Genomic DNA, 72,089 nt, shown 5'->3' with positions numbered 1-72,089 from the left:
GTCATAGGATTCTCTGACTTGGATTGGAGGGACATTGGGAGGAGGAGCTGTGAGGTCAGTGTGATGTCATAGGATTCTCTGACTCTGGATGGAGGGACATTGGAATGGGGAGCTGTGAGGTCAGTGTGATGTCATAGGATTCTCTGACTTGGATTGGAGGGACATTAAGAGGAGGAGCTGTGAGGTCAGTGTGATGTCATAAGATTCTCTAAATTGGATTGGAGGGACATTGGGAGGAGGAGCTGTGAGGTCAGTGTGATGTCATAGGATTCTCTGACTCTTGATGGAGGGACATTGGGAGGAGGAGCTGTGAGGTCAGTGTGATGTCATAGGATTCTCTGACTCTGGTTGGAGGGACATTGAGAGGAGGAGCTGTGAGGCCAGTGTGATGTCATAAGATTCTCTAAATTGGATTGGAGGGACATTGGGAGGAGGAGCTGTGAGGCTAGTGTGATGTCATAGGATTCTCTGACTCTGGTTGGAGGGACATTGGGAGGAGGAGCTGTGAGGGGCGCTCTGTGAGGTATCTGTATACACAGAGTCATTTCTCCAGGGTGCGTCACACATCTCCTAAATAAGAGATGCTTTGCCAGGACACATCATATTCCTGTGATTTCCGTCTACTCCGGAGACTTTAAGAAAGAAAGTCACCGCTCCAGGTGGGTCTACTATACGGTCACACACTGATACAGGATTCCAAGGGTGCTGGCGGTGCACTAGGCAAGCATACAAGATAGATGAAGGATGGATGGCCGCACTCCAAAAACCGTACTGGTTGTCTTTTATTAAATGAACAGCAAATACATCACAACGACAGAAACAGGGGAACAGCCGACGTTTCACACAAAATCAGTGCTTATTCATGGCTGTGATGTCATAACGTTTGCTGACTCTGGTTGGAGGGACATTGAGAGGAGGAGCTGTGAGGGGCGCTTTGTGAGAAATCTCTACACATAGAGTCATTTCTCCCGGGTGCGTCACACCTCTCCTAAATAATAGATGAACGTTGTCATTAGGCTTTGCCAGGACACATCATATTCCTGTGATCTCCGTCTACTCCGGAGACTTTACTGATCACATTTTAGGATGAAGATCTGAGACTGGGACCATTATGGATAGTGGTACAATGGATCAGAGTTGATCCGTGATCCGAACGGGTCACCCCCTTTGGATCGGCACACACTGTGATCCGCGGATTGCCGCGGCTCCGGAGCTAGGCCGAAGCCACGGCCATAACATTAGGAAAGGCCGCGGCTTCAGCCTAGCTCCGGAGCCGCGGCCATCTTGGTACACCTCGCGGCGGCCCTCCTCTCTGTTTACACCCACAGAGGAGGAGGAGCCAGCACTCGTGGGACACACTGCTGGGAGTCATACTACTGGGGGGGTCAGTCTGTACTACCTGGGGGGGTCTGTCTGTACTACCTGGGGGGGTGGGGGGTAGTGGTGCAACGGATCACAGTTGATCCGTGATCCGAACTGTTCACCCCCTTTGGATCGGCACACACTGTGATCCGCGGATTGCCGCGGCTCCGGAGCTAGGCCGAAGCCGTGGCCTTTCCTAATGTTATGGCCGCGGCTCCGGAGCTAGGCCGAAGCCGCGGCCATAACATTAGGAAAGGCCGCGGCTTCGGCCTAGCTCCGGAAGCCACGGCCATCTTGGTTACAGTGGGGGGGAGATGTGGATATTACAGTGGGGGGGATGTGGATATTACAGTGGCGGGGGAGATGTGGATATTACAGTGGGGGGGGAGATGTGGATATTACAGTGGGGGGGGAGATGTGGATATTACAGTGGGGGGGGGGGGAGATGTGGATATTACAGTGGGGGGGGGGGGGAGATGTTGATATTACAGTGGGGGAGAATTTTTTTTTTTGCCAATCCGAAAAATGATCCGATCCGTGACTCCTGATCGGAGGAACGATCCGAACCGTGAGTTTTTTGATCCATTGCACCCCTAGTGGGGGGTCTGCCTGTACTACCTTGGGGGGTAGGGGGTCTGCATGTAGTACCTGGGGGGTGTCTGCCTATACTACCTGGGGGGTGTCTGTACTGAGAGGGGGGGTGTCTGCACCGAGGGGGTTCTTTACTGAGGGGGGACTATAGTTGGTGGGAGTGGGGGGGTGACACCATTTTTTTCTGCACCGGGTGACACCAACACTAGTGACGCCACTGCAGTGGGTTAGATGTGGATATTACAGTGGGGGGGATGTGGATATTACAGTGGGGGGGAGATGTGGATATTACAGTGGGGGGGGAGATGTGGATATTACAGTGGGGGGGGAGATGTGGATATTACAGTGGGGGGGAGATGTGGATATTACAGTGGGGGGGGGTGTGGATATTACAGTGGGGGGGAGATGTGGATATTACAGTGGGGGGGGGGGGGAGATGTGGATATTACAGTGGGGGAGTATTTTATTTTTTTGCCGATCCAAAAAATGATCCGACCCGTGACTCTTGATCCGAGGAACGATCCGAACCGTGAGTTTTTTGATCCGTTGCACCCCTAATTATGGAGACATTCGTTTTCAGGACATTCACTACAAATTAAATTTTTCCCTCTTTCTTCCTATTTGAATCTTATAAAATAAAGACATAGGCCCGGATTCACATACATCGGCGCATATTTATGCCGGCGTAGCGTATCTAATATACGCTACGCCGACACAGAGAGGCAAGCACCGAATTCACAAAGCACTTGCCTCCCAAACTGCGCTGGGTTCCCTCGGCGTAATTTGTCGTAAGTGGAAGTGGGCGTGAGCCATGCTAATGAGGCGTGACCCCATGCAAATGATGGGCCGAGTGCCATACAAATACTTAAAACGAACGGTGCATGCGCCGTCCCGTGGACGTATCCCAGTGGGCATGCTCAGAATCACGTCGGAACTACTCCCTAAGATACGACGGATCACTGCCTACGACGTGAACGTAACCTACGCCCAGCCCTATTCACGTACTACGTAAAATACGACGGCTGTGTTCCCTGGTCCATACGTTTGCTTGAGTTGCGCCTCATATATGGGGAATAACTTTACGCCGGGCATACAACTTACGTAAACCGCGTATATTATGCGCCGGGCGCAAGTACGTTCGTGAATCGACGTATCTCCCTCATTAGCATATGTGAATAGAAAATCAATGGGAGCGCCACCTATGTCCAGCGTAAATATGCGCCCACGATACGCCGGCGTAGGAAAGTTACGTCGGTCGGATGTAGCCTATTTTCAGGCGTATCTTGTTTTCAGAGTCCAGCGCATAGATACGACGGTGCATATTTACACTTACGCGGCGTATCTGTAGATACGTCGGCGTAAGTGCTTTGTGAATCCGGGCCATACACTTTCCAATCCTCCTTACATACCCCCCCATCTCTAATAAACGTCATATAACTGTTAGTATAGACTGATGAGGTGAGAAGGTGATTGGTGGGAAAGGTGACACAGCTCCAAAATGAGGAGAATGTTCCGGCCTTGTAAGTGGGGAAGTGTTCCGATCCTGAAGGGGTTAATCTAGGTCTCCACTCTATATATGTGTGTATTATCATCTGCTGGAGATAAAAGACGTCACAGTGACTATGGAGGAAGAGGACGGACATGACGGGGTTACTGGGTGTAATTAGAAGATAAGATCTTATTACCTCCTCTGCTGCCTCTTCCAGCAACGTCTCCTCACTACTTCTTCCCGACTCACCTCTCACCCGGAACTTCCTGTCTGTGCCTGACATCACTTCCTGTCTTCCATAGAGACTTCCTGTCTGCCATCTTGTGGAGACCAGAGGAACTGCAGAAACATTTTGTATTGTGAACACGGCCTTGTGCTGTGTGTGTATGTACTGTATATCCTTATAGATGGGTCATCTCCACTCTCACCAAGGGGGATAGAAATATATTACTGCTCGGGGGGGGGGGGGGGCCTTTGATTTTGCAGTAAAATTGATGTGAGATTTAGTCATGTAGAACATCTGTTATATGGATACAAAGAACCCCAGCCGAGAGTAAAGGGTGGAAATGTCTCCTGATCCCCAGATTTGGGCAATTATGTCACCAATATAAATAGAAATAGACAATAGGTGCAGGAACTCCCCCTTTCCAAGTCACCCCTTTTCTCCGCCCCTACCCACCTCCCAGTACCGCCCCACCTGCTCCCATGCTCGTCTCCAGGACTTTTCCAGAGCCTCTCCAAGCCTATGGAACTCCTTACCCCAATCTATCCATCTATCTCCTTCTCTATTAGCTTTTAGAGGATCCCTGAAAACCCTCCTCTTCAGAGAAGCCTACCCTTCCCACACCTAACTGTATTTTCATTTGAGTCCATCTGATCATCCCCCACAGCTAACTACCCTTTGTTGCACTTGACCCTTCCTTCTAGATTGTAAGCTCTAACAAGCAGGGCCCTCTGATCCCTCCTGTATTGATTTGTATTGTGACTGTACTGTCTTCCCTGATGTAAAGCGCTGCGCAAACTGTTGCCGCTATATAAATCCTGTATGATAATAATATAGAACATCATTTATAGAATATCATTTTGTGCCTCATCCCCACAACCCTTGCCCGGTGGTTGTGGGGGTCTGTGGGCGGGGGGGTTATCGGAATCTGGAAGACCCCTTTCACAAAGGGGACCCCCAGATCCCACCCCCCCCCTATGTAAATTGGTAATGGAGTATATTGTACCCCTACCATTTCACAAAGAAAATGTAACAATTGTAAAAAAAAAACACAGACACCGTTGGGAAAGTCCTTTGTTAAATTTTTTTAAAATAAATAAAAAAAAGATTCCAGAGGTGGTAATCCACTCTTGGTCTCCGCTCCAACGCTGTCGGTATCCTGCGACGGGTGATCTCCTCTCCGGGGTCCAGCGATGAGAAGATATCCTCTTCATCCAGGTCCACTAGGATCCAGCGATAAGATGTCCGCACTCCGAAGCGCACGCATCACCTGTCTCCACCGGAGTCACTCCGGGAATGACACGGCTTCAGCCAGTGACATCTCTTATGTAGGTGAAGGCGGGGCCACCTGTCATGTGACCCCATCCCCCTCTGAAGCAAGGGAAAACCCAGGCTTTCTGAGTGACATGATGGGTGACCGCGCCCCCTTTGATGTAATGGCAAACCTGCATTACATCAGGGGGGGGGCGGGGTCAACCACATGTCACTGGGAAAACCTGGGTTTTCCATTGCATCATAGGGGGACAGGGGTCACATGATGGGTGGCCTGGTAATTGAATTTGGGGGGACCCCCATGCTTTTTTTTAATGAATGACTTATCTCTGTATTGCGGAGTTGTCCGACACATGGAGAGTTAGGACGTGTGTTCAGGAGCTCCCAGACACACCGCTCATCACCGCTCATCACCAGCTGATGCTGATGTCTTACATCACCAGCTGATGGAGCATGTTTAGTCCGTCAAGCCTGGACGCTGGAAGCTGCATGCTGAACGTTGGATGCCGGATGCTGAATGCTGAGGCTAAGAGAGCCTAAGAGAGCCGAGAGCCGAGAGCTGTGAGCCCCTGTTTATCCGCTGGACATCGCTCTTCATTGTTGCATCCCGCATACGTTCCGGCATACTTTGTAAACCAGAACGAAGGAGAGAAGAGGTGAGGCGAGGCTCCACAAGACCGGTGACCAGTGACCAGCTGACCGGCCGACTGTCTGCATACCGCGCATACCGCAACGTATACCGCAACGCATACTCTGCATACCGGAACGGAGGAACGGAGGAGTGGAGAGGAGAGGAGAGGAGAAGGTGAGGTGAGGCTCGTTCCTCAAGACCGCTGACCGCTGATTGTCTGATCAGCTGACCCACCGAGTGATTGAAAGACTTTGCATCACACAGTACCCTACAGTACCTTACCTGCTTATCTGCTTACTGCTTTTACCTGCTCTTACCTGCCCATTTGCTCCATGCCACTCCACGCCGCATCCACTCTGCATCCACCCTGCATACTGCTTCACACCGCTCCAGATTTGGCTTGAAGCTCGCTGCTCGCCCAGCCATCAACACTGCTTTGCTCTATATGCAACTTACAGCTTACAGCTTATAGTTTATCGCATACCAGCTCCATGTCGCTCTGCTTGCCGTTTTGCCACTCTGCTTTGCCGCTCCGCTCTGCATACTATCTGACATCTACCTAACATAACTGACATATTTGGTTGACATCAGCTGAAGTATTATTTAGATGTGAGCCATTATCCATTATCCATTATCCATCAGCTGTACACCTTTTATCAGTAAAGAACTGCCAAGAAGCGCATATCAGTAAGAACTGCCAAGAGGCGCTGTTCACCTGTTTCACTTGAACGATACTGATCCGTACTGTTCTACACCATCCTGCCCTACCCCGTACAGCCTATATATATTGTATATTGTATATTGTTCCGTACCTGGCAGAGGGGAGTCTAAGCTAGGTAGATATTGAGAGTCATTGACATTGACATTGAGACATATACAGAGATACTGAGAGCCGCTGGTCAGTATCTGGTTAGGTGAGCCGCTGGTCACCCGCGGTACACAGGTATATCGATTTACATATTGCTCTGTATTGCTCTGTACACGCTCGATTCCCGGCCCTGGGATCCAGGTAATGGGACGGAAGAGAGGAGGAGGAGAAGCTCGTCATCCCACGGAATTAAATAGGGAAGGTGATATAGATCGCTTCTTTTTCTCTCGCCTGAGACCAGACCAGCGGGGCGCACCCCTAGCACCCCTAGCAGAGATGGCTTCAGGTCGTTCCATGGTTCCTCATGAGGCACCACGTGAACCACATGGGTCGCGTGGATCGCATGGATCACATGGTTCATCCTCACAACAACGCTCACAGCGCCAAACTACTGGCATGAAGACGAGGCAGAGGGTTCACTCTCCTCCTGACTCAGATGCTGGCTCAGCTGGCTCAGCCCGCTCAACTGGTCGCTCTCCAGAATCCCGTCACCTACACACAGATTGGGATAGATTGCCCACTATGCACGACTTTGAGGCATTCGTTCAACGCATGGAGCGCTCCTATAAACAAGAGATATCTGAACTCCGCAGGGATGTCACTAACAGGTTAGAAGACCTGGAGCAAAGTGTAGAGGATACTGTGACAATCTTACAGTCTCATGAAACTATACTGAACGATCACTCTGCCCAGATTCAGCAGCTCATGTTAGCCCAAGACGACCAGGAGAATAGAGTCAGACGAAATAATATCCGCGTGCGCGGCCTCCCTGAGTCGATCGAAATTAAAGATCTGGCTTCAGTGATCACCGCCATCTTTAACAATTTGCTCCAGAAAGATAAAGAAGCTCCAATAGAGCTCGACCGAGTACATAGAGCATTGGGTCCTAAAAACCCAAACCCGGAACACCCTAGAGACATGATTTGCAGGGTTCATTTCTATGCAGTTAAAGATGCTATTATGCAAGCAGCCCGCAAGCAGGAATCCATTCAATTTGACGAAACCCAAATACATCTTTTACCAGACGTCTCAAAACTAACCTTAGACTTACGCCGGGCCCTAAAGCCCCTTACCGAAGCCCTCTGTGTTAAACATATTAAATATCGCTGGGGGTTCCCCTTCCAGTTAACCGCATTCCATGAGGGCAAATCTGCATACTTTCGTACTTTGGAAGATCTCCCTAAGTTTGTAGGAACATTTGAACTACCTCAGATCGCCATACTTGATTGGCCCTTGCGGGCAGTACCCCCGAGACTTCAGTTTCCATCTATCTGGAAGACTCAATCTAAGAAACCACGAACCCCCCGAGCTGAGACACCTAAGCCTCCTCTGGGGTGACGTGACGACCACTACTGTCTAGGTTACCACCTCACTTCTGTGGAGATGTGATAACCATCAATATTTGGGTCATAATCCCACTTTTGTAGCATTTGCTGCAACATTTGTTACTGTTGGCATCATATTTCGTATTGCATCAGATTTTGTACTTTTTTTTTTTTTCCTTTTCTTTTTTTTTTTTTGTAGGCGGTGTGTGTGGGTTGTTTCCCTCTCTGTGTGAGGATAACGGTACCCCATTTAGGATTCTCAGCTCCCCATATGGGATTGGCTGAAATGTTGTTAGCAACAATGTTAGATTGGCCACTTAGGCCCTATTTTTTCTTCTCCCTTCTTCTCTCCCTCTATCCTCCTTCCTTCGTTACCCTGGAGTCGGCGTACCCCCTTTCGGTAAGTAAGCATCGGTCCTTTGATGAGTTTTTTCTTTCCCTTTTCTTATGGCCTCTTCCGCTTACCTAACTGTATCCTCTCTGAACTTTAGAGGCCTGAATGCCCCGGAGAAGAGGAGACAAATTATGTATCACTTTCATAAACTCCATACACAAATTCTCCTGTTACAAGAGACTCACTTTAGACTAGGCTCAATCCCTAAATTCTTTCATAAACAATATCCCACTGGGCTTCATAGCACTAATCCTATATCGAAGTCTAAAGGGGTCTCCATCTTTTTTCATGTTTCCTTCACGCCAGACATTTTAGACTCCTATATAGACCCTGCTGGAAGATTTATTTTTCTAAAATTGTCTTATAAGAAAGTCATATACACAGTGATTAATGTATATTCTCCTAACCAGGACCAGTTGCCATTTTTTAGCTCCATGCTCTCCCGCCTGAGGAAGTTCAGCGTAACCAACATGATTCTAGGAGGTGACTTCAATGTTGCTTTAATACCCCGCCTAGATACATCAAATGGTAAGTCCTCGCTTTCTTTGGCCACTATCACCAAGTTGCGCACTTTATTCTTGGACCTTTCCCTGGTAGACGTGTGGAGAGTACTCCATCCCTCTGCCAGGGACTATACATATTTCTCCCCCGCACACTTATCCTACAGCAGACTGGATTATATATTTATTTCCCAGTCGCTGTTGGATTTCTCCCCTACTACCTCGATTGGCCTTACACTATGGTCAGACCATGCACCTATTCACATGACCTTGGGAAAAGAACCTCTTCATAAACCTAAAACCTCCTGGAGGCTTAATGACAACTTATTGTCAGACTCAGTTTGTATTGCCGATATTACTCAGACTATCACAAATTTTATCATTGACCATACAAACGACGACACTAATCCGCTTATAAAATGGGAAGCACTTAAATGTGTTCTACGAGGCACGTTTATTAAACACGGCTCCAGATTAAAAAAAAAACGCCAGGCAGACACCAATCGCCTTCTGGCGATTATTGCTTCTTTGGAGGATTCCAATAAGCGTTCCCTTGACGTATCAAAAATTGTGGATCTGGTTAATGCTCGTCGGGATTTATTGCAGATTATTGCCGACCGATCTCTGGTGGCTAGAGACAAAGGACGATTTTCATATCATTCCCAAGCGAATAAGTGTGGTAAACGACTGGCAAAGGTACTAAACTCGCCCCAGATTAGGAAACATATCTCGTTCATTTCCTCCACGAGTAAGGGTAAACTGATGGCCAGCTCTGCTATTGCAGAGGAATTCCGCCAATATTACTCAGATCTTTATAACCTTCCCCCCCAGACCCCTCTATTTCCATCGGACCATAGTGGGTTACCACCGGATATGTCTGCCTACATCACTGAAACCTCACTCCCACCTATCACAAAAACGGATTCCAATGAACTAGAACAACCACTTACTGATATAGATTTTTTATCTACCATCAAAGAATTAAAAAACGGTAAAAGCCCTGGCCCGGACGGGTTCACTTCCCGTTTTTATAAAACATTTGGAAAACAACTAGCCCCTCTTCTAGCGAAAGCTTTCAATATCATTAGTGAACAATGTCCTCCATCCCCCTCTCTTTTACTGGCACATATAGTGGTTATCCCTAAGCCAGGTAAAGACCATTCCCAGTGCTCTAACTTTAGGCCGATATCTCTCCTGAATATCGACCTAAAGTTATTTGCAAAAATTCTCGCAAACCGTCTTGCGCCATCCCTTTCAAACATCGTGCACGGAGATCAGGTGGGGTTTGTCCCTGGCCGTGAAGCCAGGGATAACACCACCAAGACTCTCCATCTGATTAGTTATGCTCAAACTCACCGGATACCAGCGTGCCTTCTCTCCTGTGATGCAGAGAAGGCATTTGATAGGGTCAGTTGGCCTTTTTTGCAAGCAACACTCACTCAGATAGGGTTGGGACCGAAGATGCTATCTCGCATTATGTCCTTGTACACGTCCCCTCATGCCACTGTGCTGGTGAACGGTGTTCAGTCAGGCACGGGAATGGCACTAGACAAGGATGCCCCTTATCCCCTCTCCTTTTTGTGTTAGTTATAGAACACCTGGCCCAGGCACTTAGAACAAACCCTAGTATAAGAGGAATACAAACACCATCCTCCAACTGTAAATTATCTCTATATGCAGACGACCTGCTTCTTTATATAACCCATCCCCATATAAGTATCCCGTCTATTTTGCAGGAATTGGCCAGGTTTGGTAGGTTTAGCAACTATAAATTAAATCTATCTAAAACGGAAGCTTTAAACATATCACTACCTCAATCAATTCTCAACATCCTAAAAACTAATTTTTCATTTCAATGGAGGGAGAGCTCCATTTCTTACCTAGGAACAGCCATTCCTGCAAAGCTATCGGAGGTTTATACCCTAAATTATTGTCCTCTTTTAACAAAACTAAGACGCCTTATGGAGGATCGTATAGATCTTCCCATATCTTTGTTTGAATGTTTTGAAAATGGACGTCCTGCCCAAGACACTATACCTATTTCAGGCACTACCGATAGTGCTGCCTTCTGCGTTTTTTCGTTCACTTCGATCAATGGCCATCCGGTTTGTCTGGAGAGGAAATCCCCCAAGGCTAAAACATAAACTCTTATGCTCCCCTATTACTAGTGGAGGAACAGCCCTCCCTGACTTCGAATTATACCACACTTCCGCGGTACTTTCTCGCGTTCTAGAGTGGTTTCCCCGCCCCCTCTGCAAAGTCTCCACTATGGTGGAGCAAGATCTATCCCCTGTAGACATCAGGGCCCTACCATGGGGGTACGCTAAGATATACCGGTCTTTCAGAGGGTTGTCTCCTTTGACTTTAGACGCCCTGGATATCTGGTATAGGAAGAGGGAGGCATATGCTCTTTCAACTGACCCAGGGCCTCTGACTTCATTGTTCGACAATTCAGCCTTGCCGGAGAGTAGATGTATTTCGACAATAGATAACTATAAGAGAGACTCATGGCCTACTGCTAACTGCTACCTGAATGCCTTGTCTGGGACATTTATCACATCTAAGCCCATGAATTCTTCTCGTGTGACCTGGCTTACTCAACTACATCTTTCAACATACTGTAAATCGCTTCATGAAAGTGGCCAGGTCCATAGACCATTGACTGACTTTGAGCAACTATGCTCGGTCTCCCATACTCCGCTACACACGCTATCCCAGATATATAAATTGATCTTGGGTCATACACATAACTTCTTACCCAGGTTTGCCGCAGCTTGGTCGGAGGACTTAGGCAAAGATATCAGCGAGGCAGATTGGCGTAAATCTTTTTTTTATACACACAAGTCCCCCATCTCGAGTTACGCTCAAGAAAAAAATTACAAAGTATTGGCAAGATGGTATTGCGTCCCAGTCACCCTCAGGATCATGTTTCCTTCCGCTTCTGACTCCTGCTGGAGATGCAATCATGATACTGGTACATATTGCCATACATGGTGGGACTGTGACCAAATTCGCCCTTTCTGGGAAATGATTTTTCAGATATATGGAGACCTCTATGATAAAATACTAACCCCTTCTCCTTCTATAGCCCTTCTTTCCATCCTCCCCGGTTCTTTTAAGTTTGAAAATCATACCCTTTTGAAATTCTGTGTCAGTGCTGGCAGACAGTTGATTTCCAGACATTGGAGATCCGCTGTCCCCCCGACTCTGGTTGAATGGGTAAGTGAGATGAATAATATTATGCTCATGGAGGAAATGCATGCCAAATCTCTCGACATCCAGGCTGGATTTCTTTCTACTTGGAATGTATGGAAACAATACAGTACCTCGGATAGACTAAAATCTAGGCTGAGCTCACATTAACCCCTTGTGAATTACTAAAAATGCCGGCCTATACCATCTTATTAGGATGAAAGGCCGCCTTGAATGGGAAGACGCAGACTCCCCCCTCCCCCCCCCCCCCCCCCTCCCTTTTCATTTATTTTCTTTTCTCTTTTCTTCTCCTGCTTTTCTTTTTAGTCTTCTCTTTTGACTCTATCATATATTTTTAGTTCTGTTCTATTCTTGCTATGTGGCCTCTACTTAGGGTTAATTAAACTAAATAGATCATATTTTTTTTTCCTCTTATCTGTTATCTGTGGGCTCGGTACTTTCACCTGGTTCCCAGACAACAATGTATTTGTTTCTTGGTTCTCTTTCCGAGCCATGACTATATAAATAACACAGATAATTACCGCCCCAGTCTCGGCTGCAGTAGGTTTCCAGAGGGGCAGCCGGGACTCGGATGGCTTTAATTTCTTGTTCGGCTAGAACTTACCAGGTATTATCCATATATGTATACTTTATTAACGTGCCTACCTAACATTTAATTCTATGTATCTTTCTTCTCCAAACACTGGCTACGGTAATTTGAACGTTATTTATATCATTTATAACAAAACATTTTTCACTTACTTTTATTAATCGGGTAAACCTATGTCGGGTTTATGACCCGGCTGTTGTTGTTGTTATGTCTGTCAAAATTTGAAATTCAAAGTTTATTGAACTCTTATCTCTGTATTGCCGGGGGCCGACAATTAATTATAGATAAAGGTGATGGGCTTCCGCGCTAGGAGTGGGTAAATGAGCTGCTGCCCCCTGAATGACTTCTCACTCAGAAACCATAAATTGTGCTAAATTAAATAAAAGTGCAGGGTGATGGCGCTGCTTGGACTGGTTTCTCTAGCCTGTGCTGAGCCCCCCAGACCTAGGTGGTCTGTGAGGACACTCAATAGAGAAACAGGGCACATTTACAATTATTGTCCTACTTTTATATATTTTTCAAGGTTATTTTCTTTCCCTGTTACTTCCTGTACAGTGTCACTGTTTGCAAATAGGTTCTTTTGTTTTTTATTTTCATCACCAACATCACTTGAGATACTGGTCACGTGAGGCCTTCTAGAGGGCCAACCCTCATCATTCACAGGGGTGGAGTATCTCACACTGCACAGGAGCTGATACTCTTCACTCACACTCATATATTGGGCAGACGCACATCCACCTAAGGTCATACATATCATTTTTACCACTTAAAGTTGTTTTTCATTCTAGCTGCCAGGGAGACTTGGATTTAGCACACTTATCACTTGTGCACCGGCACATGGATTAACATGGGACCTATCTCTAGTGGAGGTTTCTTATATATAAGAACTTGCCACACATAGGCACCCGACACCTGGCATATATACGCCAAATTGGAGCACTCAGAGCACTTAGACTCATATTACCACATTGCAATATAGCAGCGCCATCACCCTGCACTTTTATTTAATTTAGGACAATTCATTATAGCCGCGAGTGATTTTAAATGACTTTTTTCCTTCAGAAATAACACTTTTATTGTTTCACTTTAAGCATTATTCAAATCACTGCTCCCAAAAAAAACATCAATTTTTAAAACTTTTTTTTGCATTGATACATGTCCCCTGGGGCAGGACCGGGTCCCCAAACACTTTTTAGGACAATAACTTGCATATTAGCCTTTAAAATTAGCACTTTAGATTTCTCCCATAGACTTTTACAGGGTGTTCCGCGGCTTTTTGAATTTGCCGTGAACACCCCAAATTGTTCGCTGTTCGGCAATAGAGGATGGAGAGACAAGAGACAGCAGAAAGAGAGGATGGAGTGACTATGAAGTGTTCCAGTCATCATAGGGAGGCGGCCGATTATTTTCAGTCAGCACACATAATGGATCACTCTTATCAATGCATTGGTGATACACCGTCTGTTTCCCCCGTCACACTTCCTGCTCTGTCCATTGTTCTCTGTGGACGGCCTTTGCCACATTATACCAGGCTTCTGCTGTTTTCAGGAAGTTGTTATCTGACAAAACGCCTCGTTTGTCTTTCATTATCTTCCGCCATTCTTCCGGCTGTAGCCGGCCTCCACTCGCGGTCATCCCACATACTTTTGCCAGCTTTCCCAATCTCTTCACATACTCCACCCCCTCCCTTTCTGCCACAAGGTCAGATGCTGAAACTCCCTTTTCTGGTTTAACCGTTTTCTGTCCCGTCTTCTCTTCTCTGCCGGGGCCCTCCCAACAAGAACCCGAGGTTTCTTACTCGCTCTTTCTCTGTCCCCTCACACTCTTCTGGCCTTTCCTGATGACAGGGACACTTCTCGATACCGGGCCCCTCCCACTCTGCCTCTACCTCTATCTGCTGTATTGACTTTCCTATTTTCCCTTTGACCAGATAGTGAACGTTCAGGCGGAAGACTAAGACTTCAGGTTTTTCGGGCAGCAGAGGGTGGCGTCCTAGTAGTTCCCGACTATATCCTGACTCCTGAACTCTTAGTAAACCCCAAACACCCTCATGGATGCCAAACATTAATCCACAAACACACTTAGGACATGACCTATCAACCGGCCGCAAAGAGAGAGATATGTTCTGGGGAGAGGGGCCCCCACAGAGTCTCTGCGCCGTCACCACCCGTGACGCGCACCCGACACCTCCTCTCACGATGCCGTGAATGAGGAGTTCCCGTGCCAATTCAATACCCTCTGCACAGCACTCGCCCTCAGGTTCTCCCTCTCTCCGAGACCACATGGCACATTTACACAAACACAAAACTGGGCAGCAGATACTCAGGTACAGGTTCGATACAAATTAGACCCCGGGCAAGCAATTACCTGTCTCTGGTGACTGCCGGCAACCACATCAGACACAGAGATAGACCAACAACGGAGATGGGTCACGTACTGGTAAGGTACTGAAAGGTATGTCTTACCGTACTCTGGAGGTGATCAGTCTCCAGCTCATCCACATTGGTCCACCTCGGCACCTTTGCGATCAGCTGTCCACTGCTTCACAACCCGGGGCCCCACGTTAGGGCGCCAGCTGATATGGATCAGACTAATCGTCTGGTGAGTATCTGCCCCCGTCCTGATTAGACCTATATGATGTAGTGCATGCACGAGAAAAGGACCACACTGAGACTGTGCTCAGATTGAAGATACTCTCTTTATTGGTTCCGGATACATGGGGGGTTTTATAGGTGAGCGACTAATGCTGTAAGCAAATGTATCATTAGCATAACGTTATCTAGATACTTGTAGCTTCTGATTGGTTGTGTCCATGTAAGGTGAACTTCCTCCAGGATCTGAGCGTCATCAGATAGGGTGTAGTCCTGGGCGGAGGCGCCATCTTTTAGTTACATTCTTCACTCGATGGGAGGGGGTGCTACTAGAGGCCATTTTGAGCAAGGAATATAAAAGCAGTTTATATACAGAAAAAATATAGACTTTATAGTATAGAAAAGATGCCTAGAAAATGGTCATTTTACCTAATCCGTCACAGTATTATCACTGATCTCTGTATTGGTGTCACTGGTGATGTCAGTTCCCAGCCGGTGTCATTAGTACAGTGACAGTGCATAGTATTATCACTGATCTATGTATTGGTGTCACTGGTGATGTCAGTTCCCAGCCGGTGTCATTAGTACAGTGACAGTGCATAGTATTATCACTGATCTCTGTATTGGTGTCACTGGTGATGTCAGTGTGAAACAATAATATAAATGTCATTTGTGTACAGCGTCACATGACTAAGCAATTACCAGGTAAAGGAGCGCAGTATTAAATAGCAAACAATGGCCTGGGCTGGTCATGAAGGGAGGGGAGTAAAACCTTCCAAAGGCTGAACTGGGTAAAGAATATATAAGTCCAACATTTCCTCTTCCTGATCTGTGTCTGCTGTCCCATGTACTGGTATGAAGAAGTCTCCTGTTCTCTTTGTATTGCTTCCTTTGTGTGAAATCCCTGGTGATCCTGCCACTCCCTCTACTTTCCGGTTAAGAACTGACCACACTAGGCAAGAGAGCACAACATGGTCAGTTTGCTGGCTGTGCTGAGCTTGGAAATCAACCTGCTCTCCTCCAATGATCAGACTTGCACTTACAACCTCCCCCCTGCACAGCCATTCACTGGGAAGACCGGTGTGTTGCTGTTTCTCCTATCCCAACTCTTACGCAGCTGAGAACAGAGGGAATGTGATCACTTATAAAAAAGGGGAGAAAAGTACTTCTAATATATTTTATATCTATACACAAATGTTTTGCCTTTCATTTCTATTATAAACGGAATGGGTTGTATTAGAAGGTGAGGCTTCCATACACTTTCCCTTCTATCCCCCAATATCTGCTGTACTGATAAGTGTATGAGTATGATCTCAGGTATTAGTATGAAATCATGTCTGACAGAGCAAACTGAGGGCTCTACTTATAGGAAATTCATTCAACTATTTTTATTTTATACCGACCTCTAAGTGTTTGTGAAATCTTCCACCACAAAATGTACTCAGCCAATGAGAGGTAATGACTCCATTTTTATTTTTCTCCTGCTATCAATGGCCAACACGGTACAACAGTTCATCCATGTCTTTGGTGATCTCTGATCTCCTTATGAAGTGTTTCTTACATGATGAAGATCAGCCATGGAGTATATCTGAGGTGTATATCAGGGTGTGCTTCTTCCCCACATGAGAGCTGTGATGTCCAGCAACATTCATATACAAAACATTTCCCGCACTCACTAATACACCTCGAGGGTTGTGTGGGATCCCTGATGTACAGGAAGACAGGACTTCAGTGAGGAGCAATTCCCTCACTCAGGACAGGAATACAGCTTCTCCCCCGTGTGAGATCTCTGATGTGTGGAAAGATTGGACTTCAATGAAAAACATTTCCCGCACTCAGGACAGGAATACGGCTTCTCCCCCGTGTGAGATCTCTGATGTCTGGAAAGAATGGACTTATATGAAAAACATTTCCCACACTCAGGACAGGAATACGGCTTCTCCCCCGTGTGTATTCTCTGATGTGCGCAAAGATAGGACTTCACTGAAAAACATTTCCCGCACTCAGGACAGGAAAACGGCTTCTCCCCCGTGTGAGATCTCTGATGTGTGTAAAGATGGGACTTCTGTGAAAAACATTTCCCGCACTCAGGACAGGAATACGGCTTCTCCCCCGTGTGAGATCTCTGATGTTTGGAACGACTGGACTTCCGTGAGAAACATTTCTCGCACTCAGGACAGGAATACGGCTTCTCCCCCGTGTGAGATCTCTGATGTGTGTAAAGATGGTACTTCTGTGAAAAACATTTCCCGCACTCAGGACAGGAATACGGCTTCTCCCCCGTGTGAGATCTCTGATGTGTGTAAAGATTGGACTTATCTAAAAAACATTTCCCGCACTCAGGACAGGAATACGGCATCTCCCCCGTGTGTATTCTCTGATGTGCGCAAAGATAGGACTTCATTGAAAAACATTTCCCACACTCAGAACAGGAATACGGCTTCTCCCCTGTGTGAGATCTCTGATGTGTGGAAAGATGGGACTTGATTGAAAAACATTTCCCACACTCAGGACAGGAAAACGGCTTCTCCCCCGTGTGAGATCTCTGATGTCTGGAAAGACTGGACTTTACTGAAAAACATTTCCCGCACTCAGGACAGGAATACGGCTTCTTAACTGTGTGAGATTTTTTATGCTTATTAAGACTGCCTTTGGAACTGAAACACTTCCCGGACTCGGGACAGGACAAGCTCTCATCTGTTGCAAGGACAGCACCGTCCCGCACAGTCTGAGGTTCCTCAGGATAAAAGGAATACGATGGTCCGGCACCGTCCCGCACAGTCTGAGGTTCCTCAGGATAAGAGGAATACGATGGTCCGGCACCGTCCCGCACAGTCTGAGGTTCCTCAGGATAAGAGGAATACGATGGTCCGGCACCGTCCCGCACAGTCTGAGGTTCCTCAGGATAAGAGGAATACGATGGTCCATCTACACTGTGTGGTGCCGGATGGACATTTGAGGTAGTCGGGTTTTCTCCTGGACTATACTGTGTGATGTCCTCATCTTCTACTTTATAGTCTGGAGACAAAGTGAGACAATCCTCTGAGGTTTTCCTCATCTCCCGTCCATCTACTAAAATAGAAATACAAAGATTATTACTAGACATCAGCTGATTGGTTCCCCTAAACCAGGACTCCGCCCACATCAGGCAGCTTTGTCTCTGAGGATCTTACAATTCCCCCCTCAAGGTAACTATTAAATGGCTCCTCTGATCTCCTACCAGATCATTTCTTTATTCATGGACCTTAGTCAGAGAGTAAGGAAACAACGAGAACTGTCTTTTATAGGAGTGACAGTGATGAGGGGATTATAGGGCGAGTGTCCCCACCCCCTCTATCACTCATTGTCATCTTCCCAACACAAGAAGTCCTGCACTTCCTTATTTAGTCCATGATTTAGTCATGAATAACAGCAGGGCTGAGCCCCACCAGAGGTCAGAGAGTGAGGATGGGGGGGGGGGGAAACCAAGATGAAGACTGGACTGATCCTGAAGACCTCCATCATTGGGTTAGTGACTCCTCCCCCTCATTATCACTTTCTGTTTAAGGTTCCAAAGTCTGAGGATGTTATCACATTATTATCACCATGTAAAAGTCTGTGCTCCAATCAAATCATCAGATATAAAATGTCCAGCTGGTAGGAAATGGGTGTAAGAAAAGAGAATACATATTATGTGTATATATAACAGTGGGTAGAGGAGAGAGAGCAGAAGTCAGGACTATGTAATGTACAACATATTGTATAAGATACAACAGATAGGACTATATAGTATCAGAATGATGTAATGTACAATATAGAGTATACAGTGCAGGGGTCAGGAGTATTTAATGTACAACATAGAGTATATAGTGCAGGGGTCAGGATTATGTAATGTACAATATACAGGGTAGGGGGCAGGACTCATAATATTGGTATTCAGTAATCAGTGGAAGATAAAATGTTTACATGAGACAAGTTGCAGAGATCCCACACCGCTGCCTCCCATCTCCTGAGACTGCACTCAGTGACTTGGGTCTGAGACTATACAGACATATCTCTCCACCCGGCACAGCCAGCAGACAACAGAACAAGTAATCCTGGGAGAATTGTTCTGTCAGAGATCATGCTAGACCCGGGTATGGGGCAGAAGACCCAAAGCACATACCCCAGGTGTCTAGGTAGAGCAACATCTATGGTGAAAATCTACCTTTTGCTGATCCCCAGAATCTCCATAAATCCAGCCTAGAGACATAAATTGTGTCTGCAGCACAGAGAAGGAAGATTATCACCCAGTCCCCGCCCTACTCTGGACCAATCAGTGAGCAGTATGGGTGGAGGAATATATTTAGTGTTACCCACTTAACGACCAGCCCATAGCCGACTGACGGCTACAGAGAGGTTCATTAATTCTGGGAGTGTGTACATTGACGTCCTCCCAGAATCGCACCCCCTGGGAGGACGTCAATCATGGAAAATGGCCTCTGATAGCGGTCGTTTACCACTTGATGGCTCCATCAAATGACGGAGCGATCACTTGTAAACAAACCGGCGTCATGTTCTGACGCCGGTTCCTCTCTCCCCTCTGTGGACCGATCGGTACAGTGTGAGAGGAGAGGGGGAGAGTTCGGTGGCAGCAGCACTGTGGGCTGGATCTGTAGTGCCCACAGCGCTGCTCAGTGACAATTGCAGTCACATCCATCCCTCCATGCTCAGCCATCCCTCCATGCTTAGCCATGCTCGGACGTACTCTGCCATACCCGGCCGCACTCTGCCATAACCGGACGCACTCTGCCATAACCGGACGCACTCTGCCATACCCGGACGCACTCTGCCATGCCCGGGCGCACTCTAACATGCTCTCCTGTACTCGGCCTCTGCATGTGGCCAGGCTGTGGAAGTCTCACACATGTGGTATCGCCGTACTCAGGAGGAGGAGGAGAATCTATTTTGGGGTGTCATTTTTGGTATGTACATGCTATGTGTTAGAAATATTGTATAAATGGACAACTTTGTGTTAAAAAAATGCGTTTTAACCACTTCCCGCCCGCCGGCCGTCATATGACGTCCTTGAATTTGTGCGGGGATATCTGAATGATGGGTGCAGCTACAGGCATCATTCAGATATCAGCTTTTTCAGCCGGCAATTCCCTACACCATAAGAATGATCCTGGCGGCTGTTCCACTGCTTGATTGTTCTTCCGGGAGGCGAGAGGGGACATGCCCCCTCCCGCCACCCTCCGGTGCTTATACCGACTCACCACTACGATCAAAGCCAGGATTTTTTTTGGGGGGGGGGGGGATTTCAGGCTTCCCAGCCTAGAGGCGAGATGTGGAGTCTTATTGACCCCCCCCCCATATCTCACTGTAAAGAGGACCTGTCATGCCATATTCCTATTACAAGGGACGTTTACATTCCTTGTATTAGGAATAAAAGTGATCAAAAAATATTTTTTGGGGGGAAAAAGTGTTAAACTAAAATAAATAAAGTAAAATGAACAATAAAAAAATATTTTTTTAAAGCGCCCCTGTCCCCGTGTGCTCGCATGCAGAAGCGAACGCATCCGTAAGTCCCACCCACATATGAAAATGGTGTTCAAACCACACACGTGAGGTATCGCTGCGAACATTAGAGCGAGAGCAATAATTTTGGCACTAGAGCTCCTCTGTAAATAAAAACATGTAACCAGTAAAAAAAATTAAAGCGTCGCCTTTGGGGATTTTTAAGTATCGAAGGTTGGCGCCATTCCATGAGCGTGTGCAATTTAGAAGGGTGACGTGTTGGGTATCTATTTACTCAGCATAACTTCATCTTTCACATTATGCAAAAACATTGGGCTAATTTACCGTTTTTTTTTTTTAAACACAGAACTGTTTTTTTCCCCAAAAAAAGCGTTTGAAAAATTGCTGCGCAAATACAGTGCAAGATAAAAAGTTGCAACGACCGCCACTGTATTCTCTAGGACAGGGGTTTTAACCGGCCCAACCGACTCTGACAGGCAACGCCGGTTACACGGCAGGTTGTAACACAGCGATCCCGCTGTGTCACGGAGATCACAGTGTTGGTAACAGTTCGGACGCGCTATGATAAATGTCCCGCCCTCCTCCTCCTAGACTAGCTTGTGTGATAGAGCCAGTGTTCTGTCTATCACACGAGCTGGTCTATGAGGAGGAGGGCGGGACATTTATCACAGTGCGCCAGAACTGTTACCAACACTGTGAGCTTTGTGACACAGTAGGATCGTGACACAGCGGGACCGTGACAGCAGTTTGGCACAGTAAGGAGAAAGGCTGTGAGGGGCTTACGATGGTGAGGGGGGCTGATAATGATGATGTAATGATGATGATGATGAAATGATGATGATGATGGTGGGGGGGGGGCTGAGGATGATGAAATTATGATGTAATGATGATGGTGGGGGGATGATGATGGTGGGGGGGCTGATGATGATGAAATGATGATGTAATGATGATGATGATGGTGGAGGGGCTTGCAATGAGGGGTGGATTATGTAATGATGAAGGTGGGGGTGGATTGCAATGGTGGGGGGGGGGTTGCAATGAGGGGCTGATGATGGTGAGGGGGGCTTGCAAAGGTGAGGGGGGTTGCAATGAGGGGCTGATGGTGATGTAATGATGATTGGGGGGGCTTGCAATGATCTTGATCGGCTTGCAACTAATGATTGTGAGGGGGGGGCTTGCGATGAGGGGCTTACAATGATGATGGCGAGGGGGGCTTGCAATGAGGAGATGATGATGTAATGATGATGGTGAGGTGGGGGGGGGGCTTGCAATGATCATGATCGGTTTGCAATTAATGATTGTGAGGGGGGGCTTGCAATGAGGGGCTTATAATGATGAAGGGGAGGGTTGCAATGATCATGAGAAGCTTGCAATGGTGAGGGGGGGCTTGAAATGATGGCTTGAATTTGAAATGGTGGTGAGGGGGGCTTGCAATGATGGCTTGAAATGACGGTGAGCTCAAAATAACATATGTGCAGTGTGCATAGGAAATTGTTCATAGTTTTATTTATAGTCCGGCCCTCTAATGGTCTGAGGGACAGTGAACCGGCCCCCTGTTTAAGAAGTTTGAGGACCCCTGCTCTAGGGTGTTTGCTAAAAAAAACATACATAATGTTTTGGGGTTCTATGTCATATTCTAGCAAATAAATGATGATTATTACATGTAGGAGAGAAATATCAGAATTGGCCTGGGTGCTCCAGAATGCCTGAAGGTGCTCCCTGCATGTTGGGTCTCTGTATGTGGCCACGCTGTGTAAAATTCTCACACATGTGAAGGTGCTCCCTGCATGTTGGGCCTCTGTATGTGGCCACGCTGTGTAAAAGTCTCACACATGTGAAGGTGCTCCCTGCATGTTGGGCCTCTGTATGTGGCCACGCTGTGTAAAAGTCTCACACATGTGAAGGTGCTCCCTGCATGTTGGGCCTCTGTATGTGGCCACGCTGTGTAAAAGTCTCACACATGTGGTATCGCCATACTCAAGAGTAATAGCAGAATGTGTTTTGGGGTGTAATTTGTGGTATGCATATGCTATAACCTGATAATATGACAAATTTTGTGAAGAAAAAAAAACTTGAATTTTTATAACAGCTTACCTGTAAAATCCTTTTCCTGGAGTACACCACGGGGACACAGAGCCTCTAATCATTACATAGTGGGTTTTATAGCTCACCAGAGGTGATTGGACACTGGCTTTACCAATGAATACAAGTTCCGCTCTTTATAACCCCTCCCCTAAGGGAAGTACCTCAGTTTTGTAGCAAAGCAGTAAGGATCCCATGAGAAGGGGGGGACCTCTGTGGCCCGTGGTGTACTCCAAGAAAAGGATTTTACAGGTAAAAGATAAAATCCTATTTTCTTTATCGTACATCATGGGACACAGAGCCTCTATTCATTACAAAGTGGGACGTCCCAGAGCAATGCTCAATGAGGGGTGGGAGATACAGATCAAGCAGGCTGCTAATGGGCAAGAAGCCCTATACTGCTGCCTGCAGCACACTTCGCCCAAAGGCGGTATCCTCATGTCCTTTCACATCTATTTGATAGAATTTGGTGACTGTATGGACTGAAGACCAAGTTGCAGCTTTACAGATCTGAGCCATCGAAGCCTGGTGATGTACTGCCCATGAAGCACTTATTGCCCTGGTCGAATGCGCCTTAACAGAAAAAGGAGGAATCTTGTTCCTTAAACCATAAGCTTGAACAATTGCATGTCGAATCCACCTAGCAATGGTGGATTTTGATGCCGCCTGGCCCTTCTTGGGACCATCTGGCACAATAAACAAAACATCTGTTTTACGTATCTGAGCCATTGCCTGCAGATAAACTTTTACTGCTCTCACTACTTCTAGGGAGTGCAATAACTTTTCCCCCACTGTTTGCGGCTCAGGAAAAAGGTAAGATAAAACAATGTCTTGATTTAAATAAAACGTCGACACCACCTTTGGTAAAAAGGTAGGATGGGGGCGTAGTACAATGTTGTCTTTGTGACAAATTAAATAAGGCTCTTTACAAGAAAGAGCTGCTAATTCTGATACTCTCCTAGCAGAGGAGATAGCAATCAGAAAGGCCAATTTCCTGCTTAAAAGAATCAACGGAATATGGCAGATAGGTTCAAAAGGTTGCTTTTGCAAGACTGACAATACTAAATTCAAATCCCAGGGACATTAGGGAGACTTGACTGGCAGATTGATCCACAGCACCCCCTGAATGAAAGCCCGAACTAGGGAATGAGATGCCAGCGGTTTCTGAAAAAAGACTGATATAGCCGATATTTGACCCTTGATGGTACTCAGGGCTAATTTCATATCCACTCCTAATTGGCAAAAGGTGAGAATCCTACGTATGACATACTTCTGAGGATTCCACCCTCTGGATTCACACCAGGAAACATAAGCCTTCCAGACTCTGTAGTAGATAAGCCTGAAGGCTGGCTTTCTAGCATTAATGAGCGTGGAAAGAACTGGACCCGAGAGCCCTCACTTCTTCAAAATGTAGGTCTCAGTAGCCAGACCGTCAAATTTAGCTTTTGTAAGGAAGGATGAAACACTGGACCCTGTGACAGTAAGTCGTGACGAAGCGGAAGCACCCAAGGTCTTCCTATCACCATCTTTATGATCTCAGCGTACAAGGGCCTCTTGGGACAATTTGGGGCCACTAGAAGTGCTGCTATTCCCTCCTTCTTGATCCTGCCCAGAAATCTCTGTAAGAGAGGGATTGAGGAATGCATAGATCAGTGAAAACTGATTCCAAGGAATTTTCAGATCATCCGTTCAGTAGGCCAGAGGCTCTCTCATCCTTGACACAAAGTTGTCCAACTTCCTGTTGAGCCTGGAAGCTAGCAAATCTACATCCAAGGTCCCCCATCTCTGGCATATGGCCTGAAAGACATCGGGGTGGAGAGACCATTCTCCTGGTGATAGCTGCTGGCGACTCAGGTAGTCCGCTTGCCAGTTCTCTACCCCTGGAATGAAGATTGCAGAAAGACAAGGTACATGATATTCTGCCCATGCCAAAATCCGATTCACCTCCTTCTGAGCATCCCGACTTCGGGTGCCTCCTTGGTGATTGATATAAGCTACTGCAGTAGCATTGTCGAATTGAATCCGAACAGGGTGGCCCTGTAACCTGTGTGTCCAGGTTCTGTGGGCTAAGTATACTGCCCGAATCTCCAGTATGTTGATGGGCAGGCTCTCTTTGGTCTTGGCCCAGGTTCCCTGGGCTGAAGCTTCTTCTAACACTGCTCCCCAGCCCAACAGGCTGGCATCCGTAGACACCACCTTCCAGGTGACTGGGAGAAAGGATTTTCCTTTCCGCAAGTTCTTGGTCTTTAACCACCAACTGAAGCTTTGGCACCCCTGTGGAGACAGGCGCATGGGTAAATCCAGAGCTTGTCTTCTCATGTTCCAGGTAGATAGAATACTGCCTTGAAGTAGTCTCGAATGAAAATGGGCATAAGGAACAGCCTTGAAAGAGGCCACCATCTTCCCTAATGGCCTCATGCAAAGGCAAATAGATGGTCCCTTCTTCGCCCTGACCTTGTGGATCAATTCTCTTAGAGACTTGATCTTTGGCTTTGGCAGGAATACTCTGCTTTGGGCTGTATGATCATGCCCAAATACTCTATCCTTGTTAGGGCTTGTAGAGAGGATTTCTGTAGGTTTATGATCCATCCTAAATGCTCCAGGTATTCTACCGTCCTTATCACAGCTTGGATTTAATCCTGCCACTGAATGATCTATCACAAGTAGATCATCTAGATAGGTCATCACCGCTATGCCCCGTGCCCTCAGCTTTGCCCACAGAGGGGCCAGAACCTTTGTAAATACCCGCGGCGCAGTTGCCAAACCAAAGGGCAGAGCTACAAACTGGAAGTGAATGTTCTACCGCGAACCTTAGGAACTTTTGGCGAGTGAGATGGATAGGCACATGTAAATATGCGTCCTTGACAAGTCATGTTCTTATTTACACAAGAAATAGCTACAGAGGGCAGACTCCACTTCTTGGTAAACTTCTCCTCCATGGGATAGAAAACCGTGGGCCAGATTCACAGAAGAGATACGACGGTGTATCTCCTGATACGCCGTCGTATCTCTGAGATACGCTTTTCGTATCTATGCGGCTGATTCATAGAATCAGTTCCGCATAGATAGCCCTAAGATCCGACAGGTGTAATTGACTTACACCGTCGGATCTTAGGATGCAATTCTAGGCTGGCCGCTAGGTGGCGATTCCATTGCGGTCGGCGTAGAATATGCAAATCACTAGTTACGGCGATTCACAAACGTCCGCGTTACCCGTCGCTCTAACTTTACGTAGTTTCCGTCGAGATACGCCGCGTAAAACTAAGGCTGCCCTCTAGGTGGACTAGCCAATGCTAAGTATGGCCGTCGTTCCCGCGTCGAAATTTCACGTCGTTTGCGAAAGTCGTCCGTGAATGGCGCTGGACGCCATTTACGTTAACGCCGAAACCAATGACGTCCTTGCGACGTCATTTAGCGCAATGCACGTCGGGTAATTTTCCCGACGGAGCATGCGCAGTACATTCGGCGCGAGAAACGCGCCTAATTTAAATGGTGCCCGCCCCATTTGAATTAGGCGGGCTTGCGCCGAGCGCATTTACGTTACACCGCCGCAAGTTTACAGGTATGAGCTTTGTGAATCAGGCACTTACGCTGTAAACTTGCGGCGGTGTAGCGTAAATGGGATACGTTACGCCGCCGCAGCGTAACGTAGTTCTTTGTGAATCTGGCCCCAAATCTCCTAGGAGGTGAAAAACGCCTATCTGGATGTAGCCAGTCTGTGTAAATCAGATTCTCCAGTAAAGGATGAACTGGAAAAGAGCATGCAGCCTGCGGGGATTTTAATGAACCCAGAGAGGAGACACGGGATTCAGTTCACTCCGAAGAGGGTAATGTAGAGCATACTGCTTCAGCATAACATCGCACCCGTGATTTCAGAACCTGGGAAGCAGAAAAGGGTTCTTCTGATATCCCTAATCCCTCCGATTCTTCATCCTTATCCCCTGAAGGTGTTACATCCTCCTCCTCAGATCTTTCTGCAAGGAGATCTAAAACAACAGAAGGAGATCTGCTTCGCTTTTTGTCCTTTTGTGAGGACTTTGCAATTAACGTAGCGATTCTCCCTTATAAGTTGTTCAGGACTGCCGCCAAAGTGTCCTCAGTGACATATGCAGGCACAGGCACCACAGGAGAGGCTGCTACTCCTGATAGAGACAATGGCTCATCCTGTATAGGTGCTTCAGATATTACAGGAGAGGAAGGTACCAAGAATGGAAAGGTTAGAGCATCCTGTCTCAGGCGGCGCTGCTTTTTTGTCTTTTTTAGTCCCTGAATTTCTCCCTTGGGAAGACATATTACTAAGCAAAAGCTGAGGTACCAAAACGCATCTACTACTGTGCTAGTTCAGCAATCTACATAAAGTATGCAACTAATAACACACAGTTTCATGCTTTGAGTAGGTGTCTTATTCGGGAGTGCTTAGCCAACCACATAGAGTCTTACGTGCCCTCAAGCTGCTGCGACACCGTCAAAGGAGGGAGCTCCAGGCTTGTTAGGCTCCCTTCTGGTTGCTGAAGAATAGCGTGCCCACGCACGTGCATGCTCGCGACCCCGCCCCCCTTCGCCATGCACATAAAGTGCGACCCCTGCAGCAGAGTAGTGTGCTGTCCTGAAGGAGCCGACACTGTAATGGAGCCTGGTGAGTGAACACTCAACTCTTTGCTCCCTCTAGTGGCGGTAAAAGAGAAAACACCTATCCAATATAGGAAAGGTCCTTAAAGCGGGGGTTCACCCAAAAATAAATTTTTAACATTACATTCAGCCGAGTTGTCCTAATGACAATCGGCTGTTTTTCCCCCCGTACATACCGTATTTTCACCGCCGCTTCCGGGTATGTCGTCTGCGGGACTGGGTGTTCCTATCTGATTGACAGGCTTCCGACCGTCGCATACAGCGCGTCATGAGTTGCCGAAAGAAGCCGAAGCGGCTCTATACGGCGCCTGCACACCGACGTTCGGCTTCTTTCGGCAACTCGTGACGAGCAGTATGCGACGGTCGGAAGCCTGTCAATCAATTAGGAACGCCCTGTCCCGCAGAAGACATACCCGGAAGCGGCGGTGAAAATACAGTATGTACGGGGAAAAAAATAAAAAACAGCCGATTGTCATTAGGACAACTCGGCTGAATGTAATGTTAAAAATGTATTTTTTGGGTGAACCTCCATTTTAAGATTAATGCTTGGGACTCTTTTCTGGCTTACCTTATCCCTGCCGCAGGTGTGCTGAAGACCAGACAGAACCAATCTTCACCCATCACAGTGAATATGTGTGCCAACCTTCAGGAATATGGGTTCCTACTTAAAGGAGACCTCTTCCCAGGGCCTTGTAAAAGACTTTGCCAGGACTTTTAGCAAATAGTTTAGCGAAAGTACTGGACCCTAGAGCCCAATCCTCCAAAGAGAGACATTACAGGTGACACCTCATCCATGAGGCCCGGATAGCATCCAGTTTTGGCGTAATAATTTAGGCGTCTTGGATGGACCCGAAAGTGTAGCTCTTTTACCCCCAGAGGGCTTCTTTGGCAGAGCTTCCTTAAGCACATCCTAATCGCATCCAACACCTTAGATGCTGGTGAAAAAACTGAGGCACATTCCTTAGGGGAGGGGTTATATAGAGGGGAACTTGTCTTCATTGGTTGTGCCAGTGTCCAATCACCTCTGGTGAGCTATACAACCCACTATCAGGGCTCAAAATTTCAAGTCCTGAGCCACTAGCCAGGCCTCGCCACCAGTTGCCCCACCTAATTCATACACTGCCCTGCGCCTAATTGCACACGTAAACACGCCCTCGTAGATTATCTCATGGAATGACAATGTTTTATGCAGAATCAAGTTACAAAATTAAATATTACCAACAACAACTTTAACAAAATGGGACAGGGAACTGGGGGCAGACCAGAGGGACAGGGCACTGGGGGCAGACCAGAGGGACAGGGCACTGGGGGCAGACCAGAGGGACAGGGCACTGGGGGCAGACCAGAGGGACAGGACACTGGGGCAGACCAGAGGGACAGGACACTATAACTGGGTCTCTTCCCCATTCTCTTGCTGTCTCCTCTGCAACTCCCATCCATCCTCTCTCTCCCATTCATCTCATCATCAGGAGCCTGTGTGTGCGGCTCCACACTTACATGTCCCCACTTCCCCCTTTTATTCATGCTGGCAGAGAGGAGAGGAGCTGCAGCACAGCGGGAGGGAGTACAATCCAGCGCTGAGATCCACACAACTGCACAGCCATTGACACCATAGCACAGCGCACACTGACAGCGCACAGCACACATTGAGACCAGTCTGATCACAGTGCTCAGGCTAAACTGTTGGACACTTACATAGAGCACAAGGAGAAGAAAACTGCACAAACTAGAAGGCTGCCGCTCTCATGTCAGGGCAACTTTCAGTGAGCGCTGCACCGGAGTGGTAATTTTTGCAATCCTCCACCTCACTCATTACTTTCTGCTCTCCAGCTACATTGGTCGGGGCCCGGGGGAGGGGGGCAGGCTCAGAGAGGTCATACTGTTAGGTCCCATGGCTTAATGAGAATTGTAAGGAGAGCACCTGTGTACTGCTCTGCCTGTGCGCGGCTCAACAGACTACTTTTCCCGAGCATGCACCTTTTCTCTTCGGCCGCCAATCTCATCTGGACTCTAAGTGTAGGCACAGATTGCAGGGAGATTGCTCATGCAGCCCTGTCATCACTCGCCCCCAGCTTAAATCCACTCGCCAAATGCTAGTATGCGAGTGGAAATTGTGAGGGCTGCAGTGGTAATGAATAGAGGCTCTGTGTCCCGTGGTGTACGATAAAAAAAAAAAAAACTTGGTTTTGCAAAGAATTGTGGGAAAAAAATGACAAATTCAAAAAAACTCACCATGCCTCTTTCTAAATACCTTGGAATGTCTTCTTTACAAAAAGGGATCATTTGGGGGGTATTTGTACTTTTCTGGCATGTTAGGGTCTCATGAAATGAGATAGGCCGTCAGTGCTTCAGGTGTGATCAATTTTCAGAGATTGGCACCATAGCTTGTGGACTCTAGAAAAAAAGTGGCGTTTGGGAACCTGCCACTAAGGTACCGCACATTCCACAAACTCATGGAAAGGGGGCAGAATCTACCAACTGAAAAGGCAGCAGTTGAAGTTCTAGCAATTTAGTCAAGCTAGCATTCAACCGCTGGGCATGTGGATGGCTGGGAGCGAACTTCTTTCGCTGGGGCAGCAGCTGGGTCAGGGAATCGGACATTGGTGTACCAAAAGAAAATTGCCTGTGACACACCTAATTCGACACCTTCAGTCCTATCAGTGCAGGTTTCTGAGAGGACTGAAGGTATAGTGAGGTTTGAGATCCCAGCTGATGAGGAGCAAGGGGAGGTCCGCTTTGTTCTTTGGTGTGGATCTTTTATGTAAGCTTGCCAACGAACTGCATGGCAGGTCGACATATGTCTGGTCAAGCATGTGGTGCCCAAGCGGGTGATGTTTTGGCCACGCGAGATACGCTTGAGACATATGTTGCAAATAGCAGTGGTGCGATCTGATGCACTCGTCTCAAAAAAGCCAACACCAGAGAACTTTTGGAATAACGCCGAGAGACAGCAGCGCCCTGCACATGAGGAGCTCTGCGGTGTGATGCAGTTGGTGTGCTGTCCTTAGGCTGTCCTTAGGCTGGCCCCTGGAGGGCATCCTGCCTCGTTGGAGATGTGCCTGTGCCTCCTCCTTCTCTCAAGCACCCACGTGGAGTCAGTGACCTCATCATCCCATCCCTCCTCATCACTGTAGAAAACCTGGCAGTATGCTGCAGCTGGGGGAACATGACTGCCAGATTGCTGTCCATCTTGGACACCCCCTTTCTCTGGGCTTATGTTACTGCCTTCCTCTAGCTGGGTACCATCATCGGAGCCTTCAAAACGCTGGGCATCCTCATGCAGCATGTACCCAACACTGTGGTCAAACAGTTCGGGGGACTCCTCAGGAGGACATGGTGGGGCTAGGGAAGGAGTGACTGATGCCATTGAGCAGAGGGAAGAGGCCGCTTTGGCAGCTGCTTTGGCAGACAAAGTACCCTGAGCCTGGGTGAGAGAGGATGAGGAGGATGAGGACGGCTTGGTCATCCACTCTACCAACTCTTATGCATGTTGCGGCTCAACATGGCCAGCTGCTGAAAAAAAGGACAAGCGTGTCCCATGGCCACGTGCTGATGAGGATGCACCATATCCACGACCAGCACAGAGCCTGCTTGCCCTCTTTTATTGGCCTGCGAGTGTCTACAGCTTCTTGTTGTCCTTCCAGACATATTTAGCTAGATTCACGTACGGCGGCGTATCTTTATGCCGGCGTAGCGCATCCCATTTGCACTACGTCGACGTAACATAGTGAGGCAAGTACTGTATTCACAAAGCACTTGCCTCCTAAGTTACGTCGGCGTAGCGCAAATGGCCCGGCGTAACCCCGCCTAATTCAAAATAGGCAGGTAGGGGGCGTGTTGTATGGTAATGAATCGTGACTCCATGTAAATAAGGGCCATTGGTACGGCGCATGCTCAGAATCACATCGCAAATACTCCTTGCTTTCGACGTGAACGTAACCTACGCCCATCCCCATTCACGTACGCTTACGCATGGGCTGCGCCATCTTTTTGGTGGTTTATCTTTCCCCCGGAAAAACGCCTTACGTAAACAGCGTATTGGCCACAAGTACGTTCGTGAATAGGCGTATCTTGCTAATTTACATATTCTAGGCGTAAATCAACGTACACGCCCCTAGCGGCCAGCGTAAATATGCAGCTAAGATAAGACGGCGTAGGAGACTTACGCCGGTCGTATCTTAGCAACAGAGAAGCGTATCTCAGTTTGAGAATACGCTTATAGATACGACGGCGCCACATTCAGACTTACAACGGCGTATCTACTGATACGCCGTCGTACGTTTTTATAAATCTGGCTAACTGACTGCAGCTACCTGAATCGCCTGCCTGCTCTAACTGAAATTCAATGACACTCTGACTCTCTCTCTATCTCTCTCACATGCCGCAACACACTACACAAGGCCGACATGCAGGCAGTCTTATATAGTGTGGGGCGTGTCCCTACTCCCCTGAGCCATGATTGGCCAAAGGCACCCTTCCTTTGGCCAATTATGGCTCTCTGTGCTGACAGCGCTACGATTGGCCAAAGCATGCAGGTCATAGTGCATGCTTGGCCAATCATCAGCCAGCAATGCACTGCGATGACGCAGTGAATTATGGGCCGTGATGCGCCACTTGAATTTGGCGCGAACGCACCATTATGTTCAAAATTCGGCGAATGAGTGAACAGCTGATGTTCGAGTCGAACATGAGTTTGACTCAAACACGAAGCTCATCCCTATTCACTACACATCATGGCTTTCATACGCAGGCTCATTTGGCTATCCCTACAGTTTAGGTTCCACATCCACTGCAGGTTTATTAGTGGGGTGCAGAATTCGGCAACAGACGCTCTGTTTCGTTTTGATTTCTCGTCCTTTTTTCAGCAGGTTCCGGATGCAGACCTCTGTGCCCCCCGTCCCTGCATGTCTCGCTGTTGAGGATGGATTAAACACGCACTGGACACGGGCATTAGGGTTGATTGACAGGTGACTGTCTATCAACACAAGGAGGGCTTACAGTACGGCCTGGAGAACATTTCAGTCTTTCCTAACCCGGTACCCTAGGTCCGATTGTTTTGATAATCACTACCTTTTGTCTTTTGTGGCCTACTGTCATTTTCAACTGAAATTGTCCCACAATACCATCAAGGGGTATTTGGCAGGTAGCCAACATTTTATTTCTCTACTTCATCCCGGTAGGCAGTCATTGTTTGCAGCTCATTCTGTGAAAGCTATCCTCAGGGGTATTCAGAAGAGCAACCCCCCGAGCCCTACTAACAGGCTGCCTATCGCAGGGCACATCTTCCGGGCCATGTCGGATATTTTGTCTAGGTCTCCTTTTGGGCAGCTACCTAGCCTGGTGCTGAAGGCGGCTATTTAGCCTTTTATGGTTTCCTTAGACCGGGGGAGTTCGCTTGTATGGGAGATAATTCCTGTACACTGATTAGTCAGTCGATCAGGTACCCTGACCATTTCGTGTTACACCTAGAGACATGTAAAACGCAGCAAACTGGGGCTGGTACCGATATCAGGTATTTCAAGATTGAGGCTGGTTGGTGCCCGGTATCGGTTTTACTCATGGCCCAGTTATCAGGGGAACCCAGGGCTAGTCCTCTTTTGATGGTTAACGGGGCCCCTCTCACCTCTGCACTTTTCATAAAGTATTGTTGCACCCTCTTAGGGAATCTGGAGTTGAATCCCATGTCCTGCTCAGGTCATTCATTTAGGGTTGGTGCCGCTTCTGCGGCATCGCGCCAGGGTGTCTCGGTTTACATTATTAAAAGGTTAGGCAGGTGGACGTCATCATGTTACTCCAGGTACATCCCGGAGCCACTCATTGAGAGGTCTCAAGCATTTGTTAATTTGGCCAATTAATTTGTATCGTTTTAATAAACCTCCTTTATATACTCATCCTAATGTCTTTTGTTTTTACCCCCTTTTAGGCATACTGACCACGGCACACCCCAGATCACCTTTCAGTTTTCTTCTGTTTCCTTCCCCTAGTTCCACAAGAGGCTCTGAGTACAAATAAATTGTGTCTGCATCACAGAGAAGGAAGATTATCACCCAGTCCTTGGCCTACTCTGGACCAATCAGTGAGCAGTATGGGTGGAGGAATGGATTTAGTGTTAATGACCCACCTGTGCTGATCTCTGTAGGAGTGTCCTCCTCTATAAATGTCCCCGTTATTCCATCCTCCTCCATAGACTGCTGATCATCCCTCACATACGTCTCTTCTTCTTCTGATTTCACCTCAAATTCTATATCGATTGGATCTCCACTCTAAACCAAGAGAATGAGAGAGAATATCATCTGTAAGATATAATCTTTATTATTGTGACATCACATCTATAAAATCCACACAGCCCCCCACAAGTCCACGTCTAGATGTTCCGTCCCACCAACCTTTAAATAAGGAGGGATGGTGTGACCTTCCTGTGTGGAATCCCGGGAATACAGAGGACGGGGACATCTCTCTGGGGGGTTCCTGGTATTAGGTGGCTCCATAATGGTGTCCTGGTACAGATCTTTGTGTTCTTTTAGAGACTCTGACTCCTCCATCCCCTCATCCTCCTCTTTTATCTCTTCTTTAATCTCAACTTTAGGATCTCTCAGGTCTCCACTCTGAATATAGAATAAAAATGACATCAATGGTAACAATGCAGATAATGTACAGATCCTAATGATACTATCAGTGATTGTTCCTCATCTACCTGATGATGGTGGGGGATGGTGTGACCTTCCTGTGTGGAATCCCGGGAATACAGAGGACGGGGACATCTCTCTGGTGGGTTCCTGGTATTAGGTGGCTCCATCATATCCTTGTGTCCTTCTGAAAACTCCTCCATCACTCCATACTCCTCATCCTCCTCTTTATACTCTTCTTTAACATCAATATTATCATCCCCGAGATTTCCACTCTGAATATATAATAAAACATTCATTGTAACAAACATGCTGTGTATAAATCAGAACTACCAATAATTGTCACTCATCTACCTGATGATGGTGGGGGATGGTGTGACCTTCCTGTGTGGAATCCCGGGAATACAGAGGACGGGGACATCTCTCTGGGGGGTTCCCATTACTGGATCCATCTGTAGGAAACACACACACTGACTGAATACATTGTTTCTATGTGTTTATCAGATGATGGGGGATCTAGGTGGAGCCTCTGTACTGCTCTCTCCTTTACAATAAAGTCTCCTCTTACCCGGTGATGTGAGGGGCGGCTGATTCTCCATCATGGCGTCCTTCCCGGCACCGCTCATGTCTCCTGTCAGCAGTTTGATGATCTCTCTGGTGACTTCTAGAATCTTCTTTGTATTTCTCTATTCTATCAGGGAGGGAGGTGGAGGCAATGTGATTATCATAGGATCTCCAGACTTCACAGGAGGAAAACTCTAGATTTGAACACATGTAGTAAAATCAAATGACATTCCCAGAATCCTCCTCACCTCACCAATCAGGTCTCCTTTTTTATCAAAACCCCACTTGGGATATAATTTAACCAGACAGGGCCCCCCACTTTGTAGGTTAAAAGCTTATTGCAAGGAATTCTGGGACCAACAATCTTGCTTTTGCTTGTGAGAGGGACATTGGGAGGAGGAGCTGTGAGGTCAGTGTGATGTCATAGGATTCTCTGACTCTGGTTGGAGGGACATTGAGAGGAGGAGCTGTGAGGCCAGTGTGATGTCATAGGATTCTCTGACTTGGATTGGAGGGACATTAAGAGGAGGAGCTGTGAGGTCAGTGTGATGTCATAAGATTCTCTAAATTGGATTGGAGGGACATTGGGAGGAGGAGCTGTGAGGCTAGTGTGATGCCATAGGATTCTCTGACTCTGGTTGGAGGGACATTGAGAGGAGGAGCTGTGAGGCCAGTGTGATGTCATAAGATTCTCTAAATTGGATTGGAGGGACATTGGGAGGAGGAGCTGTGAGGCTAGTGTGATGTCATAGGATTCTCTGACTCTGGTTGGAGGGACATTGAGAGGAGGAGCTGTGAGGCCAGTGTGATGTCATAAGATTCTCTAAATTGGATTGGAGGGACATTGGGAGGAGGAGCTGTGAGGCTAGTGTGATGTCATAGGATTCTCTGACTCTGGTTGGAGGGACATTGAGAGGAGGAGCTGTGAGGGGCGCTCTGTGAGGTATCTGTACACACAGAGTAATTTCTCCAGGGTGCATCACACATCTCCTAAATAAGAGATGCTTTGCCAGGACACATCATATTCCTGTGATCTCCGTCTACTCCGGAGACTTTAAGAAAGAAAGTCACCGCTCCAGGTGGGTCTACTATACGGTCACACACTGATACAGGATTCCAAGGGTGCTGGCGGTGCACTAGGCAAGCATAAAAGATAGATGAAGGATGGATGGCCGCACTCCAAAAACCGTACTGGTTGTCTTTTATTAAATGAACAGCAAATACATCACAACGACAGAAACAGGGGAACAGCCGACGCTTCACACAAAATCAGTGCTTATTCATGGCTGTGATGTCATAACGTTTGCTGACTCTGGTTGGAGGGACATTGAGAGGAGGAGCTGTGAGGGGCGCTCTGTGAGGTATCTGTACACATAGAGTCATTTCTCCCGGGTGCGTCACACCTCTCCTAAATAATAGATGAACGTTGTCTTTAGGCTTTGCCAGGACACATCATATTCCTGTGATCTCCGTCTACTCCGGAGACTTTACTGATCACATTTTAGGATGAAGATCTGAGAATGGGATCATTATGGATAGTGGTACAACGGATCAGAGTTGATCCGTGATCCGAACGGGTCACCCCCTTTGGATCGGCACACACTGTGATCCGCGGATTGCCGCGGCTCCGGAGCTAGGCCGAAGCCACGGCCATCTTGGTACACCTGGCGGCAGCCCTCCTCTCTGTTTACACCCACAGAGGAGGAGGAGCCAGCACTCGTGGGACACACTGCTGGGAGTCATACTACTGGGGGGGTCAATCTGTACTACCTGGGGGGGTCTGTCTGTACTACCTGGGGGGGTGGGGGGTAGTGGTGCAACGGATCACAGTTGATCCGTGATGCGAACTGGTCACCCCCTTTGGATCGGCACACACTGTGATCCGCGGATTGCCGCGGCTCCGGAGCTAGGCCGAAGCCGTGGCCTTTCCTAATGTTATGGCCGCGGCTCTGGAGCTAGGCCGAAGCCGCGGCCATAACATTAGGAAAGGCCGCGGCTTCAGTCTAGCTCCGGAGCCGCGGCCATAACATTAGGAAAGGCCACGGCTTCGGCCTAGCTCCGGAAGCCACGGCCATCTTGGTTACAGTGGGGGGGAGATGTGGATATTACAGTGGGGGGATGTGGATATTACAGTGGCGGGGGAGATGTGGATATTACAGTGGGGGAATGGGGATATTACAGTGGGGGAGATGTGGATATTACAGTGGGGGGGGGAGATGTGGATATTACAGTGGGGGGGAGATGTGGATATTACAGTGGGGGGGAGATGTGGATATTACAGTGGGGGGGGGGGAGATGTTGATATTACAGTGGGGGAGAATTTTTTTTTTTGCCAATCCGAAAAATGATCCGATCCGTGACTCCTGATCGGAGGAACGATCCGAACCGTGAGTTTTTTGATCCATTGCACCCCTAGTGGGGGGTCTGCCTGTACTACCTTGGGGGGTAGGGGGTCTGCATGTAGTACCTGGGGGGTGTCTGCCTATACTACCTGGGGGGTGTCTGTACTGAGAGGGGGGGTGTCTGCACCAAGGGGGTTCTTTACTGAGGGGGGACTATAGTTGGTGGGAGTGGGGGGGGGGGGGGGTGACACCATTTTTTTCTGCACCGGGTGACACCATCACTAGTGACGCCAATGCAGTGGGTTAGAGGTGGATATTACAGTGGGGGGGAGATGTGGATATTACAGTGGGGGGGGGAGATGTGGATATTACAGTGGGGGGAGATGTGGATATTACAGTGGGGGGGAGATGTGGATATTACAGTGGGGGGGAGATGTGGATATTACAGTGGGGGGGGAGATGTGGATATTACAGTGGCGGAGTATTTTATTTTTTTGCCGATCCAAAAAATGATCCGACCCGTGACTCTTGATCCGAGGAACGATCCGAACCGTGAGTTTTTGATCCGTTGCACCCCTAATTATGGAGATATTCGTTTTCAGGACATTCACTACAAATTAAATTTTTCCCTCTTTCTTCCTATTTGAATCTTATAAAATAAAGACATAGGCCCGGATTCACATACATCGGCACATATTTATGCCGGCGTAGCGTATCTAATATACGCTACGCCGACACAGAGAGGCAAGCACCGAATTCACAAAGCACTTGCCTCCCAAACTGCACTGGATTCCCTCGGCGTAATTTGTCGTAAGTTGAAGTGGGCGTGAGCCATGCTAATGAGGCGTGACCCCATGCAAATGATGGGCCGAGTGCCATACAAGTACTTAAAACGAACGGTGCATGCGCCGTCCCGTGGACGTATCCCAGTGCGCATGCTCAGAATCACGTCGGAAATACTCCCTAAGATACGACGGATCACTGCCTACGACGTGAACGTAACCTACGCCCAGCCCTATTCACGTACTACGTAAAATACGACGGCTGTGTTCCCTGGTCCATACGTTTGCTTGAGTTGCGCCTCATATATGGGGAATAACTTTACGCCGGGCATACAACTTACGTAAACCGCGTATATTATGCGCCGGGCGCAAGTACGTTCGTGAATCGACGTATCTCCCTCATTAGCATATGTGAATAGAAAATCAATGGGAGCGCCACCTATGTCCAGCGTAAATATGCGCCCACGATACGCCGGCGTAGGAAAGTTACGTCGGTCGGATGTAGCCTATTTTCAGGCGTATCTTGTTTTCAGAGTCCAGCGCATAGATACGACGGTGCATATTTACACTTACGCGGCGTATCTGTAGATACGTCGGCGTAAGTGCTTTGTGAATCCGGGCCATACACTTTCCAATCCTCCTTACATACCCCCCCATCTCTAATAAACGTCATATAACTGTTAGTATAGACTGATGAGGTGAGAAGGTGATTGGTGGGAAAGGTGACACATCTCCAAAATGAGGAGAATGTTCCGGCCCCACAAGTGGGGAAGTGTTCCGATCCTGAAGGGGTTAATGAAGGTCTCCACACTATATATGTGTGTATCATCATCTGCTGGGGATAAAAGACGTCACAGTGACTATGGAGGAAGAGGACGGACATGACGGGGTTACTGGGTGTAAATAGAAAATAAGATCTTATTACCTCCTCTGCTGCCTCTTCCAGCAACGTCTCCTCACTACTTCTTCCCGACTCACCTCTCACCCGGAACTTCCTGTCTGTGCCTGACATCACTTCCTGTCTTCCATAGAGACTTCCTGTCTACCATCTTGTGGAGATCAGAGGAACTGCAGAAACATCTCGTATTGTGAACACGGCCTTGTGCTGTGTGTGTATGTACTGTATATCCTTATAGATGGGTCATCTCCACTCTCACCAAGGGGGATAGAAATATATTACTGCTCGGGGGGGGGGGGGGGGGGAGACATTTTGGCCCCTTTGATTTTACAGTAAAATTGATGTGAGATTTAGTCATGTAGAACATCTGTTATATGGATACAAAGAACCCCAGCCGAGAGTAAAGGGTGGAAATGGCTCCTGATCCCCAGATTTGGGCAATTATGTCACCAATATAAATAGAAATAGACAATAGGTGCAGGAACTCCCCCTTTCCAAGTCACCCCTTTTCTCCGCCCCTACCCACCTCCCAGTACCACCCCACCTGCTCCCATGCTCGTCTCCAGGACTTTTCCAGAGCCTCTCCAAGCCTATGGAACTCCTTACCCCAATCTATCCATCTATCTCCTTCTCTATTAGCTTTTAGAGGATCCCTGAAAACCCTCCTCTTCAGAGAAGTCTATCCTTCCCACACCTAACTGTATTTTCATTTGATCCCATCTGATTATCCTCCACAGCTAACTACCCTTTGTTGCACTTGACCCTTCCTTCTAGATTGTAAGCTCTAACAAGCAGGGCCCTCTGATCCCTCCTGTATTGATTTGTATTGTGACTGTACTGTCTTCCCTGATGTAAAGCGTTGCGCAAACTGTTGCCGCTATAACATCCTGTATGATAATAATATAGAACATCATTTATAGAATATCATTTTGTGGTTCTAAGTAATTTCTATGGAATTTGGTAATGATATCAAGAAAAACTGTAAAATAAACAGGATGGCTTTGGCCAATTATGTCTCTGAGGGTTTAGTACATGCCCCCAAACACTATATAAGGCCGCCGCCAAAGAACAAAGCGGACCTCTCCTTGCTCCTCATCTGCTGGGATCTCCAACCCCACTATACCCTCAATCCTCTCTGAAGCCTGCACTGATAGGACTGAAGGTGTAGAATTTTTTCGGGAGCAGTGATTTTAATAATGCTTAAAGTGAAACAATAAAAATGAAATATTTCTTTACATTTTGTACCTGGGGGTTGGGGGTGTGAAGTAGCGATTGTTTCCCGTGCTTAGAACGGTCTTTGCACAAAATGTAATTCCTAAAGGAATAAAAGTCATTTAAAATCACTCGTGGATATAATGAATTGTCGGCTCCCGGCAATACAGAGAAAAGTCATTCATAAAAAAATTCAAAATTAATGCGTGGGGGTCCCCCCAAATTCAATTACCAGGCCCTTCAGGTCTAATATGGATATTAAGGGGAACCCCGTGTCAAATACAAAAAAAATGACGTGGGTTTCCCCCAAACATCCATTCCAGACCCTTCAGGTCTGGTATGGATTTTAAGGGGAACTCCACCCCAAATAAAAAAAAATGGCATGGAGTTCCCCCCAAAAATCCACACCAGACCCTTTATCAGAGCACGCAACCTGGCAGGCCACAGGAAAAGAGGGGGGATAAGAGAGCGCCCCCCCTCCTGAACCGTACCAGGCCTCATGCTTTCAATATTGGGAGGACCATGTACCCATGTTGATGAAGACAATGGCCTCATCCCCACAACCCTTGCCCGGTGGTTGTGGGGGTCTGTGGGCGGGGGGGTTATCGGAATCTGGAAGACCCCTTTCACAAAGGGGACCCCCAGATCTCACCCCCTATGTAAATTGGTAATGGGGTATATTGTACCTCTACCATTTCACAAAGAAAATGTAACAATTGTAAAAAAAAAACACAGACACCGTTGGGAAAGTCCTTTGTTAAAATTTTTTAAAATAAATAAAAAAAAGATTCCAGAGGTGGTAATCCACTCTTGGTCTCCGCTCCAACGCTGTCGTTATCCTGCGACGGGTGATCTCCTCTCCGGGGTCCAGCGATGAGAAGATATCCTCTTCATCCAGGTCCACTAGGATCCAGCGATGAGATGTCCGCACTCCGAAGCGCACGCATCACCTGTCTCCACCGGAGACACTCCGGGAATGACACGGCTTCAGCCAGTGACATCTCTTATGTAGGTGAAGGCGGGGCCACCTGTCATGTGACCCCATCCCCCTCTGAAGCAAGGGAAAACCCAGGCTTTCTGAGTGACATGATGGGTGACCCCGCCCCCTTTCATGTAATGGCAAACCTGCGTTACATCAGGGGGGGGGCGGGGTCAACCACATGTCACTGGGAAAGCCTGGGTTTTCCATTGCATCATAGGGGGACAGGGGTCACATGATGGGTGGCCTGGTAATTGAATTTGGGGGGACCCCCACGCTTTTTTTTAATGAATGACTTATCTCTGTATTGCCGGGGACCGACAATTCATTATAGATAAAGGTGATGGGCTTCCGCGCTAGGAGTGGGTAAATGAGCTGCTGCCCCCTGAATGACTTCTCACTGAGAAACCATAAATTGTGCTAAATTAAATAAAAGTGCAGGGTGATGGCGCTGCTTGGACTGGTTTCTCTAGCCTGTGCTGAGCCCCCCAGACCTAGGTGGTCTGTGAGGACACTCAATAGAGAAACAGGGCACATTTACAATTATTGTCCTACTTTTATATATTTTTCAAGGTTATTTTCTTTCCCTGTTACTTCCTGTACAGTGTCACTGTTTTCAAATAGGTTCTTTTGTTTTTTATTTTCATCACCAACATCACTTGAGATACTGGTCACGTGAGGCCTTCTAGAGGGCCAACCCTCATCATTCACAGGGTGGAGTATCTCACACTGCACAGGAGCTGATACTCTTCACTCACACTCATATATTGGGCAGACGCACATCCACCTAAGGTCATACATATCATTTTTACCACTTAAAGTTGTTTTTCATTCTAGCTGCCAGGGAGACTTGGATTTAGCACACTTATCACTTGTGCACCGGCACATGGATTAACATGGGACCTATCTCTAGTGGAGGTTTCTTATATATAAGAACTTGCCACACATAGGCACCCGACACCTGGCATATATACGCCAAATTGGAGCACTCAGAGCACTTAGACTCATATTACCACATTGCAATATAGCAGCGCCATCACCCTGCACTTTTATTTAATTTAGGACAATTCATTATAGCCGCGAGTGATTTTAAATGACTTTTTTTCCTTCAGAAATAACACTTTTATTGTTTCACTTTAAGCATTATTCAAATCACTGCTCCAAAAAAAAAACATCCATTTTTAAAACTTTTTTTTTGCATTGATACATGTCCCCTGGGGCAGGACCCGGGTCCCCAAACACTTTTTAGGACAATAACTTGCATATTAGCCTTTAAAATTAGCACTTTAGATTTCTCCCATAGACTTTTACAGGGTGTTCCGCGGCTTTTTGAATTTGCTGTGAACACCCCAAATTGTTCGCTGTTCGGCAAGAGAGGATGGAGAGACAAGAGACAGCAGAAAGAGAGGATGGAGTGACTATGAAGGGTTACAGTCATCATAGGGAGGCGGCTGATTATTTTCAGTCAGCACACATAATGGATCACTCTTATCAATACATTGGTGATACACATATACCGTCTGTTTCCCCTGTTACACTTCCTGCTCTGTCCATTGTTCTCGGTGGACGGCCTTTGCCACATTATACCAGGCTTCTGCTGTTTTCAGGAAGTTGTTATCTGACAAAACGCCTCATTTGTCTTTCATTATCTTCCGCCATTCTTCCGGCTATAGCCGGCCTCCACTCGCGGTCATCCCACATACTTTTGCCAGCTTTCCTAATCTCTTCACATACTCCACCCCCTCCCTTTCTGCCACAAGGTCAGGTGCTGAAACTCCCTTTTCTGGTTTAACTGTTTTCTGTCCCATCTTCTCTTCTCTGCCGGGGCCCTCCCAACAAGAACCCAAGGTTTCTTACTCGCTCTTTCTCTGTCCCCTTACTCTCTTCTGGCCTTTCCTGATGACAGAGACTCCTCTCGATACCGGACCCCTCCCACTCTGACTCTACTTCTATCTGCTGTATCGACTTTCCTATTTTTACTTTGACCGGATAGTGAACGTTCAGGCGGAAGACTAAGACTAAGAAGTTTTTTTCGGGCAGCAGAGGGTGGCGTCCTAGTAGTTCCTGACTATATCCCGACTCCTTAACTCTTAGTAAACCCCAAACACCCTCATGGATGCCAAACATTAATCCACAGACTTAGGACATGACCTAGCAACCGGCCGCAAAGAGAGAGAGACATATGTTCTGAGAAGAGGGGCCCCCCACAGAGTCTCCTCCCCATTACCGAGGAGTTCCCGTGTCAATTCAATACCCTCTGCACAGCACTCCCCCTCAGGTTCTCCCTCTCTCCGAGACCAGATGGCACATTTACACAAATACAAAACCGGGCAGCAGATACTCAGGTACAGGTTCAATACAAATTAGACCCCGGGCAAGCAATTACCTGTCTCTGGTGACCGCCGGCAGCACATCAGACAGAGATAGACCAACAACGGAGATGGGTCATGTACTGGTAAGGTATGTCTTACTGTACTCTGGGGGTGATCAGTCTCCAGCCCGTCCGCATTGGTCCACCTCGGCGCCTTTGCGATCGGCTGTCCATTGCTTCACAACCCGGGGCCCTCACATTAGGGTGCCAGCTGATAGGGATCAGACTAATCGTCTGGTGAGTATCTGCCCCATCCTGATTAGGCCTATATGATGTAGTGCATGCACGAGAAAAGTACCACACTGAGACTGTGCTCAGATTGAAGATAATCTCTTTATTGGTTCCGGATACATGGGGGGTTTTATAGGTGAGCGACTAATGCTGTAAGCAAATGTATCATTAGCTTAACGTTATCTAGATACTCGTAGCTTCTGATTGGTTGTGTCCATGTAAGGTGAACTTCCTCCAGGATCTGAGCATCATCAGATAGGGTGTAGTCCTGGGCAGAGGCACCATCTTTTAGTTACATTCTTCACTCGATGGGAGGGGGTGCTACTAGCAGCCATTTTGAGCAAGGAATATAAAAGCAGTTTATATTCAGGAAAAATATAGACTTAATAGGGCTAGATTCACAGAGAGATACGACGGTGTATCTCGAGATGCGCCGGCGTAAATGTAAATGTAACAGAAGGAGATACGCGCGAAAATTGGCTTCATCCGTCCGACGTAACTGTCCCCCGCCGGCGGAACTTAGGCGCATATTTAGGCTGGGCGCATCTTTTGTTCCCATTGATTTCCTATTCAATTATGCAAATGAGGGAGTTATGCCGATTCACCTGCGTATGTTTGTCCGGCGCAGGCTACGCGCGGTGCGCGTAAGCTGTACGCCCGGCCTAAAGTTACCCCTCATAAAAGCAGGGGTAGACTTGCACAGGTCAGCTGGAGAGCAGCAACAGCAGCACTGTTACAGACGACCTGAGCAACAACACTTGCAGGACAACACATCTATGTGCCAACATGCCAGGGGCAGCCGTGGTCATAGCACTACTGCGTCTATGGGCACGTAGGAGGAGGGCACAGGAGAGGATATACCGAGAGCGCATGGACATCTTTGCCATGGGGGAATCGGAGGTGTATCACATGTTCAGATTTGACACTGATGCCATCCAGGAAATAGTCAGAACCCTGCAGGATGACCTCACCAGCAAGACACATCGTGCACATGCAGTGCAGCCACTGGTCAAGGTCCTGGCAACACTGCATTTCCTAGCCAGTGGATCTTTTCAAAGAACAAGTGCATCTGTGGCTGGGATGTCACAATCCACCATGAGCAGATGTGTGCACCAGGTTGTCCCCGCAAGTCCCACCACATCTTCAGACCCACCCAGGAGCATCAGCGGATGAAGGCAAGGGCAGATTTCTACAAAATTGCCAGATTCCCACGCACCGTGGGGGCCATTGATTGCACACATATGGCACTACAGCCCCCCCATGAGACAGAGCACATGTACCGCAATCGGAAGCATTGGCATTCCATCAATGTACAGGTGATAGCCGATGCCCAATGCCTCATATGGCACGTCCGTGCCAAACACCCAGGATCCAGCCATGACAGCTTCATATACTGTCAAAGCACCATCCCAACAGAATTCGAACAGAACGTGTATGGGGACAGCTGGCTGGTGAGTGACATAGGAGTCAGGCATGGCTGTCCGACCCCATGATGCAGACATCACGAGGGGCACATGCACGACTAACATCCTCCTGTCTTTTCCCTTCCAGGTGACTCTGCATATGCACTTGGTCCCCATCTCATGACTCCATTCCGGAATCCTCAAACCAGAGGAGAGAGAAGATACAATGAAGCACACGCACGTACCCGTGCAGTGGTGGAACGCACCTTTGGCCTCCTGAAGTCCCGTTTCCGATGCCTGGATACGTCTGGGGGTACCCTGTTGTATTCCCCAAACTTTGTGTGCCAGATCATCAGTGCATGTTGCATTCTGCACAACTTCGCCATGAGAAGGGGCCTGCAGATTGACCTACGTGATGACCTGACCCCCCAACCACACAATCCCCCCCTAACCGAGGCTACCCCGTCTGCTGAGGGAAGAGCAGTCAGGAGATGCCTCGTGGTAGGCTTATTTTCACGTTAAACACACACATTCATCATGGCACAATGAGAATGCATGCATGCACATTACTGTGGTCCCTAGCACACACCCCCCACATCCCCATTAAATTGGATTAGACGGAAGTACACCGCACGGTACTAGGGAACAGCAACGCCACGTCAAGGCTCCAATTATGTTGCTGTATATTAATTTCCCCCCAAAAATATAACTCATATCAAGTATAATAATAACAAAATGACAACTCATATCGAGTATAATATCGAGTCTAAAAAGAAAATAATATAACTGGCACTCATCTGGCCTGACGTGGACTACGCCTGGTGCCAAGGCTCCTGGCCCTCTGTTGCCTGGAGGCAGCCGCGGGTGGGTCATTGGGAGGAGGATCATCCCCGGTCTCTCCCTGGCTGCCTGGATTCCCTCCAAAGCCACGGCTATGCGTGTGAGAACCGCATTTGTTTGAGTCCCCACCGCCTCAATGGCTGCTGTATTGGCCTGTATGGCCACTGCCAGGCTCCTCACCTCTGCCACAAGGCCTGAATTTGTGGCCTCCAGGTCACTCACACAGGTCACTAGTGCACTGCTGTTGACACTGACCTCCTGTGCACTTTCTGTCATGGCGGCAGTGTAAGCAGCCTGGGTCTGCTGCAAGGAGGCCAGGCTGGCTGCCACCCGGTGCATGTCAGATGCCACACAACCAACATGGTGGGTCTGCCTGGCCTGGTCCCTTGACAAAGAGGCTTCTATGGTCTCTGGATCACCCCTTGTCTTCCTAGTAGCCTTCCTGGGTGCAGGTGTGACTTGGGGCCGAATATATGGGGATGCCCTTGAGGGTACTTCCCTTATGGAGGAGGAGGGGCTTCCCAAAATGGTGGAGGCCCTTGGGGGACTTCCCAAATTTGAGGAGGCCCTTGGGGGACTTCCCAAATTTGAGAAAAGCCCTTGGGGGACTTCCCAAATTTGAGGAGGGCCTTGGGGGCTTCCCCTGAAGTTGGAGGCCCTTGGGGGGCTATCCCCTATGGAGGTGGTGGTATGGGAGGGTCCTGGGATGGTGGTCTCGTCCCCCATGTAAATGCCATCCTCAAGGTCCCCGTGCTCCTCCTCTACTTCCTCTAAAGTAGAGGTATGGACACTGGCATCATGGGATGGGGTCGGTTGCGCAGCAGCCGATGACGGCCCTGCTCCATCCTGCATATCTGTGGATGACACAAAACATTCACATGTTGGAGGACCCACACACTTGTCACATATTCCCCCCCCCCACACATGCTACACACCAGATAAAAGATAAAACACACTCACCTGTCCTCAAGGGCTGATCAACAGACTCAAATCCCTACAGGCCCTCCACCTGCTCCCTCTCCAAGCACCTGGTTATGACCTGCTCATCAGGTGTCAGAGTGATATTCAGGGCTGGCCCACCTCCGGTGCCCCTTCTGTGCCTCTTCATCTTGGCCACCTTCTCCTTCACGAGACGCCGCAGGTCATTGATTTTCTTGGCAATCTTTTCTGGGGTCCGTTCCACATGGCCAAGGGCACTGACCTGCGTTGCTATCTCAGCCAATATCTCCTCCTTACGGACCTTGCTGGTCGTGCCACTCTCAGATCCGTGGAGGTACTTGTTGTACCTTGCCATGCCATCAATGATTATCGCCTTCTCCTCTTTAGAAAAGTTTTTTAGCCTCCTTTCCTTAGGCACTGCTGCTTCAGACATGTTTAAATAAATTCAATACAAAAGTAGGCACACCAAACCAACCAAAGCTGCTGGTGTACTTTTGCGCTCGACGGGCGCATGTCTGGGCGTATTTACACCCTGGGGCGTAAACGGTGGGCCGGCTTATCTTGGGGGATACGATAGGCGTAGTTGCGTGCATGCGCATTGGGACGCGGGAAATGCTATCACGTGACGGCGCATGCGCCGTTCGTTCGGCCCTTCATTTGCATGGTAAAAATGGGTAACCGCGCTTAGGACCAAGTAAAGGCGTATAGGTAACAGACCAAATAATAGATATAAAACGGACTGCAGCCCCCCGATAAGTAATTCCCAAAAGGGATACAAAAAAGGAATATAAAAAGTAAGGGGTAGTGGCGCTGTCCTACCTATAGGCTAAACGTGCCAGGTGAATGGTACGGGATTACTTAATAAGTGATCCAGGTAATGAGCATAGGCCACAAAGTGATTGTTCTATGCAGACTGAGTGCCTAAGGTAAACATCAATGAACTGATTGTGAGGGAAAGAATAAATATATATATATATATATATATGGTGAAAATAAGTAAGTGCAAGTGACTCTAGAAATAGTGTCCGATAAGTGATACTCAGTCAGTCAAATGCACTGTGCAAAAAAGCAATCCGTGACACAAAATGCACTATGACAAAGGGTCTGTCAACAGTACTGTACAAAAATAACAGTAATTAGCAAAAAGTGCACTAATAATATAAAGTGAACAAATATTACAACCAATCCTCTAGTAATAAAGTACAAAGCTGTGATATGAGTGACCCCTTAATGATTAAGGAGTAGTGAATCAAGGGTTAAAAATAACCAGTATATATGCAATCCAATCCATGTAAAATTAAGTGTCCATAGCATGAAAAAGTAAATAGAAATAAAAATAAAAATAAGAAGTAAAAATAGTTAATCAGCAGTCCACATAAAGTTGATCAAATGACAGCCAGAATAAATTAGTTCATTCAGAGGTGCACCTAAATTAGGTGGGTGATCAAGCTATGCAATTGTGATGATTCACGCAGTGGTTCCGGTGCTCCCCCTCCTGGCTCCCCACTCACCAGAGGCACTCACTCCTGCAGGGGTAAAGTGCATATGTGTGTAATCTCCAGCTGCTCCCCAGCTCGGCTTTTTCCCTCCTTAGGCTCTCTGCGTGGCTCCTCAGGTCCAGATGGCAAAGATCCTTTAGCAATCCATAGCGTAGTAGATGCGCTACGCCCGCATAAAGATGTGCCGAGGTACGTGAATCTAGCCCAATAGTATAGAAAAGATGCATAGAAAATGGGCATTTTACCTAATCCATCACAGTATTATCACTGATATCTGTATTGGTGTCACTGGTGATGTCAGTTCCCAGCCGGTGTCATTAGTACAGTGACAGTGCATAGTATTATCACTGATCTCTGTATTGGTGTGACTGGTGATGTCAGTTCCCAGCCGGTGTCATTAGTACAGTGACAGTGCATAGTATTATCACTGATCTCTGTATTGGTGTCACTGATGATGTCAGTTCCCAGCCGGTTTCATTAGTACAGTGACAGTGCAGAGTATTATCACTGATCTCTGTATTGGTGTCACAGGTGATGTCAGTTCCCAGCCGGTGTCATTAGTACAGTGACAGTGCATAGTATTATCACTGATCTCTGTATTGGTGTCACTGGTGATGTCAGTTCCCAGCCGGTGTCATTAGTACAGTGACAGTGCATAGTATTATCACTGATCTCTGTATTGGTGTCACTGGTGAATGAATGAATGAAAAACTTATAAAGCGCGGCGCATGCGAACTGAATCGCTTCTGGGCGCTAGTTGTTCGTGTCTCATGACATCAAAAGAGCAGAGTTTTGATCCGTCTTCTGAAAGTCAGGTGGTTTTCCTCCAACCGAATGCTGGTTGGTAAAGCGTTCCATAGTCTAGGACCCTGAAAAGCAAACCTTCTTTCTCCTTTGGACTTGTATTTGGTTTTTGGTACCCTGACCAGATTTTGGTCGGTGGATCGCAGAACGCGATTCGAATTGTGAGGTTCTATCTTGTCGCAAAGATATTGCGGAGCCTTCCCATGGATGCACTTATGTGTCAGGCAGAGTGCTTTAAATGCAATTCTGTCTTTTACTGGCAGCCAGTGAAGGGTTCTCAACGAAGGTGAGATTGATTCCCATTTTTTTTCCCAGTCACCAGTCTGGCGGCCGTATTCTGAACGACTTGCAGACGGGAGATTTGATACTTTGGGAGTCCGAGGTACAGGGCGTTAGCATAGTCCAGTCTGGAATTCACGATTGTTCCCACCACGACTGCTATGTCTTCTTTGGGGATAAATGGAATAAGTCTGCGTAGTAGGCGCAACAGATGGTGCGCTCCGCTGACTACTGACCCTATTTGTGCGTCCATTGTCATGAAGGTGTCAAAAATGACTCCTAGACTTTTGACTTTGGAGCTAGGGGTGATGATTTGGCCCAGAATGGGCGGGGGTGTCCAGGTTGTTGCCAGTTGACTCTTTCGGCTGGCGTGAAACATAAGAAGTTCTGTTTTTGAACTGTTGAGTTTAAGATAACTCTTTGTCATCCAGTTTTCTATCAAAGAGAGACATTTCTCTAAACTGGGATGATGATCCTTTTTGTTGCAGATGCGAAAATACAGTTGCGTATCGTCTGCATAAGAGTGATAGAGTAGTTCTTGGCTACTGATAATATCAAAGAGAGGGCGAAGATAGATGTTGAAAAGCACCGGTGACAGGGGGGATCCTTGGGGGACTCCACATGACACCGTGCGCTTTTCCGATGTGAAAGAACCCAATTTAACTGTTTGTGATCGGTTTTCAAGAAAGGAAGAAAACCATGGTAAATCACCTTCTGCGACTTCTGCTACCTTGGCTAGTCGCATCAGTAACAGTTTGTGGTCTACCGTGTCAAAGGCTGCGCTTAGGTCCAGCAGAACCAGGAGACAAGATTCTCCTTTGTCTGCGGCCTCGAGGGCATCGTCCCATATTTTGAGTAAGGCCGTTTCTGTCCCGTGTCCGGGACGAAAGCCTGATTGTAATGGATCCAGTAGATTGTGGGTATCTAGATGCTGTTGCAGCTGTTGTACCACTACAGCGTGATGAGAACTCAAGAGGATCAGAACAGTTCCTAACAGTTCCTTCTGATCCTCTTGAGTTCTCTGAGCAGGCCAAGGTGCTGACCAGTCGTTTTTTGGAAAAGGGTTACAACATGGAGTCCCTAAATGAGACTTTGGAGACCGTTAGCCGTATCCCTAGGGAGGAACTTCTGGTAGAACGACCCCAAGTTGTATGTGATCAATTTCAGGGTTGTGCTCCCTTCATCACTGATTATTCCATTCAGCATGGGGGTATCAAACAACTTTTGAACAAACACTGGCATTTGGCAAGGAATGACCCTATTCTTAAGGGGCTTTTGCCCGAGAAACCAAGGGTTGTTTTTAGAGGTGCACCATCCTTACGTAACCAGATTGCACCAAATATTTTAAATCCTCCCCAAAATGGTTTAAATACCTTTTTTAATCAATTAACGGGTTTTTATCAGTGTAGAAGGTGTAGAGTCTGTTCCATGAATTCATGTAGGAGTAGACGCACGACTAGGTTTGAGTCAACTGTTACAAGGAAGGAGCATCCAATAAAGCCCTTTATTACCTGCGAGACCACAGGAGTCGTGTATTTAATACAGTGTCCATGCGGCCTACAATACGGCCTACAATTTGCATGTTCGATTAAACAAACACATTACTAATATCCTCAATGGTTTTGAGAATCATTCGGTGTCAAAGCACTATCTCCTCAAACATAAAAAAGACCCATCAAATACACTATTTTTAGGTATTGATAAATTTAAACCTAATTGGAGGGGGAGTGCTCTAGTCAGAGAAATTTCCAGGCTAGAGATGGCCTGGATACACCGGCTCGAATGCTATACGCCTCACGGCCTAAATATAGACACGGATGTAAATGCGTTTATAAATAATGCTTGACGCCATCATGTTAGTTTAGTGTCATTTAATGCTGGTTAAATGTGATTTTGTTGGGTGGTTTTATGTATCAAATCAAATTTACTTGTAATTTTTTAGCCTCATTTTGACTTCACCAGGATGGGACCTTTTTTCTTATTTACACTTTTATGTTCCCTGCTTTTTTAATATATTGACAGGGTTCCCTAATCTATTTAATTTAACACTTCTCACTATTAATACTATGTCAATTTGGAGATGGGGGTTGGTTTAATCATGTTCCATTATTGACAATTTATATATTTATTAATTCTTCCTTTTTTATATGAATATTAATTTATTTATATGATCATATTAATTTATACGTAATTTATAATCCTTAATGGGTTTCGTATTAATATCTAATCTTTGTTATTTATTTGTCATCTGTTTTGTACTATCCTGATATAATTATGAGTGAGGTACTGCTCACTCATGTAATAATGTCTATAGGCCTGCAGTCCCAGCTCTGACCACGAGAGGGACTGACTGCATTTGCTCAGGATGGACAATTTAATTTATGCACGTTTTTGATTAATACCTTAGTTTGTATTAGATTCACCTACATGCACTTTTTTATATTTCCATATTTTCAATACTATCTCTGTTTTATTAGAGAGATAGCTCCCTGTCTTTAGCCTTTAGTTTTGGGCACTTTAGGTCCCGTATGTATTAAATAATTAGTTTTTCCCATTTTCAAAATGGCGTTTTGACTACTTCCGGTTCCTGGCAGTCAAAGTGAGGCCTGGATATATAAAGCGGTGGTTCACTGCAGAGCCCATTCCCATTGAGAACGTCAATTTGTGACGAAACGCGTCTGGGACGGAGTGCAGTGACGTCACCGCGTACAGGAAGGGCTCCTGTTAGATGCCGGCCGGCAATTGTTTTACTCGCTTCCTATTTACCTTCGTTTGTAAGTAGTTTTTAACTTTTTTAAATAAACCTGTTAGTGCATACTACTCTATGTGCGGTCTCCTTCCTTATATGTTTACAACCGACTGGGCTGTTGAGATGTTATGAGGACGAGTACTGCTTAGTATATCCTGCTGCATCCCGTCGTGGATCTCTTAAAGGGCCGTGACCTGGTGTATCCCTGGCTGTGATCCCGCACTCTGGAGTATCCTGCTGTAATTTGAATAACGCTGTTATTTAATTACCTATCGGTAAGCCTCAGTCCATATGGTGGCGGTTCACAACTGTAAATCATCTTCACACTGGGTGTTGTCTGGTTTGGATTCATCATTTATGGACTCTGACACTGGATTTTTTCATTTATTCATGTTTTAAACGCACTCATATGGTGCATTTTTTATTTTCACTTGTGGGAACACAAAGGACTTTATTGTTTATATTATTGGTTGGCGCAATTTTTCCCTTTTTTCCATTATTTTGTGTTAGTTCACGCTATTGCAGCCTTCCCATTTATTCACTTAATTTGTATTTGATTAGCGCAATTTTTTCTTCCTGTTTGATGTGGATGGATTGTTTTGATTCTGTTTCCCAAGGTAGATTTAAAGAGTTCCGAATGGAGCTTCTTCTGAGATCTAGCCCAGTGTATTGTCACCGGCTTGGGTGCTTTTATCACTGGGGGAATTTTGGAGATTATGAAATTGATTGCATGGTGGTCTGTCCATGGCAATGGTTCATTTTCGAAAATGCTTATTTTCAGATTTTGTCTGAAAATTAGGTCGAGTGTGTGACCTGAAGCATGTGTTGACCCACATATAAGTTGCTGTAGCCCTAATCCCTCCAGGTGATCGATGCAGGCGTCCGCAATGGGATCCTGTGCGCAGTTGGCCCACAGATTAAAGTCCCCGAGCAGCAAAAGGTGTTTGCTGTTAAGGGTATAAGTGGATATAAACTCCGTTAAAGATGGCAAAAACTGCGATTTTGGCCCAGGTGGCCTATAGCAGAGGAGAATGTGAACAGTCTCCTGGGGGGAAGTTTGAAGTTGAAGAGTAAGGGTTTCCATGAATGGAAGAGGATTTTGAAGGGCTGGCTTAGTGATTGTAATGTGATTCTTGTGGATCACCGCCAGGCCTCCTCCTCTTTGCCCTATTCTGTTTTCCGTTATAATGCGATAGTTTTCTGGCACCAATTCTCCGAGAATGGTGTTGCAGTCGTCTGAGAGCCAGCTTTCTGTAATAAAGAGGCAGTCTAGATCGTTTTGTAGTAAGAAATCGTGGATTTCTAATCGGTGTTTTACTGCCGATCTTGTGTTGATCAAAGCACATGATATGTGCTTGAGCTGGGTTAAATAGTTTACATTTTTGATGGTCGATCGAATCTCAAAAGTTGCTCTATTTTTAAGGCCTTTTTGGTGACGGCTGGTAATGCTGTTGCGAATTGTCTCAGACCCCGAATAGAGTCCGCAGAGTATCGCAGATTAGCCATTGTCGCCAGTCACATTGTCGTCAGTCTTTCCTAATTGCGGCGGCCGCGAATGAGGCCTGGTCTGGCGCGGATGCGGGAAGAGCCGCGAGACGCCGGACGTGATGGGTGGAAGACTGTCCAAGTGAGCCGTCACTCGTTGAGTCTTCTCTCCCCGATTGGTCCAGAGGAAGGCGAAAAACCCCAGGCGTGCTGTGCCAATCTGCAGCGATTGGGGGAAAAAATTCCTTCCTGACCCCTTAACAGCGATCGGTGCAACCCTGGATCAATTGGCTAGGGGGGTGTGGGGGGGGGGTCTTAGTCCTGTTTTTTTGAGCTGTGTCTGCAGCACCTGAGAGCTGGGAGGACCCTGCCTGGCTGCACTATCCCTGGGGAGAGCCGACTCGTTTGAGAGCGTCCTGCTCTCACTATCCCTGGGGTGAGCAGACTAAGATGAGAGCGTCTGCTGCACCGCTGAATCTATATAGCAAGAGTTCCAACTTTATTAGCTGCAAGCTTGTTCTGGATCAGTGATTGAAAAAAAATAATGAAGACTCCTGTCTTGTCTCCTGTTTCAAACTCCTGGTTTTTAACTCAGGCACTTTTGATCAAAGAATGCTACTGGTGATGTCAGTTCCCAGCTGGTGTCATTAGTACAGTGATAGTGCATAGTATTATCACTGATCTCTGTATTGGTGTCACTGGTGATGTCAGTGAGTGTAAGTTCCCCCCCCCCCCCGCGTCAGTTAGTGTCAGATTGCCCGTCACACTTTGGCAGTCCCATTATAAGTCGCTGATCACCACCATTAGTACTATAAATAAATACAAATTCCAATATATTCCATAGTTTGTAGACATTATAACTTTCACACAAACCAGTCAATATACACTTATTGGGATTTATTTACCAAAGACATGGAGCAGAATAGATTTTGGAAAAAAAATTTGAAGAAATTTTATGTTTTTTTTTCCTGTTGGATGTTTTATAGCGGAAAGTAAAAATATTGTTTTTGTTTTTAAATTTTCTTTTTTATATAATAAAAAATAAAAGAACGCAGAGGTGATCAGAAAACGGTGTCAGAACCATTGACGTATCTCGGCATAGTGCCTACATATACAGTCCGAATGTTTATACTGAGATATAAAATATTATTATATTTATGGAAATATGGAAATCTGTGCTTTGGGAGATATACAATTTTCCTACAATACAAGAAATACAAAATTCTTTTATCTGTGCTATTTTGAGGACAAGTAACACAAATGAATATTTAAAACATATATATTTATTAACTAAAGATAGAGTGCAAAATTAAAATCAGGTACAATTGGTGATAAAACAAATAACTGATATACTTCTACAATCAGAGATACATGATGGTTAAATGTTCAGATAATATTTACATTATATGACAAGGTATATTCCCGTGATTTCCACGGACTCGAGGTAAACAGCTTTTGTCTACATTATGTACCATTGTACAACTGTTGGCATTTAGCTTCTTAACCACTTGACCACCGGGCCTATTCTGGCACTTCTCTCCTTCATGTAAAAATCACAATTGTTTTTGCTAGAAAGTTAAATCAGAACCCCAAACATTATATATATATATATTTAGCAGACACCCTAGGGAATAAAATGGCGGTCATTGCAACTTTTTTTCCTCGCATGGAATTTGTGCAATCATTTTTCAAACGCATTTTTTGGGGGAAAAAAACGGTTTCATGAATTAAAAAAAACAATAGCCCAATTTTTTTGTATAATGTGAAAGATGATGTTACGTCGAGTAAATAGATACCTAACATGTCACGCTTTAAAATTGCGCACACTCATGGAATGGCGCCAAACTTCGGTTCTTTAAAATCTCCATAGGCGACGCTTTAACATTTTTTACAGGTTACTATTTTCGAGTTACAGAGGAGGTCTAGTGCTAGAATTGTTGCACATGCGAGCTACCGGGGACAGGGACGTTTTAATTTTTTTTATTTTACTTCATTTTTTTATTTTTACAGCCAGCGCCGGCCGATTCATTCTCCGGGCCCCCCGATGGCACAGGAGAGCCCAGAGTAGCACCGGATGGCAGGGAGGGAGGACGTCCCCTCCCGCTGCCTATAAGAACGATCAAGTGGCGGAACTGCCGCTTTGATCGTTCTTATCGTGCAGAGATTCAACGGCTGAAGACTGTGATATCTGAATGATGCCTGTAGCTGCCCCAATCATTCAGATATCACCGCACAAAGTCCATGACATCCTCGGTTGTCAAGTGGTTAAAGACAAACATAATTTGTGTATGTCTCCTAATAGTTGGAATATCATTATTTCATACTGCAGTTAAAAATAATGGGCCAAATCCACAGCCAGCGGCGCAAAATAAGTTTTTTAAAACTTATGTCATTTAAGTTACGGCGCCCTAAGTTGGTGTCGTAATTGCCGTATCCACAGCGCATTTGCGCACAAAATTGCGCCTGCCGTAACCTAAATTCGGAGGCGTAAGGCGGGGTTATGGCAAGTGGGAAGGAAGTGGGCGTGCTTCATTGTAATGAGCCGTGACCCCATGCAAATGAAGGTCCGGCCGTACTGCGCATGCGCGCAGGAATCTGCTGCTCACTGCGCATGTGCAGAACTTTGCTTGGCGCAATCAGTGAGATAGGTAAAAGGCCAAGTGTACTTAGTTTGAGGATCGCCCTGTGCTTAACTAGCTCCAGTCAAACACACTTCATTTGCAAAAGTATTTCCCTGTGTTCCCTTCCATGAGCAATTTGCTTCTGCTCTTAGTTTGTCAGTGTTTGTTGGTAAGTTGTGTGTGATAGAGAAGTGTTGGAGGAGTAGTAGATAGTAGTTGTTGTTTGTTTGTGATAAGTGTAATTTTTGTTTGATTGTTTCTGCTAATTTTTTTTCTGCTTGGATTTTGTGTTTGGTTTTTGTGTGTTTATATTTGACTTTGTAGTAGCTGTCTGCTTGTGTGTGTATTTTTGTGTATTTGTTTGGTGTGTATTTTTGTGTGTTTGTATTTGACTTTGTAGTAGCTGTCTGCTTGTGTGTGTATTTTTGTGTATTTGTTTGGTGTGTATTTTTGTGTGTTTGTCCTGTGAGTTTTCTTGTTGCTGTGTGGTGTTTGTGATATCTCCCAAACGCAGGAAGCTGAATTTTTCCCATGTTGAAAAGCAAATCCTTGCCAGGTATATCATCCAATATGAAAGATATTTACATGGGCCTGATAGCCGGAACACCTCCCCGGCCCAAAGGAAGAGGATATATGCAAAAATAACAGATCACATAAATGCGGCGGGGGGAGGGGAGACGAGGACCCCCGCTGGCATTAAGAAAAAGATCAATGATCTGAGGAGCGTGGTCCGCAATAAGGTGGCCAAGCTCACTGCGCATAGGAGGGGCACTGGAGGAGGGGGACCATGCCCCATCCGGCTGACTGAGGAGGAATGGGCAGTGGCCCGGTGTTTCGAGCCAGAGCAGGTGGTGGGCCTGCCTGGTTATCAGTCTGATGTTCCTGTGAGGCCAGGTAAGCTTTTTGTTTTTCTATTTGGTGATTAGCATGTGTGGGTGGGGGAAGGGAACATGTGCCAAGTGTGTGGATCCTCAAACCTGTGATTGTTTGGTGTCTTCCACAGATGACCAGGAGATTGCTGGGCCATCAGGCCAGGCTGCTGCACCACCCCAAAGACAGGAGGCTGTTGAGGAGTCCCCAGGGGAGGGGAGTGGCCAAACCTCCCCTCATGAGGAGGCTGAGGGGGAGGAGGATGAGGGGGAGGAGGATGAGGGGGAGGAGGAAGAAGATCTCCAGATTGGCCGGGAAATCATTATTGCCACAGATCTCATGACATTTGACGATACCCTTGAGGCTACCCCAGAGGCTGGCACCAGTCAGGCCACCATCAGTGGTAGCCCCTCCCACTCCTCCCACAACCCACAAGGGTCACTCTATCCCCTCCTACCTGGCCACAAGCCTCAGGGGCAGGCAGGATGGCGACCCAGGAGACCAGGGGGGGTCTGAGCATCTGCCGGCCAGTCTGCTGAGGGACAATGCCCAGCAGACCCGCAGTCTGGGTGACATCAAAAAAACTATGGCCAAGATGGAGCACAGCCTGGATGTAATGAGGGAGTCACTCAGTGATGTGGCCACCAATTCATTGGGTGTCATCACCTGTTTGTGGTCCCTGCATACCGCCACAACAGGCGTGGGCCAGGAGGTGACTGCCCTCACCCGGGCTGTGCAGGACAACACCCGGGCTGTGCAGGACAACACACGGGCTGGCCAGGCCAATACGGCTGCCATCACTGACTGCCTGAAAAGCAGTGGCCTTGGAGGGCAGACACCAGGGGAGGCTCCTCCCTCCCCTCCCCCATGAAGATACTCCCTCCCCTGCTCCCCCCCCAATGAAGATACTCCCTCCCCTGCTCCCCCCCCCGTGAAGATCCTCCAGGTGCCCGTGCCCGTGGGCAGCCCAGACGGAGCACTCGCCGCCGGGCTTAAATACCAGGGGTACTTTTTTTTTTTTTTGGTTTTATAATTTTGTTTATTATACTGTACTTATGATTTGGTTTATGTGTGTGAATGATGTGTGAATGTGGGGGGGTGGCATTCCTGACAAAATAAGGGTGTCACCCTCAGATTTGGTGGAGAAGGGATCCCCAGGACCAGGGAGAAGTCATCCTAGGTTCCTGAATGGTGTATGAATGCACAGTGACATAATTGGAGCCGTGGCGTGGCGTTACTGCTCCCAAGTACCAAAGGGGGGGGGGTACTTGGATCTAATCCAATTCGATGTGCATGTGATGTGTCTGTGCTAGGGACCACAGTGGTGTGCATTCATGCATTCTCATTGTGACATAAATCATGTGCGTTTCCAGAGACAAAAACATTCTCAATGTGTCATTAATCATGTGCGTTTACTGTGCAAAGCAACATTCTCATTGTCACATAATTCATGTGCGTTTGCAGTGAAAACAAATAATATCATTGTCACATAATTCATGTGTGTTTGCAGTGAAAACAAATAATATCATTGTGACATGATTTATGGCCATTTACTGAGAAAAGATGCCTTCTGCGAGGCGTCTCCTGGCTACTGTGCCCTCAGTAGACCGGGTAGAGTGGGCTAGGGGGGGATTGCCTGGGTGGGGGGTCAGGTCAGCACGTAAGTTAATCTCCAGTCCCCTTCTCATTGCAAAGTTGTGAAGAATGCAACAAGCCCCTATTATTTGGCACACAAAGTCTGGGGAATACAACAGTGTACCCCCAGTCTTGTCCAGGCATCTGAAGCGGGACTTCAGCAGCCCAAATGTACGCTCCACTACTGCCCGGGTGCGAATATGAGCCTCGTTGTAGCGTTGCTCTCCTGGGGTTTGGGGGTTCCTGAAGGGGGTCATCATGTGAGGTCCCAGGGCATATCCAGAGTCACCTGGAAGGGAAAAGACAGGAGGATATTAGTCATGCATGTGCCCCTTGTGATGTCTGCATCATGGGGGGGACAGTCAGACCTGACACCCATGTCACTCACCAACCAGCCAGCTGTCTCCATACACATTCTGCTCCAATTCACGTGATATGTTGGTCTGCCTGAAGATGTAGCTGTCATGGCACGAACCCGGAAATTTGGCACAGACATGCCAGATGAGGCCATGGGCATCTACGATGACCTGCACATTTATGGAATGCCAGTTTTTGCGATTCCTGAACAGGTGCTCTGTATCATGGGGGGGCTGTAGTGCCACATGGGTACAGTCAATGGCCCTGATGGTCCGTGGGAATCGGGCAATCTGATAAAAGTCGGCCATACTCTTCATTCGCTGGTCCTCCTGGGTGGGCTTTTCAAATTGACTGCCCATGTGTCTCAGTATTGCAGGGACAACCTGGTGCACACACCTGCTCATCGAGGACTGTACCATCCCAGCCAGACCTCCACATGTTCTTTGAAATGACCCAGTGGCCAGAAAATGCAGGGTGGCCATAACTTTAATGTGAGCTGGCAGGGCATGGGATCGTTGGGTTGGGGTGTTCAGATCATCCTGCAGGATCCTGGTTAAGTCCAGGATGGCTTCCTGGTTAAATCTGAAGTTGCCAAAGACCTCAGACGCAGTCATGCCAAAGAGATCTTGGCGTGGGCGGTATACCCTCTCCTGTGCCCTCCTCCTCCTCCGCGCCTGTAAAGTTGCGAGTGCCGTTATAATCATTGATGGCCCGGGCATTTTGGCAGTCACAATGAAGTCCAGCAAAGAAGTGTTGGCAGCTCTTCCTAAATGGTGTTGCTTCAGCAGACCTTTACAGGGCTGGTGTAAAATTAGGGCTGCTTTTATAAAGTCTAATTTTGCTCCAGAAAACTAACAGGTGCGTACAGGGCGTTATCTACGGTGCACAGGGCGTAATCTACGGCGCACACACTTAATTTTGAGGATCGCCCTATCTCCCTCATTTGCATCTTTGCCTATCAAATAAAGCGGCGTGACTAGCGTAATTTGCGTCAGAGGATGCGCCGGAGTAATTATTTTAGGTAGGACGGAAAAAACGGATTTTTCGTTTTGAGGATCGGGCGCAAAGATACGCGCGGAGTAAAATTAGAAATCTCGAGTTAAGTCGGCGCATCTGCTTTGTGGATTTGCCCCCAAATAACCCAAATTGCTTAGCCAGATACATTTAAATGGTTTTAGTTATGTGTATGCGAAAAACCTTCATTACCAAAAGGTAAATAAACAAAATGATACCTTACCAGTATTTAAGAGTTCTTTCTGTTTGAGAAGTAAGGTCCTCCATGACGGACCTTTTTCAACCCCCTACATCTTTGTGTTCAATCTCTCCCTTCCAGCTTCCTTCAGAGATCCTCTCATAGAGAGAGTTCTCCAGACATCTTCTCAGAGTCAGCTTCCTAAGAGATCCCCCAAAGATTCCTACAAAGATCAGAGATCCCCTTGTGCTCTCTGCAACACCTTTTTAACACACACAAGAAGTGGGTGTGTATCTCACTTTACTACGTCACTGATGATGTCATATGATGCTATGTTAGGTAGGATGTCATAGCAACCAACTATGCGGCCATTTTGAGTAATGCCACTTTTAAGCTGTAGGGGCAGTGGTGTATAAGGAATCATTTCTAATTTTGGGGTCGTCCAGGGTTAATCATAATTTATGACCCCCTTTGACCTCTGGCTTGGTAGAACACCATTACTTGTTAAACAATGTCAAATAAATGACAACAAACCCAGACACATCGGCAACTTCTCAATTTATGATTGAGATAAGGTTTATGATCGACACTAATGGTTTGGGAAGTTCCTTTGAACTAATACCGGAATTTAAGTTAAGTAGTCCCTAATACTTTTAAGCTTTATAGGATTTTATACTTGGGACCCTTGTTACAATGATGTCTATGTATAAAACAGGTTTATATATGGATATATAATTAATACATGGATATACCGTGCAGATATATATAAATGGAACATTATTTAAAATAGACAATAGCACAGGAATTGAATCAGCCCCATGGCCTCCTTATACAAAGACAATACTATGTTTGGTTATATATATCTTGTTTATATCTTTATATATCTTGTTTATCTTACCAAGCGTCTAAAACCTTTGAGTCATAACCTGGGAGATGGCACAGCCAGACATCCATCGTCTCTTGTAAAGACATAAAGTCATTGTGGTAACAAGGCCTTATTCACCGGCTTTGAACTGTGATTTAACCTAAGACACAAAATGGTGTCTCTTCTGCCCAATATATATGAAAAATATATAATATGCGTAATATAAAGGCCTATATGTATATTCTTTTAACCCCAAATATTCCGACAACACCAAAAGAAATCTCTATTAGTGTGAAACAATAATATAAATGTCATTTGTGTACAGCATCACATGACTGAGCAATTACCAGGTAAAGGAGCGCAGTGTTAAATAGCAAACAATGGTCTGGTCATGAAGGGAGGGGGGTAAAACCTTCCCAAGGCTGAACTGGGTAAAGAATATATAAGTCCAACATTTCCTCTTCCTGATCTGTGTCTGCTGTCCCATGTACTGGTATGAAGAAGTCTCCTGTTCTCTTTGTATTGCTTCCTTTGTGTGAAATCCCTGGTGATCCTGCCACTCCCTCTACTTTCCAGTTAAGAACTGACCACACTAGGCAGAAGAGCACAACATGGTCAATTTGCTGGCTGTGCTGAGCTTGGAAGTCAACCTACTCTCCTCCAATGATCAGACTTGCGCTTACAACCTCCCCCCTTGGAAGACTGGTGTGTTGCTGTTTCTTCTATCCCAACTCTTATGCAGCTGAGAACAGAGGGAATGTGATCACTTATAAAAAAAGGGGAGAAAAGTACTTCTAATATATTTTATATCTATACACAAATGTTTTGCCTTTCATTTCTATTTTAAACTGAATGGGTTGTATTAGGTGAGGCTTCCATACACTTTACCTTCTATCCCCCAATATCTGCTGTACTGATAAGTGTATGAGTATGACCTCAGGTATTAGTATGAAATCATGTCTGACAGAGCAAACTGAGGGCTCTACTTATAGGAAATTCATTCAGCTCTTACACATATTGCTAGAATGTAACACAGTGATTTCCTATGATTGTCAGCTCCATCTAGTGGCCATAAAACTGTATTTTTCATTAAATACCTCAATCAGTAAAAATAGCACAATAACGCTTTATGGCCACTAGATGGAGCCAAGGAAATCAGTGTATGAAATAAAATACATCCAATATTCATCATGGCCGCTCACATTCATTCAACTATTTTTATTTTATACCGACCTCTAAGGCCTCGTACACACGACAGAGGAACACGACGTGCCAAACACATCGAGTTCCTCGTCGAGTTCAGGGATGAAGCCGCCGAGGAGCTCGGCGGGCCGCCTTCTCCCATAGAACAACGAGAAAATAGAGAACATGTTCTCTATTTTCTCGACGAGTTCCTCGGCGGCTCCATCGGGCCAAAAGTGTACAGACGACAGAGTTTCTCGGCAGAATCCGGCTCTGACCGAGTTTCTCGCTGAATTCTGCCGAGAAACTCTGTCGTGTGTACGAGGCCTAAGTGTTTGTGAAATCTTCCACCCCAAAATGTACTCAGCCAATGAGAGGTAATGACTCCATTTTTATTTTTCTACTGCTATCAATGGCCAACACGGTACAACACTTCATCCATGTCTTTGGTGATCTCTGATCTCCTTATGAAGTGTTTCTTACATGATGAAGATAAGCCATGGAGTATATCTGAGGTGTATATCAGGGTGTGCTTCTTCCCCACATGAGACCTGTGATGTCCAGCAACATTCATATACAAGACATTTCCCACACTCACTAATACACCTCGAGGGTTGTGTGGGATCCTGATGTACAGGAAGACAGGACTTCAGTGAGAAGCAATTCCCTCACTCAGGACAGGAATATGGCTTCTCCCCTGTGTGAGATCTCTGATGTTTGTTAAGATAGGACTTCTCTGAAAAACATTTCCCGCACTCAGGACAGGAATACGGCTTCTCCCCTGTGTGAGATCTCTGATGTATGATAAGACTGGACTTATCTGAAAAACATTTCCCGCACTCAGAACAGCAATACGGCTTCTCCCCCGTGTGAGATCTCTGATGTCTGTAAAGCTTGGACTTCTCTGCAAAACATTTCCCACACTCAGGACAGGAATACGGCTTCTCCCCTGTGTGAGATCTCTGATGTTTGTTAAGATAGGACTTCTCTGAAAAACATTTCCCGCACTCAGGACAGGAATACGGCTTCTCCCCCGTGTGAGATCTCTGATGTGTGGAAAGACTGGGCTTGGTTGAAAAACATTTCCCGCAATCAGGACAGGAATATGGCTTCTCCCCCGTGTGAGATCTCTGATGTGTGTTAAGACTGGACTTATTTGAAAAACATTTCCCACACTCAGGGCAGGAATATGGCTTCTCCCCAGTGTGAGATCTCTGATGTGTGTAAAGATTGGACTTCACTGAAAAACATTTTCCGCACTCAGGACAAGAATACGGCTTTTCCCCCGTGTGAGATCTCTGATGTGTGACAAGCTCTGATTTTAGTCCAAAACATTTCCCACACTCAGGACAGGAATACGGCTTCTCCCCTGTGTGAGATCTCTGATGTATGATAAGACTGGACTTATCTGAAAAACATTTCCCGCACTCAGAACAGCAATACGGCTTCTCCCCCGTGTGAGATCTCTGATGTCTGTAAAGCTTGGATTTCTCTGCAAAACATTTCCCGCACTCAGGACAGGAATACGGCTTCTCCCCCGTGTGAGATCTCTGATGTGTGTAAAAATGGGACTTCCGTGAGAAACATTTCCCGCACCCAGGACAGGAATATGGCTTCTCCCCCGTGTGAGCTCTTTTATGTCTATTAAGTGTGGATTTAGAAGGGAAACACTTTCCACACTCCGTAAAGGAAATGCTCTTATCTGTTGGAAGGACGGCACCGTCCCTCACAATCTGAGGTTCCTCAGGATAAGAGGAATACAATGGTCTGGCACCGTCCCGCACAGTCTGAGGTTCCCCAGGATAAGAGGAATACGATGGTCCGGCACCGTCCCGCACAGTCTGAGGTTCCTCAGGATAAGAGGAATACGATGGTCCGGCACCGTCCCGCACAGTCTGAGGTTCCTCAGGATAAGAGGAATACGATGGTCCGGCACCGTCCCGCACAGTCTGAGGTTCCTCAGGATAAGAGGAATACGATGGTCCGGCACCGTCCCGCACAGTCTGAGGTTCCTCAGGATAAGAGGAATACGATGGTCCGGCACCGTCCCGCACAGTCTGAGGTTCCTCAGGATAAGAGGAATACGATGGTCCGGCACTGTCCCTCACAGTCTGAGGTTCCTCAGGATAAGAGGAATACGATGGTCCATCTACACTGTGTTGTGCCGGATGGACATTTGAGGTAGTCAGGTTTTCTCCTGGACTATACTGTGTGATGTCCTCATCTTCTACTTTACAGTCTGGAGACAAAGTGAGACAATCCTCTGAAGTTTTCCTCGTCTCCCGTCCATCTACTAAAATAGAAATACAAAGATTATTACTAGACATGAGCTGATTGGTTCCCCTAAACCAGGACTCCGCCCACATCAGGCAGCTTTGTCTATGAGGATCTTACAATTCCCCCCTCAAGGTAACTAGTAAATGGGTCCTCTGATCTCCTACCAGATCATTTCTTTATTCATGGACCTTAGTCAGAGAGTGAAGAAACAACGAGAACTGTCTTTTATAGGAGAGACAGTGATGAGGGGATTATAGGATGAGTGTCCCCACCCCCTCTATCACTCATTGCCATCTTCCCAACACAAGAAGTCCTGCACTTCCTTATTTAGTCCATGATTTAGTCATGAATAACAGCGGGGCTGAGCCCCACCAAAGGTCAGAGAGTGAGGATGGGGGAGAACAACCAAGATGAAGACTGGACTGATCCTGAAGACCTCCATCGTTGGGTTATTGACTCCTCCCCTCATTATCACTTTATGTTTAAGGTTCCAAAGTTTGAGGATGTTATCACATTATTATTGCATGTAAAAGTCTGTGCTCCAATCAAATTATCAGATATAAAATGTCCAGCTGGTAGGAAATGGGTGTAAGAAAAGAGAATACATATTATGTGTATATATAGCATATGGGTAGAGGGGAGAGAGCAGAAGTCAGGACTATGTAATGTACAACATATTGTATAAGATACAACAGATAGGACTATATACAGTAGTATCAGAATGATGTAATGTACAATATAGAGTATATAGTGCAGGGGTCAGGAGTATGTAATGTACAATATAGAGTATATAGTGCAGGGGTCAGGAGTATGTAATGTACAACATAGAGTATATAGTGCAGGGGTCAGGAGTATGTAATGAACAATATAAATTATACAGTGTAAGGATCAGGACTCATAATATTGGTATTCAGTAATCAGTGGAAGATGAAAGGTTTACATGAGACAAGTTGCAGAGATCCCACACCGCTGCCTCCCATCTCCTGAGACTGCACTCAGTGACTTGGGTCTGAGACTATACAGACATATCTCCTCCACCCGACACAGCCAGCAGACAACAGAACAAGTAATCCTGGTAGAATTGTTCTGTCAGAGATCATGCTAGACCCGGGTATGTGGCAGAAGACCCAAAGCACTTACCCCAGGTGTCTAGGTAGAGTAACATCTTTGGTGAAAATCAACCTTTTGCTGAACCCCAGAATCTCCATAAATCCAGTCTAGAGACATAAATTGTGTCTGCAGCACAGAGAAGGAAGATTATCACCCAGTCCCGCCCTACGCGAATAGACCAAATGTTTGTGTGAACTTTAGAACCCCGTTAAAGTCTAGGGGACTCGAACATGGATCTTCTCATCGTTGGAGGACCGCTGATCACCCGTCGCTGGAGAGATCACCCGTCGCTGGATAGAAGACAACGTTGGAGCAGGGAGCCGCATCGAGAGTGGATTACCACCGCTGGATTTTTATTTTTTTTATTAATAAAGGAATTTTTCTACGGTGTCTGTGTGTTTTTTTTTAACTATTTACACTTCCTTTGTGAAATGGTAGAGGTACAGTGTACCCCATTACCAATTCACATAGGGGGGGGGGCAGGATCTGGGGGTCCCCTTTGTTAAAGGGGTCTTCCAGATTCTAATAAGCCCCCCACCCGCAGACCCCCACAACCACCGGGCAAGGGTTGTGGGGATGAGGCCCTTGTCCCCATCAACATGGGGACATCCTCCCCATGTTGAGGGCATGTGGCCTGGTTGCGGTTCAGGAGAGGGGGGGCTGCACTCTGTCCCCCCCTCTTTTCTGCGGCCGGCCAGGTTAACGTGCTCAGATAAGGGTCTGGTGTGGATTTTTGGGGGAACTCCACGCCTTTTTTTTTTTAATTTGGGGTGGAGTTCCCCCCGGAGGACGTCAATAACGGAAAATGGCCCCTGATAGCGACCGTTTACCACACGATCGCTCCATCAAATGACTGAGCGATCACTTGTAAACAAACCTGACATGACATGACGCCGGTTCCTCTCTCCCCTCTGTGTACTGAGTCACGTGTACTCTGGCTTGCGCCCTAAGCAGGTGGAACGCACGCCGCCACGGAGGTGGAAGAGCCTGTGCTATCCTTACGAGTCTGCAGCCCCAGTGCCGGGATGCGCACCTTTTAATGTAAGCGTCCATTTGGCCTAAACGGTTTGCACTATGGAAGCTTTGGTTTTCTGTTTCATATCCTATCTCTGAAACAGAGGACAAGAGGTACTACATTCATTTCCTGTCTATGGCAAGTTGTGTAGGCACCATCCTGTCTGTGATCTTTTTTTAGTTTTTTTTTTATAAATAAACTTTATTAAAACATTTTCTTTACATAGAACATTTACCATGCCTTGACACTTAAAAGGCAGCTCGATACTACCATCCTTTACTATATGGTGGTTTCCGGTCCTCCCCAAACAAAAAAAAGGGGGAGGGAGAACGCAGGAAGACGTTTGTCATTATAAAAAATGTATTATATATATATATACAGTATATATATATATATATATATATATATATATTCCTAGTGCTATATACTTGTGATATTTATTATTTATTAGGTTCCTCTGTGCCTTCTTATATTTGTCTGTGATTCAGGTTTACCTCCCTTATTGAGGGGTGAACACCCCCCAAAAAAAGGGGTTGTGTTTAAAATGTTATATTTATATGTGTCTTCTTATTTATAATTATAGTATTCCCTTCTAAATTATATTTGTTTTTGGATCCTCCCCCTTCCCTCCCCCCCAAAAAAAGGGGAAGAGGAGAAAGAGAGAAGAAAAAAAAACACCCACACATTCTTCTCTACCCCCTCCCCAAAATCAAAGTCTTGAATGGATCTGACATTTAAAAAAAAATATTCAGTTACATCAGCATCAGGTGCTTGGTAGCTGGTGGTGATCCAAGCCTGATACATTTTTATGAAGGTCAGTCAATCGACGGAGTCGGTGGAGAAGCGCACCCTGTGATCGGTCACAAAGCCTCCAGCAGCACTGAATGTGTGTTCTGAAAGGAGGACAAGCCAGTAGCTCAATTGCATACTGTGCAAGATCTGGCCAGTGATCCATCCTCAAGACCCAGTAAGCCAGAGGATTTTCGGTGGGAATGGTGTCCAAGTCTGATCTTGCCCCTAGGCATTCCCGCACCATGTAAAACAGACGCTGGCGATAGTTGCTGGAACCGGTCATACCTTGGGGCTGCAGACTAAAAAAAATGTCTGAACGCATCGGTCAGACAGCCACCTTCTCCGCCGCTCCTTCTGTGACTCACTGAAGCCTCAGCAACACGTTGTCCAGGACCAGGATTTTGTAACCCCCCAGTCTCTGGAAACACGTTGCACAGACCTTTCTGCAAGGCCTCCCAAAGATGTTTAATCTTCTGCTCCCTCTGCGCCGGCAAGATAAGGTCCGCAACCTTACTCTTGTAATGTGGATCAAGGAGAGTTGCCAGCCAGTAATGATCCCTCTCCTTGATAGCACAAATACGAGGATCCTTCCACAGGCATTGCAGGATCAGGGAGGCCATACAACGTAGGTTTGCTGAGGCATTCGGTGCGGAGTCCTCTGGGTCACTGAGGACGACATGATCCGCAGACACATCGTCCCAGCCACGTACAAGTCCATGGGTTTCTTGGGACCGTAATTGATCCCTTGAAGACTACTGCTGATGCTGAGTGCTAGGCTCCACCTCCATGCTTACACAATCATCCTCCTCATCCTATTCCTGTGTGATAGGTGGGCCCGCAGGAACACTGTCTGGATAAAGGGGGCCTTGAGAGGTAAGGAAATTCTCCTCTTCCTCTGTTTTGACTCAAAAAGTCCCCTGTCCATTATTCCACGCAGCGTGTCCTCCAACAGGTGGACAAGAGGGACAGTGTCACTGATGCATGCAAGGTCACAGCTCACCATCCTCGTGGCCTCCTCAAATGGTGACAAGACAGTGCGTGCATCCCTGATCATGGCCACAGAGGAAGAAGAGGAGGGGGTGTAGGAGAGAGGTGTGTCACAACCAGTAGCAGCATTTTGGAGGCGTGATGGCGGAACAGCCTCCAACACTACTGTACCTTGTCCTGCGTCCTTCCCATCTGCCAGCAGAGTCACCCAATGCGCCGTGAAAGAGAGGTAACGTCCCTGTCCATGCCTGCTGGACCATGAGTCAGCGGTAATATGCACCTTACCACTGACCGCCCTGTCCAGCGAGGCATGGACATTGCCTTCCACATGGCGGTAGAGAGCCGGAATCGCCTTCCGTGAGAAAAAGTGGCGTTTGGGAACTTGCCACTGAGGTACCGCACATTCCACAAACTCACGGAAGGGAGCAGAATCTACTAACTGAAAAGGTAGCAGTTGAAGTGCTAGCAATTTAGCCAAGCTAGCATTCAACCGCTGGTCATGTGGATGGCTGGGAGCAAACTTCTTTCGTCGCTGCAGCAGCTGGGGGAGGGAAATTTGCCTGGTACAATCTGCCATCGGTGTACCGATAGTAGATTGCCCGCGTACTAGGCTGTGACACACCTAATTCTACACCTTCAGTCCTATCAGTGCAGGCTTCAGAGAGGACTGAAGGTATAGTGGGGTTGGAGATCCCAGCTGATGAGGGGCAAGGGGAGGTCTGCTCGGTGTGGGTCTTTTATGCAAGTTTGCCAACGAACTGCATGGTAGGTCGACATATGTCTGGTCAAGCATGTGGTGCCCTAGCGGGTGATGTTTTGGCCACGTGAGATACACTTGAGACATATGTTGCAAATAGCAGCGGTGCAATCTGATGCACTCATCTCAAAAAAGGCACACACCAAAGAACTTTTGGAATAACGCTGAGAGACAGCAGCGCCCTGCACATGCGTAGCTCTGCCTTGTGATGCAGTTGGTGTGATGACCTTAAGCTGGCCCCTGGAGGGCATCCTGCCTCGTTGGAGATGTGCCTCCTTCTCCTCTCTCCTATTAGGCACCCACATAGAGTCAGTGACCTCATCATCCCGTCCCTCCTCATCACTGTAGAAAACCTGGCAGTATGCTGCAGCTGAGAGAACATGACTGCCAGATTGCTGTCCTTCTTGGGCACCCCCTCTCTCTGGGCTCACGTTACTGCCTTCCTCTAGCTGTGTACCATCATCGGAGCCTTCGAAACGCTGCGCATCCTCCTGCAGCATGTACCCAACACTGTGGTCAAACAGTTCCGGGGACTCCTCAGGAGGACATGGTGGGGCTAGGGAAGAAGTGACGAATGCCATTGAGCAGAGGGAAGATGACGCCTTGGCAGCTGCTTTGCCAGACAAAGTACCCTGAGCCTGGGTGAGAGAGGAGGACGGCTTGGTCATCCACTCTACCAAGTCTTTGGCATGTTGCTGCTCAACACGGCCAGCTGTCGAAAAAAAAGGACGAGCGTGTCCTACGGTCACGTGCTGATGAGGATGCACCGTGTCCACGACCAACACTGTTGCCTCTAGACGCAGAGCCTGCTTGCCCTCGTGACTCTCTGCCTCTCCTTGATGTCCTTCCAGACATACTAATGGCCTGCAGAGGACACGGGCAGTACACACACCTCGTAGCTTTAGGTGCAAATTGCAGAGGACAAAGGCAGTACACACACCACCTAGCTTTAGGTGCACACTGCAGAGGACACAGGCAGTACACACTGCGTAGCTTTCGGTGCAAACTGCAGAGGACATGGGCAGTACACACCAAGTAGCTTTAGGTGCAAACTGCAGAGGACACGGGCAGTACACACCAAGTAGCTTTAGGTGCAAACTGCAGAGGATACGGGCAGTACACACTACGTAGCTTTCGGTGAAAACTGCAGAGGACATGGGCAGTACACACCAAGTAGCTTTAGGTGCACACTGCAGAGGTGTTAGGACTCTGCTATCTGAAATTTTAATAAGTTTGGATCTCAGCTGCGGAGGCTTCTCAGGTCTGAACCACCAGTTCACTCTCAATTCTGAGCAGAGAGTTTAGGGGTTAGGTCATCACAACCTCCATTGAGAACTGAAACAAGGGTTTGGGGTAGCTTATTCCGTCATAAACATAGGATGCCCGATAAATAAAACAAAGTCTCACTCATAAATGGATGGGCAAATAAACTGAGATGCAAAGATATGGTATAGATTAGTGTGTTACTGTAGCTGGGTTTCTGAATATGGTAACAATAATAGCGTTGCAGCAGTCTAAATAGCACTTGGTTAAACAGGCAGAGTTCATATCACAGTAACATTCACTTTTGCAGGCAAGGAGGTGACACAAGCTTCAAAGTCCCATTTAGGAATCAACACAGAATATAGAAAATAACTGCTTGCTATAAATCAGACAATGTACTTGCAGTTCTGCTGTTTCAACAGGTGTTTTGGTTAGAGAGCTTGCTTGGAAGCATCCAGGAGTGACTGAGGTTGGTGGAAGTTGGAGGTCTGGAGTCTGGTTCAATAGCCAAGGGGTTGGATTCATCCAGGAGTGTGAGAGGCTGCTGGAAGCTGGAGGTCTGGTCCCAGAGGCAATGGGGAGACGAGTTGTCCAGGAGCTGACAGGGTCCAGGCTGACTGTCCGGGGTCCCAGGTGGCGGCAGGGGTCCAACAAGAATAGCGGAACAACCTGCCGCCATCTCTGGGGGTTTAAATAGTCCCAAAGTGATGGAAGGAGCCGCCGAACGCCAGGACGCGCTTCCGCGTTTCAGCGTGGAGCGCAGACGTCTGCGCACCGGAAGTGACGCGGACGCATTACAGAACGGAGCGCAGCTGCTTGGAAGATGTATAGCTGCGCTCGTTCTGTAAGGAGTAACGACAGGGGCGTTACAAGAGGACACAGGCAGTACACACACTACGTAGCTTTAGGTGCAAACTGCAGAGGACAAAGGCAGTACACACCAAGTAGCTTTAGGTGCAAACTGCATAGGACACGGACAGTACACACCAAGTAGCTTTAGGTGCAAACTGCATAGGACACAGGCAGTACACACCAAGTAGCTTTAGGTGCACACTGCAGAGGACACGAGCAGTACACACCACGTAGCTTTAGGTGCAAACTGCAGAGGACACGGGCAGTACACACCACGTAGCTTTAGGTGCAAACTGCAGAGGACACAGGCAGTACACCACGTGAGGATATGCAGCTAGCACAATCACCTACCTGACAGTAAATTAGGAAGAGCGGATCTAGCTATACTATACAGTGTATAAATATATGTACAACACCTGGGATGTATATATATCCTCTACACACTGTGGGCCAGATTCACGTAGAGCGGCGCTAATTAAGTTACTCCAAACGTATGTCATTTAAGTTATGGCGCCTTAATTTTGTGACGTAAGTGCCGTATCCACAGCGCATTTGCGCCCAAATTTGCGCCAGCGTAACTTAAATACCGAGGCGTAAGGCGGGGTCATTGCAAGTGGGAAGGAAGTGGGCGTGCTCCATTGAAATGAGCCGTGACCCCATGCAAATGAAGGGCCGGCCGTACTGCGCATGCGCGCACGAATCTGCACCTCACTGGGCATGCTCAGAACTCGGCCCGGCGCAATCAGTGAGATAGGAAATAGGCCAAGCGTACTTAGTTTGAGAATCGCCCTGTGCTTAAATAGCCCCAGACAAACGCACTTCCCTTGCAAAAGTACATCCCTGTGTTCCCCTTCCTAAAGCAATTGTCTTTTGCTCTGTTGTCTGTGGCTGTTTGTTGGTGAGTGTAGTGTTATATTAAAGATTTATTGTAGTAGGAGGTTGTAGTAGCTGTGTGTATTTTCTGAGTGTTTTTTGTGTCTGTTTCTTCTGTGTTTTTTGTTTGAATTTGTATTAGCTGTCTGCTTGTGTTTTTTGTTTGAATTTGTATTAGCT

General features: G+C 47.0%; 1 long non-coding RNA gene across 1 annotated transcript; it reads right to left on the bottom strand.

Annotated features, from left to right (window-relative positions):
• Positions 1–15,136: 15,136 nt before the first annotated feature.
• On the bottom strand, positions 15,137–33,421 carry LOC120921782. The gene is made up of 2 exons (XR_005744974.1): positions 33,380–33,421; positions 15,137–15,374 (listed from the first exon to the last, which is right to left on the bottom strand). It is a non-coding gene; the product is annotated as an uncharacterized LOC120921782 (long non-coding RNA).
• Positions 33,422–72,089: the final 38,668 nt, after the last annotated feature.

This window comes from Rana temporaria (genome assembly GCF_905171775.1).
Source record: "Rana temporaria chromosome 4 unlocalized genomic scaffold, aRanTem1.1 chr4q, whole genome shotgun sequence".
In the NCBI taxonomy this organism is placed as follows: domain Eukaryota; kingdom Metazoa; phylum Chordata; class Amphibia; order Anura; family Ranidae; genus Rana; species Rana temporaria.
The sequence above is the reverse complement of the archived record's forward strand: the minus strand, read 5'-3'. Positions and strand labels throughout refer to the sequence as shown.